General features: G+C 41.0%; 2 protein-coding genes and 1 long non-coding RNA gene across 9 annotated transcripts in view; 2 read left to right on the top strand and 1 right to left on the bottom strand.

The window, feature by feature from the left end:
* Positions 1–4,375: 4,375 nt before the first annotated feature.
* On the bottom strand, positions 4,376–31,546 carry LOC124033653 (kinesin-like protein KIF18A). Of its 6 annotated transcripts, none has more exons than XM_046345797.1 (18): positions 31,517–31,546; positions 29,509–29,841; positions 29,037–29,194; positions 28,762–28,866; positions 28,510–28,620; positions 28,199–28,396; positions 25,591–25,770; positions 25,314–25,388; positions 25,095–25,204; positions 24,085–24,247; positions 23,765–23,929; positions 20,564–20,685; positions 19,484–19,752; positions 15,559–15,618; positions 6,052–6,457; positions 5,537–5,626; positions 5,324–5,418; positions 4,376–4,746 (listed from the first exon to the last, which is right to left on the bottom strand). In XM_046345797.1, exons 2-18 carry the CDS (start codon positions 29,816–29,818, stop codon positions 4,610–4,612), a joined length of 2,754 nt encoding a protein of 917 aa, XP_046201753.1. In that variant the 5' UTR covers positions 29,819–29,841; positions 31,517–31,546; the 3' UTR covers positions 4,376–4,609. The 6 variants fall into 6 exon arrangements, with proteins under 6 accessions (XP_046201753.1, XP_046201754.1, XP_046201751.1 ...); XM_046345798.1 differs by lacking the exon at positions 31,517–31,546 and adding an exon at positions 30,681–30,834 and having other exon boundaries at positions 5,324–5,415; XM_046345795.1 differs by lacking the exon at positions 31,517–31,546 and adding an exon at positions 30,681–30,834.
* LOC124033654 lies at positions 30,864–45,644 on the top strand. 2 transcript variants are annotated; one of them, XR_006838428.1, is made up of 4 exons: positions 30,864–30,978; positions 31,579–31,825; positions 44,094–44,136; positions 45,567–45,644. It is a non-coding gene; the product is annotated as an uncharacterized LOC124033654 (long non-coding RNA). The 2 variants fall into 2 exon arrangements; XR_006838427.1 differs by lacking the exons at positions 44,094–44,136; positions 45,567–45,644 and adding an exon at positions 32,086–33,310.
* A 7,928-nt stretch (positions 45,645–53,572) lies between these two features.
* LOC124033469 (12S rRNA N4-methylcytidine methyltransferase-like) overlaps positions 53,573–72,089 on the top strand; it is a 37,994-nt gene continuing 19,477 nt past the window's right edge. Inside the window, 1 exon segment of the mRNA XM_046345493.1 lies at positions 53,573–53,629. Coding sequence (XP_046201449.1) covers positions 53,573–53,629 — 57 coding nt within the window.

Here is a 72,089-nt window from a genome sequence, read left to right on the forward strand (position 1 = left end):
ACTCCTGAGGATGAAGTGGTGAATCTCAAATGGTTTTCTCCACCCTTCTTTTTTGGTAATATTTTTGGGTGATGTCTTTCATACACATAGAATTATGTCACCCTGTCTGATCTCTACATTTAATATATCCTTTTTGGATTTGGGTTGAGAAACAGACTTACAGAAACACAGCCACCTACAAAGATGAACCAAGACACTCCACAGAGAAAAGTGTAGTTAAGTCAAAGTAAAAGCTGAAAAACTACTGGAAGAAAGAAGGGGGGTGACTGAAACAATAAAAAGCAACTCTTCACTCAAGAAGAAGTCTTAAGTCTTCAGTTTCTCTAATTAGTCAGGAGACTAAAGGATCACAGCTGTGACGCACTGCCTTGTGGGAGACGGCAGCATTGTAGGAGGGGAGTGCGTATGTTTGTGTGGGAGTCTGTGCTTATTTTCCTACTTACCAGTCATGGAAATAGCAAGCTGCAATCTGTCTTAAACTTCAACATCTACCGCCCAAACCATGTTCTCTCTCGCGCTCAGCTATATCAGTATTAGCCTCCCTTAAAAGCCCAGCCAAACTCCCCTCAGCTGGAAAATCATACAAATATACAAGATGCAACATAGGATCTAGGAAAGTATGGGAATAAATGTTTCATTTTGTAATATTGATGTTTTTTAATAGCACAACTATAACTATAGCAGTTAGCAGTATTCATTTGATAATAGTAGGCCTGCCCCATTATTCTGCAGTAGAAAATCTGGCAATTGGTAAAGTACTATAACACATTTACCTCTCAATTAAGGAAGGCATTTTCCAATGGGTTGGCAGTATACACTCAGTATACCAAATATTAGGAACACCTTCTGCTCTCAGAACAGCCTCAATTTGTTGGGGCATGGACTCTACAAGGTTCCACAGGGATGCCGGCCCATGTTGACTCCAAAGCTTTCCACAGGTATGTCAAGTTGGCTGGATGTCCTTTGGGTGGTGGACCATTCTTGATACACACGGGAAACTGTTTATCTTAAAAAACCCATCAGCGACGCAGTTCTTGACACAAACCGGTGCGCCTGGCACCTACTACCATGCCACAGGAGGTTGGTGTCACGTTAATTGGGGAGAACAGGCTCGTGGTAATGACTGGAGCAGAATCAGTGGAATATAATCAAATACATCGACAGGGTAGCCTAGTGGTTAGAGCTTTGGACTAGTAACTGAAAGGTTGCAAGTTCAAATCCCTGAGCTGACAAGGTACAAATCTGTTGTTCTGCCCATGAACAGGCAGTTAACCCACTGTTCCTAGGCCGTCATTGAAAGTAAGAATTTGTTCTTAACTGACTTACCTAGTAAAATAAAGGAAAAATAAAAAACACATGGTTTCTAGGTGTTGGGTGCCATTCCATTTGCTCCATTCCAGCCATTATTATGAGCCGTTCTCCCCTCAGCAGCATCCACTGTACCATACCCTGTTCAAAGGCACTTAAATCTTTTGTCTTGCCCATTCACCCTTTGAATGGCACACATACACAACTAATGTCTCAATTGTCTCAAAGCTTAAAAATCTTTCTTTAATCTGACTCCTCCCCTTCATCTACAGTGATTGAAGTGGATTTAACAGGTGACATCAATAAGGGATCATAGCTTGAACCTGGATTCACCTGGTCAGTTTATTTCATGAAAAGAGCAGGTGTTCATAATGTTTTGTAAGCTCAGTATAGGCTTTGGGTATTTATCTTATTCAATTAAAAGTGGTCTGACTTATTGGGACACTGCGCAGTGGCATTATGAAAGGAAAACATGTTTAAATTTAAGAATGAGAAAACAGACTTAACTTAACATAACTTCAAATACTTTGATGCATTCAAACAGATGTCACCTTCAAAAGTCACAACACATAACATGTATTGTCTCTCTGGGAGGTAAGATAAGACAATGATACCAACATGATCCAAGATTCTACCTGCAGTTGCTAAGCAACATCCACCTACAATCTCTCAATCTGTCCCATTGGTCAGTGGGTAAAACGCAGTAGTCACCTCATTGGAAGTTAATAAACTTTAGTGAAGACCTGCCTCCCTTGGAGAAAAAAACACAATGAAGAGTTTCTTGTGAATGAGAGGTGTCAGTACTTGCGCAGTAGAGTGCTGATATTTGCATTGAGCAGCACGGTGCACAGACCTTTCAGAGGTGCTCAAAATTAAACGTTTTAAAATAACGTTATAATATAATATTCATAATCTTCCAATTTATGATATATGGCTGGTTGGCTAGTGGTTTGTGTTGATATGGCTGGCTAGTGGTTTGTGTTGACATTTGAGTGGTGGTTAACTAGAGTCTAGAATACCTGTGTTGCTGCTGCCCTGACACACATGTGCAACTTCCGACGGAAGAAGGGATGGAGTTGAGTCGGAGGGTCGTTGATTCAGGCTCTCTTCTTTGTCTTTCTGCCTCTGTGCTGCGCGTATCAGCCAACCAGACCGAAATTGATGACGTAAATCCAGTGTTATCGTGTGTTAATTACATATTATGCTGCTGTGGTAGCTTGCTACACACACTTGACCGGTGACCGCATCTCAAGCAATGCACGTTTGGATACCGGGCGTGCGCAATCTCCATACAAGGCAGACTGGAAAACAGGCGCAACCCGGGCGCGCCGAACCCTGTACAGGGCAAACCAACAGGCTAACTTGACATAATGACTTGTGGGCAGTGGGTTCAGAACAGCTATACAAAAATATGTATACAGTGCCTTCAGAAAGGACTCCATTGACCTTTTCCAAAACACATGTTATAATCACAGCTGCTTTGTACAATATTTGCCCATTGTTCTTTAAAAATGTATTCAAGCTGTCAAGTTGGTTGTTGGCAATTGCTAGACAGACATTTTCAAGCTAATTTAAGTCAAAACTAACTAGGCCACTCAGGAATATTCAATGTTGTCTTGGTAAGCAACTCCTGTATATTTGGCCTTCTGTTTAGGGTAATTGTCCTACTGAAAGCTTAATTTGTCTCCCAGTGTGTTGGAAAGCAAACTGAACCACGTTTTACTCAAGGATGTTGCCTGTGCTTAGCTCTATTCTATTTCTTATATTCAAAAAAACTCCCATCCTTGCCGAAGACAAGCATACCCATAACATGACGCAGCCACCATCATGACTGAACATATGAAGTGGTACTCAATGAGGTGTTGGATTTGCCCCAAACATAACACTTTGTATTCAGGACAAGATAATTACTTTGCAGTATTGTTTTTTGGGCTTATTGCAAACAGGCTGCATGTTTTGGAATATTTGTATTCTGTTCATTCTAATTTATGTTAGTATTGTGGGGTAAATACAATGTTGTTGATCCATCCTCAGTCAGCTCCGATCACATCCATTGAACTCTTAACTGTTTTAAAATCACCATTGGACTCATGGTGAAAGCCCTCAGCTGTTTCCTTCCATTCCGGCATCTTGATTAATTCTAAAAACAATTATTGCAGAGTGAGTCCATGCAACTATTAAGCACATTTTTACTTGTGAACTTATTTAGGTTTGCCATAACAAGACATAAGCTTTTCATTCATTCAATTTATAAACATTTCTAAAAACAATAATTCCTTTTTGACATTAGGGGATATTGTGTGTAGACCAGTGACAGAAAATCTAAATGTATGTATAAAATTCAGGCTGTAACAAAACCAAATATTGGAAAAGGTCAAGGTGTGTGAATACTTCCTGAAGACACTGTATACCACCACCCAACAGGGCACTCAGCGTTTGGGAGGGCATGTCCTCAGCACAGGTAGACTCCCCATCTGTGCACCTGGCATTAACTTCCTGGCTAAAAATAAAGATCACATTGGATGCTGTGCAACTGAAAGACTGAATTTAAAGTGATGAATTGGCTTCTTTCCAGACATAATGTAGGTCAGATTTCTTCTTTGAAGCTGGTATCAAAGTGCATGTACAACACCTATTGTTAGAGCTGGTCGAAAACAAATGTATTTACTTAAGAGCGTAAACTAGATGGGGCTCAATACAGCTCTCAGTAAGTTGGAATTCTTAACACTGTTCAACATTCTGACCTAATATTTAATGAGCCCTCCATTTCTGTTTATGATGTGTAGCCTGATATTGAACAGTGAAAAAAGTTCCACAGGTGAATGAGTTTCCCTATACAGATGGGTTACAAGCAGAATGAACAAACATCACAAATCTCCATTTCAACAGCATTCACATGACTTGACAGTAAAACTGCATGTCTGATAACTCAATCTACCCCTTCTGTTCAATTTTACATTGAAAGGAAATATATGTATACTAAACAGGGAAAAGCCCAGAAAAGAACCATTTGAGAAAAAATTATTGGATGAGTTGAATTATTCATGTCAAAAACCAACCACATACATTACTAGTTAACTAAACATTTTATTACTAAATAACAATAGCAAATTATCTGTACAACAAATATTAATGTAGGAAATACAAATGTAAAAACATAAAATAAGAACAAGTACAGAATCATACACAATTCAAGCAAAAACTATCCAAGAAATCCATAGGATTTCATTTCTCTCTCCACATCTAAACACGATTCCCTAATTTCTACATGACATCAGCAACATCTGGTCAAAAGCAGGCCTCACATCCTCTTTGTCACACTCTTGAATTTCTGGGAGGTTTTATAGAATATGGACTTTTTCCTCTGAACATCCAAGAGGTGAAGATTCCCCTCAGAAACACTCCTCGTAACTCTTCTGGGCTTGTTCTCCTCTGACCCTAAGGAGAAACACAATGCTTCGATAGAACCCCCGTCTGTATGGAGAGCTTCAAATTGAATGTTTTTCCTTTGCAGTGTGAAAAATCCCATTATTAAAAAATAAAAAATAAGTTATTTTTAGATTACTGAACATACATAAATCGAACAATAAAACAAATTGCTGTCTAATACACATCACACTAAAAGTATGCAATCGGATGAGAAACCAAATTCTGCAGTTTTGTCCAAAAGCCAAACAAAATCCTTAAAATGAAAATAATAAGTGCCATAATTAACAGGCAGACAACCTCCATTGTAGATTTAAAAACAGCTTGGTTTTCTAAAAGCAAGTGTCCTTCATAACAGGCATATAAAAAAAGCATGTTCTGGCCTGGCCCTGCCCTGAACTTTGTGTTGCAGCTGAGAGATGTAGGCATGAGCTCTGAGTGTAAGCACCACTAACTGGAATGAACATGGGGATTTTAGAGGGGGAAATAGCCACACATTTAAGGTATTTTTATAAATAGCGAATGAAAGCAAGCTACACTCTTTCCCTGGGTCATTTCAGGGGAGAAATACTGGTATTGTTGTACTCACCAGCAAAAAGACGCACTCTTAGTGGTCTTGCTACTACTGTGGGGTCCTGCTTTATGTGCTTGGGTGCTGAAAGGATTTCCTGCTCTCTGCTGCTGCTAGAGGGAGATGGAAACACAAGAGATGAAATGTGTTAATATCTGAGCAGCACAACACTTCCTTCCCTGATCCTTCACTAAGAAACATGTATTTTGAGTATGTCACAACCACACTTACCAATTCATTTTGCGTTTTCCCTGCACAGCCGAAGTCATGGCCATGTAGGTCTTGCCATGTCGGATGTCCAACAGAGACGGTATCCCCAGTCTGCGGGATACAACAAGTCAGGCAATTTCCTTCTCAATATTTGAACAGTCTCTTACATGTGACCAAATCAAATAAACAGACTGGAATGAGTACCGCACTCTGATATGTTAGACAATTCTGAGCTCTCTCACTGCCACTTGCTCGTACCTAAAACTTAAGAGACAAGGCAGCTCAATGTTTAGAAATAAGTACTTGGAGGGGCTCAAACCCTAATACAATTTCTGTCACCTGGGACAAAATGTGTAAATTAAAAATAAGAATGGTTGTAATAGTAATAGAGGCAAAAGTATATATATATATATATATACTGAGAATGTCTTAATCTATGAATGTATGCACTGTTTTACATTGTTCAGCAGCTAATATTAAAATGGACTGTTGAAATGATGGAGTATGATGACCATCTTTGACAATACCACACCCACCTTTTGGGGGGCTTGCTCATGTCATTGGCTCGGAGAGCCTGCTGTTGGCTTGGACTTAAGGGGCACGAAGACACCGCTTGATGATTGGGGCTACATTGGTAAAGGACGACGGTAGCGTTGGCAAGAGCTGATTCATTGTCTTCATCTTCAATGTCAAATGTCATGTTGGGGTCATTGACTGCATAGTGCTGGAGAGGCAGGAGTGAAGGCCTGTTGAGTGTACCACTGGCATCTGGAGTGTAGAGCAGTGGAAACATCCCCTCCTGTCTTAAAACCTCCTGGAGGACCATGGGAACCTGCGCTGAGGCGGAGACAACACTCCCAGGGTTTGGTGGAGACACTGCCAGCTTCCTCCTGGTATGTTTCTTGGGAATGGGTTCCATCACTGTCACCTGGGCTGCTGGGCCTAGAAAACAACATCAATATGATTTATTTTTTTATGAAGAAGCCACAAAGAACCTAACAAATTTTGGCCTATGCATGATCAAATAAATTGCTATCAAGTTACACACCACACTTCATCAAGGTCAATTCCATTTCAATACAGTCCAATCCATGCACTGTGAATTGACAATTAGAGGATTTTTCTATTTAGGCATAGCTCTACATATCACTTATTGAATTGAGCGAGGTCAAATGGAATTGACCTCAACCCTGACTTTTATTAAAACATAAAAATAAAAAAATTCTGTAAAGTAATTTAGAAACATCCTCCACCAAGCACTTACATGGAAGTGCATACACCTTGAATGTATTCACTGTGTTAAGACCTTTGGAAGGTTGCGGATATAAAACGTAAAGAGTTCCATATTTTACTTGACAAACAGTCATATCTGTTCTACACACATTTATATAGGAGCGTTCTATAAACTTGCTTCTCCCTGAACAGGGTCCAGGGTTCATCCTGTTTAGCCAGAACACTTTTTCTGTTAGTGGTTGGTGAGGCCTTGCTACTTGGTTTACAAGTTTGATCTCAAGTGTAAGATAAGAATGCATTATCCAGTCTAAATCACAGTAGGCTGTCGGCTTCAGCATGTGGGTATTCACTAACAACATGCCAGTTGTTTGCCATAGAAATGTCATACATGGCCCAGGGATTAATTTTTAAAAATTTTTAATCCCATGATAAACGTTTTGGCTCGAGGTCCACATCGGGATTTCAAAATTCAACAGAGGGCAGCACCGATTGTTTAATGACCGATTTGTTTATCTAAATCGATTTACGGGCATGAAAAAGAGCAGTTATTTGAAAATAGATACAGTTGAAGTTGGAAGATTACATACACTTAGGTTGGAGTCATTAAAACTATTTTTTCAACCACTCTACAACTCACCCCCTCTGAACGTGCCTCAGACAAGAGAGCTAGTTTTATTTCCAGCTCTGTATTACAAAGCACTACAATTGTTCCATTTGCCTACCCAAACCTCTGTGACCAGTGTATGCACGATACACAGGCCCCATTACTTATGAATGCAGTTATTGGGTAGATGCATTGTTAGCTGCCCCCCACGACTGTCAAAATAAACACAAAACCGCTAGGGGGATTCATGGTGGCATGAGCATACCTGCAACAAGAAATACATAAATAAATAGGGGTACATACAGTTGAAGTTGGAAGTTTACATACATTTAGGTTGGAGTAATTAAAACAAATGTTTCAATCACTCCACAAATTTCTCATTCACAAACTATAGTTTCGGCAAGTCAGTTAAGACATCTACTTTGTGCTTGACACAAGTAATTTTTCCAACAATTGTTTACAGACAGATTATTTCACTATCACAATTCCAGTGGGTCAGAAGTTACACTAAGTTGACTGTGCCTTTAAACAGCTTGGAAAATTCCAGAAAATTATGTCATGGCTTTAGAAGCTCCTGGTAGGCTAATTGACATCATTTGAGTCAATTGGAGGTGTACCTATGGATGTATTTCAAGGCCTACCTTCAAACTCAGTGCCTCTTTGCTTGACATCATGGGAAAATCAAAAGAAATCAGCCAAGAAAACAAATTGTAGACCTCCACAAGTCTGGCTCATCCTTGGGAGCAATTTCCAAACGCCTGAAGGTACCATGTTCATCTGTACAAACAACAGTACGCAAGTATAAACACCATAGGACCACGCAGCCATCATACCACTCAGGAAGGAGTCGTCTTCTGTCTCCTAGAGATGAACGTACTTTGGTGTGAAAAGTGCAAATCAATCCCAGAACAACAGCAAAGGACCTTGTGAAGCTGCTGGAGGAAACAGGTACAAAAATATTTATATCCACAGTGAAACGAGCCCTATATCGACATAATCTGAAAGGCTGCTCAGCAAGGAAGAAGCCACTGCTCCAAAACCGCCATAAAAAAAGCCAGACCACGGTTTGCCACTGCACATGGGGACAAAGATCATACTTTTTGGAGAAATGTCCTCTGGTCTGATGAAACACAAATAGAACTGTTTGGCCATAATGACCATCGTTATGTTTGGAGGAAAAAAGGGGAGGCTTGCAAGCCGACGAACACCATCCCAACCGTGAAGCACGGGGGTGGCAGCATCATATTGTTGGGGTGCTTTGGTGCACGAGGGGCTGGTGCACTTCACAAAATAGATGGCATCATGATGGAGGAGAATTAGGTGGATATATTGAAGCAACATCTCAAGAAATCCGTCAGAAAGTTAAAGCTTGGTCACAAATGGGTCTCCCAAATGGACAATGACCAGGGCATACTTCCAAAGTTGTGGCAAAATGGCTTAAGGACAACAAAGTCAAGGTATTGAAGTGGCCATCACAAAGCCCTGACCCCAATCCTATAGAAAATGTGTGGGCAGAACTGAAAAAGCGTGTGCGAGCAAGGAGGCCTACAAACCTGACTCAGTTACACCAGCTCTTGTCAGGAGGAATGGGCCAAAATTCACCCAACTTATTGTGGGAAGCTTGTGGAAGGCTACCCGAAACGTTTAACCCAAGTTAAACAATTTAAAGGAAATGCCTTTATTTATCACCTTTATTTAACCAGGTAGGCAAGTTGAGAACAAGTTCTCATTTACAATTGCGACCTGGCCAAGATAAAGCAAAGCAGTTCGACAGATACAACGACACAGAGTTACACATGGAGTAAAACAAACATACAGTCAATAATACAGTATAAACAAGTCTATATACAATGTGAGCAAATGAGGTGAGAAGGGAGGAAAAGGCAAAATAGGCCATGGTGGCAAAGTAAATACAATATAGCAAGTAAAATACTGGAATGGTAGTTTTGCAATGGAAGAATGTGCAAAGTAGAAATAAAAATAATGGGGTTCAAAAGAGCAAAATAAATAAATAAATTAAATACAGTTGGGAAAGAGGTAGTTGTTTGGGCTAAATTATAGGTGGGCTATGTACAGGTGCAGTAATCTGTGAGCTGCTCTGACAGTTGGTGCTTAAAGCTAGTGAGGGAGATAAGTGTTTCCTGTTTCAGAGATTTTTGTAGTTCGTTCCAGTCATTGGCAGCAGAGAACTGGAAGGAGAGGCGGGAGGTGGGAGATGCTATGGTGACCAGCGAGCTGAGATAAGGGGGGACTTTACCTAGCAGGTTCTTGTAGATGACATGGAGCCAGTGGGTTTGGCGACGAGTATGAAGCGAGGGCCAGCCAACAAGAGCGTACAGGTCGCAATGGTGGGTAGTATATGGGGCTTTGGTGACAAAACGGATTGCACTGTGATAGACTGCATCCACTTTGTTGAGTAGGGTATTGGAGGCTATTTTGTAAATGACATCGCCAAAGTCGAGGATTGGTAGGATAGTCAGTTTTACAAGGGTATGTTTGGCAGCATGAGTGAAGGATGCTTTGTTGCGAAATAGGAAGCCAATTCTAGATTTAACTTTGGATTGGAGATGTTTGATATGGGTCTGGAAGGAGTTTACAGTCTAACCAGACACCTAAGTATTTGTAGTTGTCCACGTATTCTAAGTCAGAGCCATCCAGAGTAGTGATGTTGGACAGGCGGGTAGGTGCAGGTAGCGATCGGTTGAAGAGCATGCATTTAGTTTTACTTGTATTTAAGAGCAATTGGAGGCCACGGAAGGAGAGTTGTATGGCATTGAAGCTTGCCTGGAGGGTTGTTAACACAGTGTCCAAAGAGGGCCGGAGGTATACAGAATGGTGTCGTCAGCGTAGAGGTGGATCAGAGACTCACCAGCAGCAAGAGCGACCTCATTGATGTATACAGAGAAGAGAGTCGGTCCAAGAATTAAACCCTGTGGCACCCCCATAGAGACTGCCAGAGGTCCGGACAGCAGACCCTCCGATTTGACACACTGAACTCTATCAGAGAAGTAGTTGGTGAACCAGGCGAGGCAATCATTTGAGAAACCAAGGCTGTCGAGTCTGCCGATGAGGATGTGGTGATTGACAGAGTCGAAAGCCTTGGCCAGATCAATGAATACGGCTGCACAGTAATGTTTCTTATCGATGGCGGTTAAGATATTGTTTAGGATCTTGAGCGTGGCTGAGGTGCACCCATGACCAGCTCTGAAACCAGATTGCATAGCAGAGAAGGTATGGTGAGATTCGAAATGGTCGGTAATCTGTTTGTTGACTTGGCTTTCAAAGACCTTAGAAAGGCATGGTAGGATAGATATAGGTCTGTAGCAGTTTGGGTCAAGAGTGTCCCCCCCTTTGGGAATCTCAGACGACACAAAAGAGAGGTTGAACAGGCTAGTAATAGGGGTGGCAACAATTTCGGCAGATAACTTTTAGAAAGAAAGGGTCCAGATTGTCTGGCTGATTTGTAGGGGTCCAGATTTTGCAGCTCTTTCAGAACATCAGCTGAATGGATTTGGGAGAAGGAGAAATGGGGAAGGCTTGGGCGAGTTGCTGTTGAGGGTACTAATTGAGTGTATGTAAACTAATACTAATTGAGTGTATGTAAACTTCTGACCCACTGGAAATGTGATGAAAGAAATAAAAGCTGAAATATATAATTCTCTCTACTATTATTCTGACATTTCACATTCTTAAAATAAAGTGGTGATCCTAAATGACCTAAAACAATGATTTTTTTTACTAGGATTAAATGTCAGGAATGATGAAAAATTGAGATTAAATGTATTTGGCAAAGCTGTATGTAAACTTCCAACTTCAACTGTATGTCCATTACAATTTCTACATACATTCTATCTAGTCTTAGACATTCATGTGGTCTGGAGTGTTATTTTATATCCAAAATAATCACCCTCCTGAGAACTTTGACCCCCGCATGGCCTTACCATCTGTGTTAGAGCACCATAATCATATTTTAAGAAAATCAATCACATCTGAATAGATCTTAGTTGGCGCCGGTATAAAAATGAGACACAGCGTATCACTACCATTGAAAGATGAGGGAATAACCTCTCTGTTAAATACTGAAAGGAGAAGTCCATGTCTGCAGTAGGCCTAATAAGGGTTCTCATCTTTTGGCAGTTGGAGAAGTGTAGAGGAAGCCAAAGAAAGTGAACCTGGTGACCTTTACACAGTGCAGACATTAATCAGAGGTGTAAGGGAGAAAGGGCCGGGACACATTCATGCCCACAAATTGAGTTTCACCAGTCCCAACAAGCCCAGCTACTGTGACATTGAATATGGCTAAGTAGGGGAAAGAAGAAAATGAATCAAATCGAGTAAGGCAAAAGAAAAATATAATTTGATGTTTCAAAGAAACCAAGACCTAAAGGCCCCAGTGCAGTCAAAAACACGATTTTCAGGGCGTACTGAGTCTGGCCCGCCCCAGGAGTCGCTAGTGCGCGATGGGACAAGGACATCACTGCCGACCAAACCCTCCCCTAACCCGGACGATGCTGGGCCAATTGTGCGCCGCCCCATGAGTCTCCTGGTCGAGGCCGGCTGCGACAGAGCCTGGACCCAAACCCAGAATCTCTAGTGTCACAGCTAGCACTGGATGTAGTGTCTTAGACCACTGCCACTTTAAAACTTTTATCTTGCCTATTGACCCCCAATGGCACACATACATACACAAGCCATGTCTCAATTGTCTCATAAATCCTTCTTTAACCGGTCTCCTCCCATTCATCTACAGTGATTGAAGTGGATTCAATAAGGAAGTTGATTCAATATCTTACACCTGGATTCACCTGGTCAGTGTTCATACAGTTTTGTAAACTCAGTGTATATTTCCACACTATGTGGTTGGAATAACTGTTTAATAAGAGCTGTTTGAAAATACTGAAATTTAAGCCTGTTTTGGTGGGATGGAGTTTTGGCCTGCCCGGTGACATCGCCAGGCGGCAAACTACTTAATAGACCAATAAGAGAGTTCCAAACCATTCTGCCAATAACAGATCATTTTCAGTTTTCCCCTCCCCAGACAGTCTTAGAACAATTCTCGCTTGAAAAATTGCTCTTCGCTAAGAAGCTATTTTTGCTTATTTTTGACAATGTTTATGGAATACAATCACGGTAAGATTACTTAATTGTTAACCAGAAATGAATTGATATGGAGATAAAATCTGCTGCAATGGACCTTTAATTAATCATGTAAACATAACAAGGCCACATAAAATCCTTATGGAACACAAAGTAAGGAACGAGGGAAAACAACTTATGGCCAACAAAGCAGGAGTGGACATATCCTATGATTAGTCCTAAGTTATTTCATGGTATAAGTGGTTCACAATCACTAGCCATAATGGATGACTCACATGCTTAGCAACCTGTCGTATAAAGGATACAGCTACACTGAATGGATCACCATATTAGTCATCAGTGAGGATGAGTCATACACACGACATACTGTTAATTATTGGTCATTTGATCAAGACTAACTTAGATACAACTAACTTTACATACAACTGATTAAATGGGAATAATTGATATAGGCTACACAATTAATTTTTAATATACACCAAAGTCGTTTTAATATATATGGGTCTTCCATTAACCGGCCTAAATGTTATGAATAGAATTTTGGGATTTAATTATGTAATAAGAGCTTAAATGTATTAACATGAATAAATACAATGTTTTACGAGAATAGGAAGACTATGATAAAAACCTGGCTGAGATTGAGGATTATGTCACCAAAAGAACGTTAGCAGGGTTGTTAGAGTATAAAAGCTGGTGTGTAAGAGTAAAGTGGAGAGCACGTTGCATCAGAGCAAGAGGAGGCAGACTCACTTGTTGCAGTGAGACACTGCGGCTGCATCATTTACATGCTGCTGACCACAGCCCTGTGACGCCGCTTCCTACCTACTACATTTTACTGAGGAGGAGGCAATTCCCAGAAATGTGAGCTGTGTGGTAGTGGATTTGACATATCAATTTGCCTACTCTAACCCCACCCCCCCACAGACAAAATAGAACAATCAACTAAATTGTTTAATGTAGAAGCTTTTAAAAATGATCACATTTTTAACAACATATTTGCGTATCATAAAAGGGAGGGGGAGATATGGAAGATTAATGGACCTATTTATTCATGTGAAGAGCAGAATGCAATATTTAGGAAATTTGAGTCACAGCTCAGATAGCAAGACAGGATGAGGGGACAGTGATAAATGGTACTGCTTCTCTGATGGAGATCTGGCCCGGCAATAAATGGCAGCCAAGTTCTTTCAATCAAATATTTTTGGCTTGTAGGATTAATACATGCATGAGGTGCTATTTCTGGTGGAGACAGCGCCGTATTAGGGTCGCTTGGCTGCTGCCTCCCTCTTTATAGCGCTGCTGCTGTTCTTGCTGACGGGGCAGGGGCGTTTTACGCTTGCCTTGCCTACCTTCTTTTCACTGCAGTGAATTTGCATTTTCATGAATGAGGTTTGAGCAGCCTGGGTTGGGAGGGCTGGGTGCTGGATTGACTGAGTACAAGATATGGAGGAAAGGGGGAGGGGGGCAAGGAGGGAGAGAGTGATCGAGCAGGAACAAGTAAGACTGGCACAGAACGAGGTTGCAGGAGAGAGATTGAAATTGTGTGGGCCATCCTGTGCTGAAGGGAGATAAAGGGATGGGTACAAGGCATTGGACTGGCAGGGTGCAGAAACCTATTGAAAGGGTCATGTGTGGTGACCTGCCCTCGTATCCACTTAGAGATGGTGCAGTAATAAAAAGGTTGGATAGGGAGGATTTCCATACTCAAGCTCTGATGCTAGTTACACAAACACAGAAAAAAACTAAGATTTCACACGAACAGGTAACATGATTTGGACAAGATCTTATTTCATATCAAAAGCGCAAATCATACACAGAAGTGATAGTCCAGTGTCCCATTGTGACATAGCTACCTGGCTCTGAGACCACCATCTGCAGGGGACACAAAGCCCGAACACACACCTTCCTACAATTCCCAACCAACGCGTCTCCGGTACGCATCCTCTATTAATTTGAATGTGCTGACAATTGGAGAAACTGCTTGAGCTGCACTGAGAATGAGAAAAGTATGAAAGCTAACGGTCCAATATTCTAGAAAACTGAAATGTATATGTGTGCCGGTTTTGGACTATGATAAACCCTTGAGTTAAGTCTATGTTACCGCAGAAACAGACTCAACCGCACAAATGCCTGGCCGTCCCCAGAAACACTCAGCCGCACAAATGCCCAGCTGTCTAGTCTTCAGTCAGCTGTTCCGCAAAAACCACGTTTTTGTTATGAGGATTATTTTATTTTCATGACGGTTAAACGGTAATTGTGGCAGCCCTAGTAAAAAGTGTTTTTTAAACCATTTCCTGTTGCGCCGTGGTCATCTGGTGTTGTTTTCTTTTAAAATGTAGCTGACGTTTCCCACAATGTGTTTCAATCAAATGTAGACCATCTGTTCAGCAGAAAATATCATTACAGACAATTTGGACGGCCATATTTCACATACTTCCTTTTTGTACTTCCCTAAAGGTTTTCCCAGTCCTTTTCTTTCTCTAAAGGGGTCTCAAGTGTTATTTCATTTTTCACAAAATATCTTTAGTTCCAGACCAGAAAGTCCGCATTGCTGAACAACTGGAAATTACATTCTATTTCATGTCGGAATAGTTTTTGTAGTTTATTTACAGAATGCCTATTTTTTGTATTTTTCCTCGCTTAAGAATCAGTTGAAGTGCCAATTGATGTCCCATCATCTCTTGAGGTTGCCAGAAGGGAAACTAAGTTGTTACACTAAACACTAGTGATCAGTGGGAATAAAACAATAAAAAGCACTTAATCCACAGATCAATATTACTCATGGTCGCACTTCAGTTTGACCACTAACGTGGGGATGTTTAATATTGCCAGTTCATTATTTTAACCATTACAGTTTTTGTGGTCTTCTGAAACAAGCCTTCTCTGTTAACACCCCAAGTTTATACTAGTGAATCCTGGAACCAGTTTTAGCACAACTGAAATTGCTGATGAACAATTAACAGCTGAAACAGAGCTTTTACCACAGGAGTGATGACTTTGATGGACATATTTGATCCCCTCGGACTGTCACTATGAAGGATTCCATGTGGCAAGCTGTTAGATTAATGACCAGGTTAGCAGGCCTGAGGGAGAGTAAAGACAGGTTTACCTTTCGATGATGGATTGGGTTGAAGGCGCAGCGAGACTCTCCTCTTATGTTTCTCGGCACCTGAGTGACAGACAACAGTATGTTCAACAACACCGCCTCCTTCATGAATACCATGCCACCCCCGCAGTTATCAGCACAACACACAGCATGACTAGCATCACAGCTCAGCCTGCACAGTTATCAATAGAACAGACACAATCGTGCCTCAGCATTTGGCTGTGGCAAATGTGAATAGTCATCATGAACTGCGCAGCCAAATCTACTGTTGTACACTTGCCTGGTTAAAGAATGGGTAGCCCTTTACACTTGTATCTGCATTTGGGTTGAAAATGGCAGAGTTGGACATTGATAAGCACCTAAATTGGAACGTAATGGCTGTACAGTAACATGCTATACATGATGTCAGATCTCAGGCCCTGCACTTCACAGCTCTGTATGGGTTTTGACTGACAGCCGTTCCGAACTTCAGCACCGCACACGACAAGAAGTTGCCCCCATCCCTTCCACTAAATTTGTCAACTTTAGAAAATGGTCTGTCTGAGTGAGGGAAATGCTGTAAATTGCAAGGACTCTATGTATTTTGAAAGATGAGATGCTATGGATTATAATAAATACTGCTTTGATGTCATACAAGCAAGCCTAACACCCATGAGTCCCAATGCGCACTTCACATTTCCATATCATAAAACTCATGTAATATACATTGTCAACATGTATGATTACTATGTTTGATGTACAGTTACAAAATACCATGGTGTTATACCCTGGGTTGTCCTGAACAGAATGACCACGCATTTGAATTTACTCATGAATCCATTCCGTTCACACAAAATTACAATCTGTTTCTCTGAACTGCTTTGTGAAAGCCTAACACTAAGATCCTATTTTTATCATTTTGCTAGTCATGTTGGCAATAGAACAAGCGCTCAAATTTCACCCACCTGACCCAAATTGTGATTTATAAAAATGGACTGTTTTGGATTGTGTAAGCAACAATAATTGTGTAAAGGCGAGGATGCAGGGCTGTATTCCAGATAAAACAACTACAAGTATGCTTGCTCTAATTCCTAAACGGCACAGTTATGAGAGCTCAAAAAAGCAATGTATAGTTGAGGACTTCTGAGTCGTAAAACTGCATTGAAATTCATTTGGAACTGTGCACACTTGAGGTGTGTGGCCACTTGGAAACATCAGTTAGACCTCACACTCAAACCTTTTAATGTTTTTGTCCTTTGTTGCACCCATCTCAAATTTCCCAAGAATATTCTTATCATGTTACTGCGGGGAGAATTTTCGGATTTTGTTAAAAAACAAATGCGGCAAAAAAACTACAGTAAATTTAAAAATGCACATAAAATCAACAGTGAAATGTTTGGACTCAGTCTCGTGTCAGCTGAACGGTTGGCCTAACCTTTAGTCTAATAATTCTCCCATAGTGTAGAAATATAAACTGCTCAAAAAAATAAAGGGAACACTAAAATAATATCCTAGATCTGAATTAATGAAATATTCTTAATAAATACTTTTTTTCTTTACATAGTTGAATGTGCTGACAACAAAATCACACAAAAATGATCAATGGAAATCAAATTTATCAACCCATGGAGGTCTGGATTTGGAGTCACACTCAAAATTAAAGTGGAAAACCATACTACAGGCTGATCCAACTTTGATGTAATGTCCTTAAAACAAGTCAAAATGAGGCTCAGTAGTGTGTGTGGCCTCCACGTGCCTGTATGTCCTTCATACAACGCCTGGGCATGCTCCTGATGAGGTGGCGGATGGTCTCCTGAGGGATCTCCTCCCAGATCTGGACTAAAGCATCTGCCAACTCCTGGACACTCTGTGGTGCAACGTGGCATTAGTGGATGGAGCGAGACATGATGTCCCAGATATGCTCCATTGGATTCAGGTCTGGGGAACGGGTGGGCCAGTCCATAGCATCAATGCATTCCTCTTGCAGGAACTGCTGACACACTCCAGCCACATGAGGTCTAGCATTGTCTTGCATTAGGAGGAACCCAGGGCCAGCCGCACCAGCATATGGTCTCACAAAGGGTCTGAGGATCTCATCTCGGTACCTATTGGCAGTCAGGCTACCTCTGGCGAGCACATGGAGGGCTGTACGGCCCCCTAAAGAAATGCCACCCCACACCATGACTGACCTACCGCCAAACCGGTCACGCTGGAGGATGTTGCAGGCAGCAGGACGTTCTCCACGGCGTCTCCAGACTCTGTCACGTGCTAAATGTGAACCTGCTTTCATCTGTGAAGAGCACAGGGCGCCAGTGGCGAATTTGCCAATCTTGGTGTTCTCTGGCAAATGCCAAACGTCCTGCACGGTGTTGGGCTGTAAGCACATCCCCCACCTGTGGACGTTGGGCCCTCATACCACCCTCATGGAGTCTGTTTGACCGTTTGAGCAGACACATGCACATTTGTGGCCTGCTGGAGGTCATTTTGCAGGGCTCTGGCAGTGTTCCTCCTGCTCCTCCTTGCACAAAGGCGGAGGTAGCGGTCCTGCTGTTGGTTTGTTGCCCTCCTACGGCCTCCTCCACGTCTCCTGATGTACTGGCCTGTCTCCTGGTAGCGCCTCCATGCTCTGGACACTACGCTGACAGACACAGCAAACCTTCTTGCCACAGCTCGCATTGATGTTCCATCCTGGATGAGCTGCACTACCTGAGCCACTTGTGTGGGTTGTAGACTCCGTCTCATGCTACCACTAGAGTGAAAGCACCGCCAGCATTCAAAAGTGACCAAAACATCAGCCAGGAAGCATAGGAACTGAGAATTGGTCTATGGTCACCACCTGAAGAACCACTCCTTTATTGGGGGTGTCTTGCTAATTGCCTATAGTTTCCACCTGTTGTCTATTCCATTTGCACAACAGCATGTGACATTTATTGTCAATCAGTGTTGCTTCCTAAGTGGACAGTTTGATTTCACAGAAGTGTGATGGACTTGGAGTTACATTGTGTTGTTTAAGTGTTCCCCTTATTTGAACAGTGAATATATATATATATATATATATATATATATATATATATATATATATATATATATATATATACATACACTGCTCAAAAAATAAAGGGAACACTTAAACACTATATATATATATATATATATATATATATATACTGTATATAAAATGCAGGAAATCACATTTTTGACTGCACTGGGCCTTTCAATAAATGTATCTTTAAATAAATAATAACAGTTGTCTTCAGGACAGTCATTGCAAGGTGAAAACGGAGGGAATAGAACAAACGGACGGGACCTATTGAGATCTGGTACCATACATTTGTGCTCATGGCTTGTGAAAGGAGGGTCAAATTACAGGATATCACTCAACTATAAGCACAAGTGGACAGGGCCAAAAACACAAAATAAAAGACACAGGGAAACAAGCATGTGACTGGTACAGGGGGACAGGTGCGGGGTGCACCTGCTGACATTTGATGGACAGCAACATAGTAATTAAGTATTGCTGGCCAGCTTTGGTTCACGCTCCATTGTCTCCTAGGGGCTGAATGTCATGAAAGGAGGCCTGATGGCGCACTGGTGCTGGGTTATACAGGGTGTGATAGGACCTGGAGAATGGTGGCTCCCGTGTGTGTAGGCTCCCATGATCAACAGTAAATAGAGCCCAATAGCCCAGGGCCACCAGATATTGCTGTATGGCCACTGGTGGCCTGAAAATAAAACACTACAACAGATGATTAAACAGTCGACCAGGGTGGTATACTACAAAGCAAGATAAATGGCCAGCTAACTTGCCAAAATATATTTAGATTTTCTAGAAAGAATGGGCATGATAATATACCCCTCAGGGGGAATTTACATGTCATCGTTGTGACTGGGAGTTGAAGCCAATTCTGCGTTTTTTTAAGACAACATAAGGTGTGAAGTCATGACTTACTACTGCAGGGACTGTTTTGATGGGGACAGATGAGGTGTGAAAATGACAGGATGGGTACGAGCTCTGGCCTAAGCCTGGAACCCTCAGCCTGGGTCTCCTCGTCCTTCTGCTCCCCTGCCTTCTCCTGATCGGCCCACACCACACCCCTCTCCCTGAGGACCAGGTGCTCCAGGTCCTGGTTCTCAGCCTCGTCGGCAGCTGTGACCAGGCCCGACCCCCTCAGCGTCCAGTACTGTCTGCTGTAGGCAGGCAGCAGCATTTGCACCATTCTGAAGAGAAGAAAGCATGAAACTCAGGCTTAAAAGATGTTCTGTTGAGTCAGTATCACAATTTATAGTGTAAAAGGTGCCAAAGTGAATTTTGTTGCATATGTATGCAACACCTAGTATAGTAGAATTCAAAAGACTAATACTCTCTATTCACTAATTCATTTAAGTAACCAACAACAACACTGTACATTCTCTGGAGGTAATGTATGACAGGTATGGATGGCACACAGCCATTCATACTCACATAGTACAGTGTGAGTCACTACTCATACTCAATTATTCATAAATATTATTCCCATCTTAATATGCCTGTGTCTACCTGACCATATTTTCCCATTCATGTAGGATTAGACCTGAAGATACCTCCTAAAACATGTAGCAATATCTGTACAACAGATGTTGTGGAGTACTGGCTCGGATTGACTTAAGTCGACTTTACAGGTCTGAAAAGTCTAACAAACCCCTTTAAGACTTAAGGCCATCTTATGGTAATATCACTGCATTTCCACTCTCTGTCTTCAGTGGATACAGGTGGATGATTCAACTCTGATATGTAATTCCAGGCTTTTGTTCCAGCCCTGCTGTAGCATATCAGACTCCAGCAATCAGCTGCTCAACAGGAACAAATGTAGCTCTCCAGCTGGAGCGTTGGCTTGGCCACATGTTTTACACAGGAAGTGAGGTATTTTTCCACTGTCGTATTGCTGGGGTAAAGAGTATCAAATGCTACAATGAATATCGGTATCGAAGTCCAAATGTTGGTATGGTGATAACATTACGTGTTGAACCCTGTAAAAGAAAAATGACCTACTTTTTAGTCTGTTTGTTCTCCTGGTCCTGGATGCCGATGAGGTGGGTCATTTGCTCAATGTGCTGCTTGAGGTCCTCTACCTGTAGCTGGAGCCTGTGGCAGCGAAGGTCCTTCTGGAGTACCTGAGGGGGAAAGGGGAAAGTGGAAGAACTAGGGAAATGACCACGAGGGAACATATTGAGTAACCCTAACCACAGCTAGAGAACAGGCTGGCAGGGAGTCATCAGTGACGCACAAGACAATGAGTCTTGAGGGGTTTATTTTGTGCCATGCTTCATCTCTGAGAACCTGTCTTCTGGGTAAAAAAAAAAAAAAGCTGTCATCCACCTCTGACGTAAAAGAGTATACGAAACGACAGCAGAGAGAACATTTGACAAGCGGATGAATCATTGTTGTGCCACTTCCTAGAAGAGGGATGAGAAAGAGGAAAAAAACATCTACATGGTTTAGGTAACTGGCTGTGTGAGGGATGCGTGAAGATCATTGATCCACTCACCTCAATCATCCACCAGTGAACAATAGCAATAAAATAAGCACAGTCCTAATTACCAGAACAGATGGAAGAAAACAAACTGTCACAACAACATTTGAGACGTATTTGCAAAAACAAACAAACCAGAAGTAAAAAATAAAAAAGTTGCAGAGTAAAATTCCTGTTCCCATCACTTCTAAAATGTACTCTGGGATATGGAAAATAACATTAAAAAGGGATAGTTCACCTGAACTACACTGCTCAAAAAAAATAAAGGGAACACTAAAATAACACATCCTAGATCTGAATGAATGAAATGTTATTTTTAAATACTTTTTTTCTTTACATAGTTGAATGTGCTGACAACAAAATCACACAAAAATTATTAATGGAAATCAAATGTATCAACCCATGGAGGTCTGGATTTGGAGTCACACTCAAAGTTAAAGTAGAAAACCACACTACTGGCTGATCCAACTTTGATGCAATGTCCTTAAAACAAGTCAAAATGAGGCTCAGTAGTGTGTGTGGCCTCCACGTGCCTGTATGACCTCCCTACAACGCCTGGGTATGCTCCTGATGAGGTGGTGGATGGTCTCCTGAGGGATCTCCTCCCAGACATGGACTAAAGCATCCGTCAACTCCTGGACAGTCTGTGGTGCAATGTGGCGTTGGTGGATGGAGCGAGACATGATGTCCCAGATGTGCTCAATTGGATTCAGATCTGGGGAACGGGCGGGCCAGTCCATAGCATCAATGCTGACACACTCCAGCCACATGAGGTCTAGCATTGTCTTGCATTAGGAGGAACCCAGGGCCAATCGCACCAGCATAGTCTCACAAGGGGTCTGAGGATCTCATCCAATCTCATATGCATATGTATATACTGTACTCTACATCATCGACTGCATCCTTATGTAATACATGTATCACTAGCCACTTTAACTATGTCACTTTGTTTACTTTGTCTACACACTCATCTCATATGTATATACTGTACTTGATACCATCTACTGTATGCTGCTCTGTACCATCACTCATTCATATATCCTTATGTACATATTCCTTATCCCCTTACACTGTGTAGAAGACAGTAGTTTTGGAATTGTTAGTTAGATTACTTGTTGGTTATCACTGCATTGTCGGAACTAGAAGCACAAGCATTTCGCTACACTCGCATTAACATCTGCTAACCATGTGTATGTGACAAATAAAATTTGATTTGATTTAATGGCAGTCAGGCTACCTCTGGCGAGCACATGGAGGGCTGTGCGGTCCCCCAAAGAAATGCCACCCCACACCATGACTGACCCACCGCCAAACCGGTCACGCTGGAGGATGTTGCAGGCAGCAGGACGTTCTCCACGGCGTCTCCAGACTGTCACGTCTGTCACATGTGCTCAGTGTGAACCTGCTTTCATCTATGAAGAGCACAGGGCGCCAGTGGCGAATTTGCCAATCTTGGTGTTCTCTGGCAAATGCCAAACGTCCTGCGCGGTGTTGGGCTGTAAGCACTAAGTTTCCCGACGACACAACAGTGGTAGGTAGGCCTGATTACGACAACGATGGCCAGCCTATAGGTAGAAGGTCAGAGACATGGCAGTGTGGTGTCAGGACAACAACCTCTCCTTCAACGTGAACAAGACAAAGGAACTGATCGTGGACATACCCAACAAACTATCATGGTACAAACACACCAAGAAACTTGTGAAGAGGGCACAACAATGCCTTTTCCCCCTCAGGGGACTGAAAAGATTTGGCATGGGTCCCCAGATCTTCAAGAAGTTCTATAGCTGCACCATCGAGAGCATCCTGACCGGTTGCATCACCGCCTGGTATGGCAACTGCTCGGCATCCGACCGAAGGCGCTACAGAGGGTAGTGCGTATGGCCAAATACATAACTGAGGCCAAGCTTTCTGCCGTCCAGGACCCATATACTAGGCAGTGTCAGAGGAAGGCCCCCCAAAAATTGTCAGACTCCAGTCACCAAAGTCATAGACTGTTCTCTCTGCTACCGCACAGCAAGCAGTACCGGAGTGCCAAGTCTAAGTCCAAAAGGCCCCTTAACAACATCTACCCCCAAGCCATAAGACTGCTTAACATTTAATCAAATGACCACCCAGACAATTGACATGGACCCCCTCCTTTTTGTTTTTACATTGCTGCTACTCGCTGTTTATTATCTATGCATCTTCACTTTACCCCTACCTACATGGTCAAATTACCTCGACTAACCTGTACCGGTACCACCTGTACATAGCCTAGTTATTGTTATTTATTGTGTAAATTTTTTGTTGTTGAAAACTTTAGTTTATTTAGTTAATATTTTCTTAAATATTTCTTGAACAGCATTGATTGTTAAGGGCTTGTAAAGTAAGAACTTCGGCGCATGTGACAAATACAATTTGATTTGAATTGCGAGCCCTCTTTTGTACTGCGGTGATGGGTCAGCTTTAAGCGATTTAATATAGCAATATTTTTACTGTTTTATGCAGAAATAGTGCAGTGATTGGTCAAATTTGCAAACCCTCACATAATATGCAGGGAATTGTTGATTTAGCAAAAAAAAAGAAAAGAAAAACACTATCACAGAATCCTGGAGGGACCATCTTCCTCTACATCTCCCCTACCAGTACATGAACAAAATAACCCATATACCACACCACTCTAACGCCACCGCTGGGTCAAGTGATTCCATATCTCCTGACCCCTCCAGCAGTTGCCTCACCACTGGTGGTTGGGAGTCCTGTCCCAGTAGCTTCACGTCATTCTCCACGCGGTGCAGCCAGCCCTCATTCTCAAGGAAGCACAGCTCAACCTCCTTCAGCCTCTTGCGGATGTGCTGCTGCTGTGTGAGCAAGGAAGCCAGCTTGCGCTCGTGCTTGCAGGTGGCCTATTCAACAACAGAGCCTATCAGATTTGGATATGACAAAGGAGTGTATGCACTTTAAACATCCATCTATCACTGGTACATCATAAAAGACATGCTCCTTCTGGGACCATTTTCTGGCTAAAATGACATGGTGATAATCAGGGCCTTTTTCAGACCTTCTCAGTCTTGTCTTTGGCACTGAAGAGCTGGGCCTGCTGGTTGCACTCCTCGCTGTGGCGCTGACGTAACTCGTTCTCCTTGAGCTGCCGCTCCAGAACAAGGTGCTCTCTCCTGATCTGAGTACGGCTGGAGAAAATGCCCTGTAGGGACTCTGACACCCTGTCCAGAAAAAGGGGCAACCAGCCAGTTATTGTTAAATGGAGCCTTTGCTTAATAATGGAGGGCAAAGGTTTATCAAAAATAAATTTTTCAGTGTTTGCCCTTCCTCAAGTAAAAATCCTATGTCATGTTATTGTACAACTCAACAGGTTGAACATTGTTCAAATCAGGCAGCTGCCCTGGACCACCCTCAGCAGCTTTCACCCAATAAGGCAGAGGCATTGCAACAATGTCTCATTCTGGTAAAGGAAGAGGGGTATGCAGGTAAATAAATAAACAGACAGTGGAGAGCAGCCGCTGAAATGTGACTGCAATCTCCAATGTAACCCCTGTGACGTAGGAGCCGCCGTGGCCTTGCCAGACTGATGAATTTTTAATTGTGTGAGAAGCATGCTGCCTCTCTTCAGAGCCTCACATTGTGCGAGTTGTGAATTCTGATGCCGGTGAATGAAATGCGTGGGAATGAGACTCATTCAGCTCCACCCCCTCTTCCCTTTCCCTCTCTCCCTTTTTAAACAGACGCCACTGCAGCCCTTGGAGGGTAGCGAAGGAAGGACGTTTTTAACTAATACCGATATATTATATGTGTAGTTTTATTTTTTATGTGGCTCACAGCTTCCCCTATCAAAAATGCAGAGCAAACTCTCCACCCAAAGCCCAGGTCCTTGGGCTTTGTACTTTCCCTCAACATGATAAATTATCTATGGATTTCAATTAAAGTGTACAAGTTTAAAGGACACTCAAGTGTGGTTGCATATTATGCATAACAGAACTTGTATTACTGTATAAATACAAGTTTTGCCTTTTGGTTGTTGCATGCACATTGGTACAAGAAATAAGTACCTACTTGTAAATCTCTGTTTGGTTCTGACTGGAAATGGTATTAGAGACTCCAGGAACAAGAGGGTCCATCTTCCTCTCCTCATACTCTTTCAACTTCTTCTTCAACTGAATGATCTGAAATAGCATAAACTGTTGATAAAATGTGAAATGTATGTCCACACATTTCCGGAACCTAAGGGCCTCCAGTCTGCATAGTAGAGATTGGTGTTTCATCTTATATTACCTCTTCTCGCTGCCTCTCGCATATCACTGCATACTGGCCGATGTGACTGTCCAAGCTGACAACATTCCTCTTGAGCTAAAGAACAGGTAGATGCATGTAAAAACGTATGGAATGAGAAAGAGAGGCATTAGAAACAGAAATATTGTAAGAAATGCCATGTAGTACAAGTTTTCCTATCAAAACCACTTCTGAACTCATGTTTGGCTTTTAAAAACACAGCCAAAGAGGCCTAAATAAATCCTATAACATTGTTGGGATGGGTGAGTAGTTTACTGACCGATGATTTGATCTCTTTGGCCCGGTTGGCGTATTTCAGTGTGTTGTGGGTGTCGTCATAAGATTTGGAGGAGGGGCTAATGTTGGCAATCATGACCGTCCTGCAGTTCCCACCAAGAGAATCTTTAAGGAGTCGTGTTAGCTTGCTGTCCCTGTATGGAATGTGGGCTTTCTTACTCTGCTGTAATAAATCAAGCAAAATCAACATTAGCCTGAGAAAAGAGTAAATGTGCAAAACAGGAAAAGGTTAGGCATACACATTCAGGTTTGGGATTGGTAAAGGTCTGACAAACCTCATAGAACATAAAATGCTTTTTTATTTATACCAATTCATTCCCTCTTGCTTGCATTAAAATGCAATTGACCACAGTCCTATGACCCCTTGGGACTCATACAGTAAATGTCCAGTGACAATGGACATTAATAAGGCTGTATAGGGGGCCATTTTAGAACAGCCATACACTGAATGTCCAAAATATCAAGAACACCTGCTCCCTCCATGACAGACTGACCAGGTGAAAGCTATGATCCCTTATTGAAGTCACTTATTAAATCCACTTCAAAATCAGAGTAGATGAAGGTGAGGAGACAGCTTTTAAAATAATTATTTAACCTTTGAGACAATTGAGAGATGGATTGTGTATGTGTGCCATTCAAAGGGTGAATGGGCAAGGCAAAATACTTAGGTGCCTTGGAACGAGGTATGGTAGTAGGTGCCAGGAAACACTCGTTTGTGTCAAGATCTGCAACACTGCTGGGTTTTACATGCTCAACAGTTTCCAATGTGCATCAAGAATGGTCCGCCACCCAAAGAACATCCAGCCAACTGTGGGAAGCATTGGAGTCAACATGGGCCAGCATCCCTGTGGAACGCTTTCGACACCTTGTAGAGTCCATACCCTGACAAATTGAGGCTGTTCTGAGTGCGGGGGGGGGGGGTGTGCAACTCAATATTAGGAAGGTATTCTTAAATGTTTTGTATATACACATTCATATTTTTACTTTGGCAAACGGTAACTATTTGTTTCCATAAACAGGTTTCTGGCAGATAGATACCTTTCATTTCTATAGAAAATGTAAACGCCCAAGCACATTATCTTCTGCTAGTGTGAATGTGCTAGGTCTGAATTCAGCCTGGCTTCACTAATGGCACAGATGCGTCTTGAGTACATTACATCTGTTCAGGTGAGTCACAGTCGCATGGAGACTCAAATGGCAGGAATTACCAGGCACTTGCAGAGGAAAAGTGATCTGCAATGGGCTGGGGGCTGCCCAGCTGTTCTCCCTGGCCGAAACCTACATCTGGAACCAGGAAACCCTTATATTTCCAGCTGATCCTATGGGAGCTCAAAGTTTGCAGCTAAAAGGAGGTTGTCCCAATTAAGCAAAATGAGTCTTTCGTCAGAGCAGGATTTACAATGTACAGCCCGAGAGAGAGAGGAAATGGGCCAATGGAGAAAACCACAAAGGCTAAATGTGCAACTGCAATTCATGGCCATGGGACCAGTCCAAGCTGGGACATCAAGGTATCATTCCCTAAAGCAATGGTGCCATAATAAAAGTACATTTTGGTACTGCGTGGCATGTTTGTGCAGCATTTCCTAAATGCATGTGGCCTGCTTGTGGAATCCCCAGGGTCAGTGGTAAACCAAAAAGACTCAGTGACAGGTTAATGTATGCAACTAGAATGAAATATTATCCAAATACTTTGGCTTGCTAACAGACCAAGCAAGGCTCCTTGAGTTACAGGGAGCTGCTCACTTTTTTTCTGGCAATGACAGAGCAGGGGAGTATTGCTGCCAGTGTGATGTAAAATTGCAATCAATTAAACAACATACAAACAAAATGAAGGCAGAATAAATTAGACTAGGCCGACCTAAAAATCCACAAGAAAAAAATCATCTTAAAAAATGCAGTGTACCTAGAAATCAACTGGCACAGTGAAAATGAACGACAGCAAAGGATAACACTAAAACCATTCACCAGTGAGATAAACATATGTAATCAGTTGTAACACCACGGTAGTGGGTTCAATTAACGGGACCACCCATAAATAAAATATATGCACACATGACTAAGTCGCTTTGGATAAAAGTGTGTGGGGGGGAATGAACTCAATAGTTTAAAATTACTAAAACCAAATGGAAACTGTGTAGAAATGATAATGATCCTACATTCATACCGTTTCTTGACTGTGTCCAGGCGGCTAATAATCCCAGAAATGAAAGCCAGACAATTCGGGAGCATTGAAAATTCCAAAAATGATGGATAGAGGACTATCTTTAGCAAATGTTGATGGCAAGGAAATATACGTTTCAGTGCGTCCCTCTGGACTTCGAACACCGAATACGGCCCCCAGGGCAAAATTAGTTTGACACACCTGTCTTTGTATTAAATCTAAACATAAGTTTGTGTATTCTCAGTGGTGAGGAAGCAGCACCAAGGCCTGCTCAACATTGCTTACGAGTCTCACAGAAATGCCTGTGGGTGTTATTGTCAAAAGATCAACCACCTTTTTGAATTATATTGAATTCTGTGAGCAGAAACATTTCCTTTGAATAATTTGTCATATTCAATGAGAAACATGCATCAAGATGCTTTACACATACCTTAGGGTCAGCCAGAGCGTTGATGACATTTCCCAGGGCAAGGAGTGAACGGTTGATGTTAGCGCCTTCCCGTTGACGTGCTCCCTTTGCGTTAGTGGCATTTGCTCGCTCGGAGCCAGCGAGGTCAATCAGGCTCATTTTGGCCACACGGACATTTGGATTAAGGCTGGCCGTCCTGTCCTGTTGCTTCAAGTAAATCTAGTGGGACAAGAACACCAACAATTTCATCTTCACCTGTTCAGTGACTAAACCTGCTTGCTGTCTGGTAAAGGAGGAAAGGTAGATGACGCCACTCCATTGAAATAGCATACCTGAAATACAGCATGGGACCGTGACGAGGTGGCATTCATGTCAGTGGGGTGTTGCGTTCTATTCCGATTGCCATAATCCAAAGCTTCAAGGATGTGCTCAGCAGACTTAGGCTACAAAATAGGTCACATGAATACTTTCAAACAAATAAAATCAGTACACGTCCATTAAAAACAGATGTAAATTCATTCAACTAGGGAAAAAAGGACAACAAACACACCTGCCAGACAAGAAATAACCTGTCGATCACTAACCTGGTGCAGAGTAAGGCCTTGGACAACCACTCCATTCGAGGGGTCCTCCCTCACTGCAAGTGGGCCGACATTAGCCAAGAGGTCCCGGATCTGCTCATTATAGACCTGAAAACCAGTTATGACAAGAACTTGGCTGGTTTCTTTTGGCAATTTAAATTCTGATCGTTCATTAATAAAATGTGTTTCTTTAATTCCCAGGTATGATGGAGGAAGATTATTCCTTGATTTCTGTGTAAATGTATTACTTGTAAAATCAGACAGATGAAACCAGTCACCTCAAGATAAGAAAATGCTACATTGAATATTTTCTCTTCCTTGACTTGATCCATACGGTTGAAGAGCTCTGTCATGGTGCGATACATCACACCCGGGTCATTGCTTGAGCCCAACATGGTGTGTGTCTTGCCTGCTCCTGTTGCGCCATAAGCGAAGACTGCAACATTTCAGAGAGGGATTAGTAATCAAACATGATCAAAACTTCCACTTCAAATAAATCTGATTTTGGTAGGTTTAAATGTGACACCAAATCTATTGGAATTTAACTGCTAAATGGGGTACAAAGATATTGGCTACTGTAGTATACTAATGACTATTTATATAATGGTCCTCTGTACTATGACATTAATTTAAATTAAGTTATTTGCAACACTTTTCACAACATCTGTCTCAATGTGCACATAGTCATAGGCCTACTAATCAAACGGTGTAGTCCTGTAAAGATTAGTAGGCTCAAGCCTATTTTATTACCTGTACAGTTAAAGCCATTCAACACTCCATCAAGTATCCTTTGAGTGGTGTTCTCAAAGATATCCACCTGAGAAGAATCCTCCCCAAAAACATTATCAAAGACAAATTTCAGGTCCTTATTGGCTCTCTTGTTGACATCTCTGTTTTGAACTCTTGGTCCCCCAAAAGATGTCATATGCTGTTCCTTGGGGTCAAATATTAGCATGTGGTTGTCCACAACTTGGACCACATTTCTGAAGTTCTCGCACTTCTCATTGTCATTAGTTGGCCGCACACGAACAACCACTTTGACATGGCTGCACACGTCCATGACTCTTCTTATTGTGTATTGATCTAGTTAAGGGAGCACAAGGAAGATGCTTTAGCTGACTAAACTCCACAGTGAAGGATGTTTCTGATATACTCCATTGGAGTGGAGCAGAGACCAGGCTTTGGGGAATTGGGCATGGCCAGACATAATTTGTATTTATTTAACCAGGTAGGATAGTTGAGAACAAGTTCTCATTTGCAACTGCAACCTGACCAAGATAAAGTAAAGCAGTTTGACACATACAGCAACACAGAGTTACACATGGAATAAACAAACATACAAACAATAATACAGTAGGAAAATATATATGTGCAAATGAGGTAGGATAAGAGAGGTAAGGTAATAAATAGGCCATGGTGGCAAAGTAATTACAATATAACAATTAAACACTGGAATGGTAGGATGTGCAGAAGATGAATGTGCAAGTTGAGATACTGGGGTGCAAAGGAGTAAGATAAATAAATACAGTATGGTGATGAGGTAGATTGGATGGGCTATTTACAGATGAGCTATGTACAGGTGCAGTGATCTGTGAGCTGCTCTGACAGCTGGTGCTTAAAGCTAGTGAGAGAGGTAAGAGTCTCCAGCTTAATAAGTAATAACATAGCTAACTACTTGCATTCGACGTTACATTTTAAGCAGTGAATATATACAAATATGTTGTTACATAAACAACAGGGCGACTTGAATGTCTCGTGTAGTCGTCGCCCGTAGTGCCTTCTTGTGGCTAGCTAACATTAGCAGTCAACAAAGAGTCATAGAAGCTCACCTCCGAGCGAAAACAGCAAGTGCTGCGAGTTGTAAAATACATCATAAACATGACTTATGTTCTGGAGCGAAGTATAATACACCCACAGCCTACCTTTGACTATTATTGTTTCACATTTGCAATTGTAGCTCGCTAGCAAGTACTGCCACTGCTACTTTTTCTCCCAAGACCAGCGGGTCTTTTCAAAAACAAGCCCCCTCTTCCTTCGCAACAGCTGATTGGCTATGCACCTTGAGTGACGTCGGTGAGCTTGGTGTTGCAGTCACTTGATTGCAGTACTGGTGGAGGAAGTGGTTTAAAAACTCTGTTCGTATGCCAGCTATTATCTAGCAAAAAAATAATGTTTTATCATGTAATTTAAACCATTATGAGACATAGCTAACATAACAAAGTAAGTATACTATTGCGCTAAGACCAATGTCCTAAATACAATTTGCATCGTCCCAGTTGCAAGTTATTCAAGGTGTTGTAACACTAGCTACTAACTAGCTAAGTTACTACAGCTGAACGGAACGCACATATCCGAACACTTTTCCCCGATAGTTTTCTATGAATATGCACCTGAGAATAGCTAGCTATTAGCTGTCTAACGCTAGTAGCTACACAAATCATTTCGCACTTCTCCACTTTGAAATTAGATCGCTCTCTTCAACGTGGTCTTCTTCTACTGAGTACTGCACTCTAGTGTAAAAAAGTGTCCTGGAGCCCACTTTGATTTGGTTTACTGTGTAGTTTGCTAAGTAGCTAGGTATTTACTGTAACTGGATAACTAGAATGAAAAAACAGATCAATGCTTCATATTTTCTGATACCTAGCTAGCTTAGCCAGAAATGTTAGCTACATTTTTTTTAGCTCGCTAATACCATTCTTTCTGCCACCACAATTCGTGGCATTTATTGCATTAGCCACTAGCTAGAATAGTATCTTACAAAGTTACTGTGTATTTGTCATGTCACTGTCATCATGTCTGTGCCCTTCCAATTCTCTTCAGACCATGGCATGTCAACATGTGTCTGCTTGTCCTACCTTGAGATCATCATGGAGAGTGGCTCTTGATGTTGCTTGTAGAGTCAGCCAGCCATGGAAGGGGAGTAGTTTGTCTTACTCTGGCTTTGCTCCCATGGAGCCTGGTCACCAGGACAGACGTAAAGATGACTCCACCATCTTGGCTGAACAGACACTGCACACACCTGTCATGCTTAGAAGTGCTCCAATGTTTAGATATTCAACCTGGCCAGGTAAGTCTTTATTCTCTAAAACACTGTGTGTGTGTGTCAACCCACCTTTTCTTAGTGAGCCCTTGATGGTTAAATATTCTATGGAACAGCAGGTAAGGTTTGTTGTGCATTTTGCCTGTTTTTACCCATGATGAATCATAGGGAAATCTGTGTTCTTTGAAAGGTTGTTTGTTCAGTTCATAAGATGGGCTACTTCTCTTGAGAGGGCACATTAAGTCACCAGGATCCCACTACCTTTGCTTTCCCTTACATACTACCAGGACAGATGGACATGAGTCAAAGGCCTTCTGTTTCTGGTGGGCAGTGCGGAGGGAGATTTGATGGGCCCCCTGGGTGGCTGAGAGATGCTGCATGGACAGGGCAGGTGGGGGCCATGGGTCAACAACTTAGTCAGGCATTGTGCCACCGTAAGGCTGTTGGCAGGACATAGAGTGCTGCCTGCAACACTCCTGCCTGAACTTTAGCGCCTCTTACTGTAACTCCTTCACTCTCCGCCCATTGGCCAACTGTCCCAATACAGCTAGCCAAGAGCTTGCCATTAAAAACAAGTGTTAGATAGATTTTTTAAAAATGTAATTCTAGTCACTGCACATAGAGCCTGTCAATCTAAGGTGTAGCCTGGTTGCATATATATTACAGTATTGCTTTATACAGTTTGTGCTTCACCCCGAAATGCTGAAATATAATTTATTAAAAGCTGAAAGACCGGCAATGTAGCACAGTAATTAAAAGCTGTAATAATTTACGTTAAAGCAGCAATCTGCTGTTTAAACAATAATAAAGGTCACCCCGCCACTGTTTTGGTAAAATGCTGAGGGATGTGGCTTAAGAAATGTAACCACTCTCAAATTCATAGACAGAGCTATGTATGGACTGACTATCCATGATGCAACATTTGAGTTTTAGCCATGTTTTGAGGCCATACTGTGTTTATAATGACATTATTTACAAACAAGTTTAGGCAATAATTTGGGTTCTGATGGGGTACGACAGTTGAACTAAGCTTTTGAGTAATTTATAAGATATATTCTTCAAGAACCCGTGGGTATACATCATTCATTTAAATGGCCATGTGGGATGTAGTAGTCACAGATTGGCCCTTTAAGTTGTGCTTACTTGTGTGTGTATGCTGCTGTAATTACACTTGTAGCAACATTGTCAAACCAGCATTACCAAATATACATATTGGCATACTCAGTCCACTCCCCCATACTCAAATACATTAGCAGAATGTTTTGGGTACTGCACATCCATCTTACCTTCAACTTTCAGACTGAGACACTTGTGTGTGCAGAAAGTAGGCTAGCTGTGTAAATAGAAACTACATAAACACTAAGCCTACTTTGGCATGCTTGATTGAATCCAGCTCTTACTGTAATTTCTCTTTGATTGAGATTTGAAATGCGTCATGTTCAGACTGCTCGCTGGAACATTGCAACGACAATGGCAACTGTTTATAAACTGAAATGTAAGGTCTCACAAACATAAATACAATGTTTATTCATTCATGTGGTCTATTAGGCTATATGTAATAGCAGCCTTGGTCAAGGTACACATGTAAATAAATAGCTACAAACCATTTCGTTTTTGTGTTTACATTTCCATGTAGTAATGACGGCACATGCAAACACTTAAACGGTCTTACAATATAAATTTTTATGGTAGAGATTCTCCATGTGAAATCCCCCCCGCCATTTCTGTTAATGAACCAGACAGGCAATCAGGTGTCTGCACTCTGTTTTCATCAGCTGTCCTGTAGAGCAGCTAGATAGTGTAATCACAGACCCTGTTTGTTTAAGTGGGGGTTTCACTGACAAGTCAATGACTGGGAGGAAACCCACGCTCCATGTTAGCCAAATACTCACTTAAATGAGTCAGATTAATATTTTGATCTGCTATTGTAAAGCAATCAACCCTGCGTAGTTGCTCTTGTCAGGCTAAGCATAGTGTGTATGAATGGAGCACTTAGGGAGATGATGGGTATCTGAGAGCAAATGCTGCAATTACACCAAAGTGGGTAAATGGCAATGCAGCCTTTCATGTCCCGCTGCCTCCCACGCATGAAGTCCAGCGCAGATATCTACACAGGTGGACTGTGATATTTCCCCACATTTCTCTCACACTGTCAGGGCTAGTAGTGATGCACATGCAAAGCCTTTAAAATAACAAGTGATTGTACTACTTACAAAAATGACGATAAGGTTATGGGCTCAGGTCTTAATTGTGCTGATCAATCTAGAGATGGTTGATAAGTCTAGCGATGGACCTTGTAAAACCTTTTTTATACTCCAGAAATGAGCTTTATCTCAAGCAGCCACAGTCTTGCTCTCCTGCTGGCCTTCCTTCCCCACCCATCAACCATAAATTACCCAAACTAGATTGGCCTTATTAACCACCAAATTAGCTCTTAAAAGATTAGAGTTTGTACAATTGAATATTTTTCTATTCACCTTGAACGTGAATGTGCTTAGTCAGCCGGATAACCATTTTAACCTAATTATCGTCATCTTGATTCAATTCTAGCATTTGGCTAATTGAATAATGGGCAGTGTGAGGCCTAAAGGTGGTTATAAACCGTGATGTGGGAGACGGTGGTCGAGGTAGGGGGCTTGGAGAAGGATATCCTTTCTCAGGGCAGAATCTGGCTTTTCCTGACCTGGAGGTTATTACTTTACTCAAGACAGGTGGAGCTGGAGGATAGGGTATTTTATTTACATGGAGGAACAGGATTTATGGCTGCTTATTGCTGTGAAAATGACTCAAATAAATCAAATTGAATCAGGGTAAGAAGGTGTCAGAAGATGACTAACACTAACAAAGTGCCACTAAGATTTTGAAATGAATGAATAGGATGGCCATATTTTAAAAGTCCACCTGATGTACGTTATCCCCCTTCTCTGTCACTCCTTTTGATACTTGCAAGTCATAAGTTTAAAGACTGAGCATAATACACTTGAGAAGGTAGTGTCAGTCAGCATCAAAACATAATGTCAGGGCTGCCCCGTCAGCTAGGAACATACAGAGAGTATCTCTGTTCCTAGCCCATCAGTCTGTAATCATAAATCACTGTGGTACACCCTGGCTGATGGTACAATTAGGCTTTATTACTCAGGCTAAGTTAATAGCCTTGATGAAACCCCCTGCATCATCCCTGACACTCCCTTTGTTGTAACCTAATTATTTGAATGAAACAATGACAAACTGTCTTGTACAAGTGTTCTCTGCAAGTGTAGAACATAGCTTTTATGCAATGTTTAAAAAGAAAACTTATTCTTTCTCAGCAAGTTGAACCATTTATCCAGCCCCCATTCACGACCTCCCCAATCACTCTTAGGAAAACGCACATATTTTCAAAATGTATGGACTAAAAGCCTGTCGCCCAGCCCCGGAACTCAATATTGTTGAGTGTTTTGTCTTTTTGTCAGGTCCACCCACGACCACTGCAATAGATTTTTATCCTCCAGCATCCCTCATTACCAGCCCACAGATGATAGTGGGTGAGTGTTTCTCTGCCCCCCCCCCAGCTTTCACACGCCCACTCACAGAGGACATCCCGGTGGCTCCACGGGCAGGAAGTGATTTCTTTGTTTTTATGCTGCCAGGAATCCCCCGTCTTGTTGTTGTGGCCCTGGAATTGCAAGAGTGAGGGCAAGGTGTGGGGAATCCTTTTCTCTGGTGCCAGAATTGGGGACCTCCGCCAGGGCAGATTAATGAGCCGTCAACTGGATGTCCAGGGAAAGATCAACTACTGCTTTAGCAGGGAAAAACTAGGTGGCCACTGCCATCTCACCACACTCCCCCTTGTGGAATTAAAATGGCCTCCCGTGTTAAACCTTCTCCTTACCTGAATTTAAATACATAACAAGTACTATGTCCTTTTACAAGAGTGTTTTAGTTCCAATGAAATTTGTTAGCCAAATAATGAAATTCCTTTTAGAAAATCATAGCTTATACTTTCGTCTGTCTGAAAAACAGTGAGACAGGAAAGTGTATGTGCTGAACTGCAGAGATTCAATTTATTCAGCATAAATCGTTTTTTAAATCTATAGTTCAATATGTTAATAAAAAAATATGTAAAAAATAAGTGGCTCTTATCCAGAGACCTTTGCAACTGTTTGTGGTTGCCTATGCATTTACATAAATAGCTCCATTTACATAAAGGCTACCGCTGCTAAATCGTTGCCTACACTCCCAAAAGATATGATAAAACCTATATATTTTTTCTACATGTTTTCAGTGTTAACTTAAATGACTAAACCAGATATAAATAATGTAGAAAAGATAATGGAGCTATAAATACAGTATTAGTCAAAAGTTGGGACACACCTACTTATTCAAGGGTTTTTCTTGAGTTGTACTATTTTCTACATTGTAGAGCAATTGTGAAGACATCAAATCTATGAAATAACACGTATAGAATCATGTAGTAACCAAAAAAGTGTTAAACAAATTAAAATATATTTTATATTCTTCAAAGTAGCCACCCTTTGCCTTGATGACAGCTTTGTGCACTCTTGGCATTCTCTCAACCAGCTTCTCCTGGAATACTTTACCAACAGTCTTGATGGAGTTCCCATATATGCTGAGCTGCTGTTGGCTGCTTTTTCTTTACTCTGCGGTCCAACTCATCCCAAACCATCTCAATTGGTTTGAGGTCGGGTGATTGTGGAGGCCAGGTCATCTGATGCAGCACTCCATCAATCTCCTTATTGATCAAATAGCCCTTACACAGGCTGAAGGTGTGTTAGGTCATTGTGCTGATGATAAACAAATGATAGTCCCACTAAGCGCAAACCAGATGGGATGGCGTATCGCTGCAGAATGCTGTGGTAGCCATGCGGGTTAAGTGTGCATTGAATTCTAAATAAATCACTGACAGTGACACCAGCAAAGCACCATCACACCACCTCCTCCATGCTTGACGGTGGGAACCACACATGCGGAGGTCATCCGTTCGTGTACTCTGCGTCTCACAAAGACACGGTGGTTGGAACCAAAAATCGTACATTTGGACTCATAAGAACAATGGACAAATTTCCACCGTGCTCTTCTTCTTATTGGTGTCATTTAGTAGTATATTCTTTGCAGCAAATTGACCATGAAGCCTGATTCACACAGTCCCCTCTGAACAGTTGATTTTGAGATGTCTGTTACTTGAACTCTGAAGAATTTATTTGGGCTGGAATTTCTGAGGCTGGTAACTCTAATGAACTTATCCTCTGCAACAGAGGCAACTCTGGGTCTTCCTTTCCTGTGGCGGTCCTCATGAGAGCCAGTTTCATCATAACTTTTGGTGTTTTATGAGACTGCACTTGGAAGAAACTTTCAAAGTTCTTGAAATGTTCCGTATTGTCTTAATAAATTAATGATGGACTGTCGTTTCTCTTTGCTTATTTGAGCTGTTCTTGCCATAATATGGACTTGGTCTTTTACCAAATCTTCGGTATATCACACCTACCTTGTCACAACACAACTGATTCGCTCAAACACGTTAAGAAGGAAAGAAATTCCTCAAATTCACTTTAAACGAGGCACACCTGTTTAATTGACATGCATTCCAGTTGACTACCTCATGAAGCTGGTTGAGAGAACACCAAGACTGTGCAAAGCTGTCATCAAGGCAAAGAGTGGCTACTTTCAAGAATCTCAAATATGCGAAGATCGAGTCATGTGTCCTCCTGAAATATGACCCGCCAAACTGCACTCCTTAACACCCACCCATTTAATCCGCAAGCCAGCTGCACCAATGTGTCGGAAGAAACATCATTCAACTGACGACCGAAGTCAGCCTGCAGGAGCCCGGCTCGCCACAAGGAGTTGCTAAAGTGCGATGAGCCAAGTAAACCCGTCCCGGCTAAACCATCCCCTACCCCGGACAACGCTGAGCTAATTGTGCGCCGCCCTATGGGACTCGCAGTCACGGCCGGTTGTGACACAACCTGGGATTGAAATATATATATATACACATATATACACAGTTGAAGTCGGAAGTTTACATACACTTAGGTTGGAATCATTCAAGATTATTTTTAAACCACTCCACAAATTTCTTATCAAACTATAGTTTTGGCAAGTCGGTTAGAACTTCTACTTTGTGCATTATACAGGCAGATTATTTAATTTATAATTCACTGTTTCACAATTCCAGTGGGTCAGAAGTTTACATACACTAAGTTGACTGTGCCTTTAAACATCTTGGAAAATTCCAGAAAATGATGTCATAGCTTTAGAAACGTCTGATAGGCTAATTGACGTCATTTGAGTCAATTGGAGGTGTACCTGTGGATGTATTTCAAGGCCTACCTTCAAACTCAGTGCCTCCTTGGGAAAATCAAAAGAAATCAGCCCAAAAAATTGTAGACCTCCACAAGTTTGGTTCATCCTTGGGAGCAATTTCCAAACACCTGAATGTACCACGTTCATCGGTACCAACAATAGTACGCAAGTATAAAGACCATGGGATCACGCAGCCGTCATACCGCTCAGGAAGGAGATGCGTTCTGTCTCCTAGAGATGAACGCAATTTGGTGCAAAACGTGCAAATCAATCCCAAAACAACAGCAAATAACCTTGTGAAGATGCTGGAGGAAACGTGTACAAAAGTATCTATATCCACAGTAAAACGAGTCCTATATCAACATAATCTGAAAGGCTGCTCAGCAAGGAAAAAGCCACTGCTCCAAAACCCCATAAAAAAGCCAGACAACGGTTTGCAACTGCACATGGTAATCGATAAATGTCCTCTGGTCTGATGAAACATAAATAGAACTGTTTGACCATGATGACTATCGTTTTGTTTGGAGGAAAAGGGGGAGACCTGCAAGTCGAAGAACACCATCCCAAACATGAAGCGCGGGGTGGCAGCATCACGTTGTGGGGTGCTTTGCTTCATGAGGGACTGGTGCACTTCACAGAATAGATGGCATCATGAGGCAGGAAAATTATGTGGATATATTGAAGCAACATCTCAAGACATCAGTCAGGAAGTTAAAGCTTGGTTGCAAATGGGTCTTCCAAATGTACAATGACCCCAAGCATAATTCTAAAGTTGTGGCAAAATGGTTTAAGGACAACCAAGTCAAGGTATTGGAGTGGCCATCACAAAGCCCTGACCTCAATCCTATAGAACATTTGTGGGCAGAACTGAAAAAGTGTAGGCGAGCAAGCAGGCCTACAAACCTGACTCAGTTACACCAGCTTTGTCAGGAGGAATGGGCCAAAATTCACCCAACTTCTTGTGGGAAACTTGTGGAAGGCTACCCAAAATGTTTGACCCAAGTTAAACAATTTAAAGGCAATGCTACCAAATACTAATTGAGTGTATGTGAACTTCTGACCCACTGGGAATTTGATGAGAGAAATTAAAGCTGAAATCAATTATTCTCTCTACTATTATTCTGACATTTCACATTCTTAAAATAAAGTGGTGATCCTAACTAGAGGTCGACCGATTATGATTCTTCAACGCCGACACCGATACTGATTATTGGAGGACCCAAAAGATCGATACCGATTTAATTGGACGATTTAAAAAAATATATATTTATATTTTTAAATTTGTAATAATGACAATTACAACGATACTGAATGAACACTGATTTTAACTTAATATAAGTCAATTTAGCCTCAAATAAATAATGAAACATGTTCAATTTGGTTTAAATAATGCAAAAACAAAGTGTTGGAGAAGAAAGCTTGGGGTGGCAGGGTAGCCTAGTGGTTAGAGCATTGGACGAGTAACTGAAAGGTCCCCGAGCTGACAAGGTACAAATCTGTCGTTCTGCCCCTGAACAGGCAGTTAACCCACTGTTCTTAGGCTGTCAATGAAAATAAGAATTTGTTCTTAACTTACTTGCCTAGTTAAATAAAGGTTTAATAAAAGTAATATGTGCCAATATGCAATATGTGCCATGTAAAAAAGTGAACGTTTAAGTTCCTGGTGGTTCCTTTTAACATGAGACTTCAATATTCCAAAGTAAGAGGTTTTAGGTTGTAGATAATATAGTATTTATAGGACTATTTCTCTCTATACCATTGTATTTCTTATACCTTTGACTATTGGATGTTCTTATAGGCACTATAGTATTGCCAGTGTGACAGTATAGCTTCCGTCCCTCTCCTCGCCCCTACCTGGGCTCGAACCAGGAACACATCGACAACAGCCACACTCGAAGCAGCGTTACCCATCGCTCCACAAAAGCCGCGGCAAACTACTCCAAATCTAAAAGCAAGTGACGTTTGAAACGGTATTTGCGCACACTCAGCTAACTAGCGAGCCATTTCACATTGGTTACACCAGCCATCAGGCTGATAGGCTTGAATTCATAAACAGCGCTGTGCTTGCAAAGAGCTGCTGGCAAAACGCACAAAAGTGCTGTTTGAATGAATGATTACGGGCCTGCTTCTGCTCAGTCAGACTGCTCTATCAAATCAGACTTAATTATAACATAACACACAGAAATACGAACGAGCCTTTGGTCATTAATATGGTCAAATTCGGAAACTATAATTTAGAAAACAAAACGTTTATTATTTCAGTAAAATACGGAACCGTTCGGTATTTTATTTAACTGGTGGCATCCCTAAGTCTAAATATTCTTGTTAAATTGCACAACCTTCAATATTCTGTCAGAATTACATAAAATTCTGGCAAATTAGTTCACAATGAGCCAGGCAGACCAAACTGTTGCATATACCCTGACTCTGCGTGCAATGAACGCAAGAGAAATGACACAATTTCACCTGGTTAATATTGCCTGCTAAACTGGATTAGTAGTTATAACTAGTGATTATGATTGATTGTTTTTTATAAGATAAGTTTAATGCTAGCTAGCAACTTACCTTGGCTTCCACTGCACTCACGTAACAGGCAGGTTCCTCGTGGAGTGTAATGGTTAGAGCGTTGGACTAGTTAACTGTACGGTTGCAAGGTGAAAATCTGTTGTTCTGCCCCTGAACAAGGCAATTAACCCACCGTTCCTAGGCCATCATTGAAAATAAGAACGTGTTCTTAACTGATTTGCATAGTTAAATAGAGGTATAAAAAATAAAAATCGGAAATCGGCGCCCAAAAATACCAATTTCCGATTGTTATGAAAACTTGAAATCGGCCCTAATTAATCGGCCATTCCGATTAATCGGTCGACCTCTAACCCTAACTGACCTAAAACAGGGAATTGTTATTCGGATTAAATGTCAGGAATTGTGAAAAAATGAGTTTAAATGTATTTATGCTAAGGTGCATGTAAACGTCTGACTTCAACAGGATGTATATATATATATATATATATATATATATATATATATACAGTTGAAGTAAGAAGTTTACATACACCTTAGCCAACTACATTTAAACTCATTTCTCCACAATTCCTGACATTCAATCCTAGTAAAAATTCCCTGTCTTAGGTCCTTTAAGATTACCACTTAATTTAAAAAATGTGAAATGTGGAGGTCTACACATTTCTTTCTGAGGTCTTGGCTGATTTCTTTTGATTTTCCCATGATGTCAAGCAAAGAGGCACTGCGTTTGAAGGTAGGCCTTGATATACATCCACAGGTACACCTCCAATTGACCCAATTAGCCTATCAGAAGCTTCTAAATGAATCAGATCGTTTTCTGGAATTTTCAAAGCTGTTTAAAGGCGCAGTCGACTTAGTGTATGTAAACTTCTGACCCACTGGAATTGTGATACAGTGAAATATTCTGTCTGTAAACAATTTCTGGAAAACTTACTTGTGTCATGCAGAACGTAGATGTTCGAGCTGACTTTCCAAAACTATAGTTTGTTAACAAGAAATTTGTGGAGTGGTTGAAAACGAGTTTTAATGACTCCAACCTAAGTGTATGTAAACTTCCGACTTCAACTGTAGTATATATATATATATATATATATGTGTATGTATATATATATATGTATATATATATGTATATATATATATATGTATATATATATGTATATATTTTTTTTATAAGATCATGATAAATCACTATATAAATAATAGACAATCAGGGAGAATCAAAAAATGTCATGGCATGAGGCCCACATTGATTCACTCTGAAGGCTTATGCTGTGTTATGCTATGGCAAAATGTGTAAAATTGCAGGAAACTAGCTTTAAAACTAAAATGTTCTCTTCGCAGGATGTTCTCCCACACTAAGTTTGAAAAAGGTCCTAGGGAAAAAACAGAACCATGCCAATGACTGTATTTTGGAAGTGGGTCTTTTCATGACATGACACCCACCATCTCGGATGGTTCTGAAATAATTTCCATATTTAGAAACCGATAAGATTAGCATTCCAGCATCGTTATTTTGTTGAAATATAATTTGATCTGATAAATTAAGATATTTTATTGCACCCAACTTGGCCATTTTAAATTGATAGGATTCATATATTATTCAATAAATATCTAACTTCTGATTTGGACCAAACTCTTTTCTAACAGGGAAGACATGAGGAAGACCTGAGGAATCCAAATAAATAGTCAAAAGCCATCCACGGACCCCCTGCACCCCACGCCAATCCCACCCTAACAACCAGTATACAGAATATTATCAGTTTCTAACAACAGAAACAATTTCAGAACAATCTGAGATGGTGGGAGTCAATCTTCTTTCTTGTGCTTCTGCCCTCAGAACAGCCTCAGTTTGTCGAGGCATGGGCTCTTCAAAGTGTCAAAAGCGTTCCATAGGGATGCTGGCCCATGCTAACTCCAGTGCTTCCCACAGACATAGGATGTCCTTTGGGTGGTAGACCATTCTTGACACACATGGGAAACTGTTGAGCGTGAATGATCCAGCTACGTTGCAGTTCTTGACAAAACCGGTGCGCCTGGCATCTACTACCATAGCCTGTTCAAAAGCACTTCAATATTTTGTCTTGCCCATTCACCCTCTGAATGGCACACATACCAAATCCATGTCTCAAGGCTTACAAATCCTTCTTTAATCTGTCTCCTCCCCTTCATCTACACTGGTTGAAGTGGATTTAACAGGTGACATCAATAAGGGATCATAGCTTTCAGCTGGGTTCACCTGGTCAGTTAGTCAATGTCATGGAAAGAGCAGGTGTTCAATGTTTTGTACACTCTGTGTATGTACAAGAGCAGGGGGTTAACTGTCCCCCAAGGGTAAAATTGGGCCCCCCTGTGGGCCACGGCAACTGTTTTTTTTTTCACTCCTCCATTGTTTTTCGGAGCACAGTGTAGTGAAAGAGGAGGCGGGTGAATAATTGATCCTTGTAATTAAACACTCCGGCTAGGGACGCCGGGGCTGATTGACGGCCAGATATTAAGCCCTTGTCTCGTAAGGTTGCAAGTTTAGTCTGAGGTTATCAGTGGCCAGCAGAGTCTCTCTCCCTCCCTGGCTCATTACTTTCATGAGTAGACCATTTCATAGTGGTGATGGGGGCGTGGTGTGAAAGAGAGTCTGGGACTTCATTAGTGAAATGGGGTGCCTGAGTCTATAGAGCAGCAGGTGGTTCAGCATTGCTGAGCAGACAACCCCCTTGTGGGTGCTCCACCGGACTGTCATGTTGAGCTACTTTAACCCTTTCATCTTACACAGTCTGTGGCTCTAGTTTCTTTTAAATACATGTACATCAATGTACTTTATATGCAAACTATTAGTAGCATAAGTCCATAATGTGTGAATATAGCCGTGTTTATCGTATCACACCCAAACGTATCCTTGTGCCAGTTTTTTTAGTTGCTTACATTACACATGAGAACATTACTGTGTGCAGAATTTGCCTGTTTTGTCAACAGGTTCCATGAATTTGACTTCAGTTATTGATATCTTGAGATCAAAATGTACAGTTGAATATATGCCTTGGTGGTTACTTATGTTGTCAATAATGAGGATGATATTTATACTAATTATAAAAATGTCAGGAGAGAGAGCATAAGGAGCAGGATAGAGAGGAGGCTGCCTGTAGAAGGATCTCAGAAAGCTGCACCTGAAATCCAGTTTTAATAACTGTTATTTGCGTACTTGCTCACAGTCATACAATATTGCTGAAAGTGGGAAAAATAAACAAAGCAAAGCCTTTCCAAGACACGGGAGCAATGTTATTATGGAGGGTTTTATTACAATATTTACATTTGCGCCTGGTGTGTGAGCGTGGGTATGCTAATCAGATGTATGCCCCGTGGACAGCTGGATTGAGATGATGACTCATCCCTGCAACATGTCCTTGATTGGGGTTTGAATGAGGGCTCAAAAACTGCATTGTTTGAATGATTATTTCGCTTAAATTTATTCCAGATCTCCATAATGAAACCTTTTCCTGAAAAAGTACATCTCCCAGGTATGTTTGTGAATTTAATGTTATCATTATGTCCACTAATATTTCCTTTATTGTCAGATTAGGTTTTGTCTTTGGGGTGAGGGGGAATATGGGGTTCAGTGTTTCCCCTATATTTATTTAGCAGCGGCGCACCACCGCTGTTAAATCATTGCCGCCACTGCACATTAAAAAACATATATAAATGTATTTATTATAATAAAACAATGATACCGAGACATGCTTTTAAGACAAGTTACAACAAGTTACAGATATTCCTCATATTCTCATCAGATTGTCTGAGAGACCTCCAAGTTTTCTAGCTAGCTTGTAATCCTGGAAGTGTAGGCAACCCATAGAGATGGATAGAGGACTCTAGTACCCAAAAGCATGTTTTAGATTAGGCAGTGCCATTGAGGACTTTCACCATATTGAAGTAGTCAATTGGTTGGGACTTCCTATGGGTTAAGGAAGGATCACATAATTCCATCCAGGTCACCAGAAGGGATCAGCCAATGAATTATACACGTGAGCAAACATTCCATAACTGCAGGTGGCAATAAATCACAGATTTTGGCTTCATACCTTTTCAAACAACACACTGCAGGTGGCGTATGCACCCTTTCAATTTGTTTATCAACTGATAAAGTAGTAGATGAAGAAAATGTACTACTTCAGAATGGTGATGGCCTCAATTCATCTGCCCATGCTCTCACAGATGGCATAATGGGACAGGTACAATATTGAGTCCTCTATCCATCTCTGAGCCAACCCTATGAATAAATGTATGTAATAATTGTTAGCTAGGATGCATTAAAGTTATGCCAGATAAACATTTTGGGGGGTTAATATTAGGGATGTGGCGACTTACTGATTCGCATCAGTCCCCAATTCAAATGTTTAAGATAGAAGTGTATCGGTCTGCGGACCCCAAACCTATCCAAATGTAGCATCAGTCAGAACATCTATATAAACTTTACCAATTGCCGGTTCACAAAAATGGTTTCTTTCTACTTACCGAAAATACCTAAAATCTTTTGTGATAACTGATGTGTCTACTTCAGTGGTGAACTGCATGTAACTGTGTTGACAGTCATTGATCTAAAAGTATTTTTGCATGCCCAGGTCATATCAGTAGCCGAGTCAAACTGTGCGGCTTTATTAGTTGACAATCTATGTCATTTGCTGGTTTATTGTTATCTATGCGCTGTTGAAAATTGTTTTACCTGAATAAAAGTAATCTACCGGAGACAGAACTTTCATCTGGCTATACCTGCTGAACGGGGTTTACAATAGATTTTATTAGGATTATTTCGTGTTTTTTTAACAGTCAGTGTATATATTAATTTGAACTAATGGGAAACAGCCTCAGAAGTGCAGTTGTTAGCCCCTCACCTGTTTTGACAAGTCCTCAAGGTACGTACCCCTATTTATTTATGTATTTCTTGTTGCAGGTATGCTCATGCCACCATGAATCCCCCTAGCGGTTTTGTGTTTATTTTGACAGTCATGGGGGGCAGCTAACAATGCATCTACCCAATAACTGCATTCATAAGTAATGGGGCCTGTGTATCGTGGATATACTGGTCACAGAGGTTTGGGTAGGCAAATGGAACAATTTTAGTGCTTTGTAATACAGCGCTGGAAATAAAACTAGCTCTCTTGTCTGAGGCAAGTTCAGAGGGGGTGAGTTGAGAAGCCTGTCATTTTGTCTTGTTTTGTGACCCTCCCTAACACTGTGCTGTCATTTTAAGATCATACAGGACATGTCAAACATAGTGGCACTGTAATAATCATTGTTTTTTTGATGTACAATTCCACATTTAAACTCAACACTGATGTAAAACATTTCTTGAATTTGCCAGCAAACCCAGATGAACTGATTGTTGACATAATGTAGTCATTTTGGCATGACCTTCAGTCTACAGTGTTATGACTAGCCTACTTTATACCAGTCTGACTTTGTCTCAATTACACAGGTAGCCCAATTCAAATATTTTATTTAGTTCCTTTGACCTTTCACATCAGATCTTTTCAAATCAGATCCTTTTCAGAGAGCTGATTTGATTGGTTCAAAGACCAAGTTAGTGAAACAAAATATCACAATTGAGCTACCTGTCTAAACGCAGCCCATGTCATCTAAATCTGTGTTTGCGAACTCCGGTCCTCAAGTACCCCAACAATACATACTTTTGTTTTAGCCACGGACAAACACCTCATTCAACTCATCTGGGGCTTCATGATTAGTTGACAAGTTGTATCGGGTGTGCTTGTGCTGCTGTTAGGGGTACTGGAGTTGGGAAACACTTCTCTACGTGACTGTCTATTGAGTTAATGGATAGTACTAGAATGATGGTTGAGTGTTTGATAAACGTACATCACTTTTGCCTATTTATCAGAATTTTCCTGTACTTGTGTCTTGTTAGTTCTCTAAGCATCAGCCATCAGCAGCCATACAGCTCACTATCTCATGGGAATGAACTTACTGATGAATTAAATACATGACTCATTTATTTTTGTAAAATATAGCTAAAAATAGGGTCAGGGAAAAATAAGGAATCGCTTCACTGTTAGTGATATAAGAAAAAAATAGTAACCTTCATAATGATCAGGGAGACAATTTCCTGAGAGAAAAGACTTAGCCATGTTAAAAAGTACTCCTGTAGGTGAATTTTTATAAACATGAATGTTTCACATTCATTAAAACCCCTGAAAAGATTATAGCAGGGATTTGGTCAATCTGCATTGGGCGTTAATATACCAATATGTTAACAATATTTCATCTACAATACAAACACAATGCTTCTGATACAAATTCAATATCAAGTAGGAGCTCAATCCAAGGCTTTTAAACCTCATGGCCACACAACGATACGATACAGCATCGATACTAACGGCAACTATACCATATGTTGGATTTATCTACTAACTCTTACGATCATATGCATTCACTATGCACATGATTGTGTAACGTTAAATAATGGTTTTCCAGTGCTTTAAATGTTCTACACTGAGCCCATTGAAAGTAGGATTATACTGCGGTGTTGGTTCCTGCTCAGGCTGCTTAGTGGCCCAGGGTTCAGGTGGGGTAGGATGCATTACTCCTTGTGGTGCTGAATTACACCTGCAACTAGTCAGCTGTGGAAAAAATCTAATATATATATATATATATATTCTCACCCTGGCAAAACCAGAATGAAAGGATATGTGGTTAAGCAGTCTTCACCAGCAGATGTTAGTCCTCATAAATTATGTCCCACAAACCCAAATGGTTACATCATGAAAGATGTGAGATTCGATATGCAGATAAAGCTGCAAGGCCACCAAAACAAAAGCTAGGACTGCCAAGCCAAAGTAGAACATTTTGGGTTTCCAACATTGTAAATGTTCAAGGCTCAAAGTGACAAATGAGTAATCTCTCGGTTAGCATATATTGTTGGTTAGAGTGTTGGACTAGTAACCGAAAGGTTGCAAGTTCGAATCCCCGAGCTGACAAGGTACAAATGTGTCGTTCTGCCCCTGAACAGGCAGTTAACCCACTGTTCCTAGGCCGTCATTGAAAATAAGAGTTTGTTCTTAACTGACTTGCCTAGTAAAATAAAGGTAAAAAAATAATAATAATAATAATAATTGGTGCAACCAGACTAGTACCAGTTATGAATGGTGTACTCTACACACATATTGTCTTAGCTTGTACGAAACAGGCTCATAGAGCTCCCTGTATGCACTGTGATGGTTGCTTATTGTTAGTTGGGTAGGTCATCTGTTTGCATTGTATCTGTGTCGTAGTACAAGCACACTCAATGCGGCACAAACAGCTCCAGAATAAACACTCTGCTAGGGAAGTGAAGTGCCACGTATTTGGCTTGTAGATAGGGTTGAGTTTGCTCTGTCATTCCCAGGAGGATGTTATTATTATTGGGGAAACATCATTATGGGTAGTAAAGGGCAGGTGCAGCAGGGCTTTTAACACAATGTCAACAAGCAGTCTCCAGTCTGATTTCATGCATAGTCAGTTTACCCCTACCTACATGAACAAATTACCTCAACTAACCCGTACCCCCGCACATTGACTCGGTACCAGTACCCCTTGTATATAGCGTCATTATTGCAATTTTATTGATACTTTTATTACATTGTTTTACTTAAGTTTATTTAGTAAATAGTTTAACTGTTTCTTGAACTGCATTATTGGTTAGGGGCTTGTAAGAAAGCATTTCACGGTAAGGTCTACACCTGTTGTATTCGGAAGCATGTGACAAATAACATTTGATTTGATGTGCCTGCCAGCTAAGTATTAGAAATCTACATTTGTACTATAATTGTACATTTACATTTACATTTAAGTCGTTTAGCAGACGCTCTTATCCAGAGCGACTTACAAATTGGTGCATTCACCTTATGACATCCAGTGGAGCAGTCACTTTACAATAGTGCATCTAAAACTTAAGGGGGGGGGGTGAGAGGGATTACTTATCCTATCCTATCCTTGGTTTGATATGTTTTGACAACTTCAAGTCTGTTTCAAAGGAAGTTCATATTCAAACATGCCTGTAAGCTGGAATACCCAGAATCTGTCACAATAATATTTTCTGAGACGTTTTAGTATTTTATTTTAGTCCAATACCCCCTTGGAGCACTAGCCTTGAAGGGCGGCAGGTAGCCTTGCGGTTAAGGCCAGTAACCAATTGCTCCCCGGGCGCCAATGATGTGGATGTCGATTAAGGCAGCTCCCCGCACCTCTCTGATTCAAAGGGGTTGGGTTAAATGTGAAAGACACATACCGGTTGAATGCATTCAGTTGTGCAACTGACTAGGTATCCCCCTTTCCGTTTCCCTAATTGGAGCTAGAGCAATCCATTGCTCCCACACAAACAAATAAGAGCTTTGGAGGGGAAGACTAGAAATCTGAACACACTTGATTGGGTCTTTAACAGTTTCTCCCTTAATAATACTGATACTTAGTAGCATACTGTTGATAAGTAGCCTACTCTATTTTTTTCAAACTTTCATTTATACCGTGACACCGTGTCTTCTGTTTTTATGGCAGCAGAGGCATATATTTTGTTTGTCATTTATCAAATTCAGATATGAACAGCCTCATTAATATTTATTTACTCATTAGATTACTTAGCTTTTCCGATGGTTTTCTTTGGTACTACTTTAGAAAACATATGTAGTACAACACCTAGACTACAGCTTGTTTGCCTTGCAAACTAATTATACTACAGTTGTTATATTGGGTTATATTGGTGTTATAAGGTTATATTGGGGATAGTGCTTGCTCCAGAAACTATACTGACACAAATATAAATGCAACATGTAAACTGTTGGTCATGAGCTGAAATAAAAGATCCCAGACATTTTTCAGATGCACAAAAAGCTTATTTCAAATCAAAGTGTAATTGTCATGTGCGCCGAATACAACAGACCTTCCAGTGAAATGCTTACTTTCAAGCCCTAACCAACAGTGACATTTTTAAGTAAAAAATAGGTATTAGGTAAGCAACAGATAAGTAAAGAAATGCAAAATAAAACAGTAAAATGACAGTGAAAATAACAGTAGCGAGCCTCTATACAGCTGGTACCGGTACAGAGTCAATGTGTGGGGGTGCACCGGTTAGTTGGGCTAATTGAGGTAATATGTAAGTGAATGTATAGTTAAAGTGACTATGCATAGATGATAAACAGAGAGTAGCAGCAGCGTATAATTTTGTGCACAAATTGGTTTACATCCCTGTTAGTGAGCATTTTTCCTTTGCCAAAATAATCCACCTGACAGGTGTAGCATATCAATAAGCTGATTAAACATCATGCTCATTACACAGGTGCACCTTGTGCTGGGGACAATAAAAGGCCACTCTGAAATGTGCAGTTTTGTCACACAACACAGATGTCTCAGGTTTTGAGGGAGCATGCAATTGGCATGCTGACTGCAGGAATTTCCACTAGAGCTGTTGCCAGAGAATTGAATGTTAATTTCTCTACCATAAGCTGCCTCCAATGTCGGTTTAGAGAATTTGGAAGTACGTCCTACCGGGCCTCACAACCACAGACCGCTGGTATGGCATTGTGTGGGCAAGCGATTTTCTGATGTTAATGTTATGAACAGAGTGCGCCGTGGTGGCGGGGTTATGGTATGGGCAGGCATAAACTACAGACAACGAACGCAATTGCATTTCATCGATGGCAATTTGAACGCACAGATATACCGTGATGAGATCCTGAGGCCCATAGCCGTGCTATTAATCCTCCGCCATCACCATGTTTAAGCATGATAATGCATTGCCCCATGTCACAAGGATCTGTACACAATTCCTGGAAGCTGAAAATGTCCCAGTTCCTCCATGGCCTGCATACTCACCAGAAATGTCACACATTGAGCATGTTTGGGGTGCTCTGAATCGACATGTACGACAGTGCGTTCCAGTTCCTGCCAATAACCAGCAACTTCAAACAGTTGCTGGATAGAGGAGTGGGACAACACAGGTATCTGTGAGCAACAGATGCGTATCTGTATTCCCAGTCATGTGAAATCCATAGATGATGGCCTAATTAATTAATTAAAATTTAATGATTTCCTTATATAAACCGTAACTCAGTAAAATCTTTGAAGATATTGCATTTCTATTTTTGTTTAGTATAGGTGTGCTGATAAAAATTGTCAAGCTCAACGGCCCATCTAGTGTTCAAAGGAGCTTCACTACGAAGGCTGTTTACTGTGGATCAATGCTTGCTTTGTGGCTTTAACAGATCAGGCCCATAATACTCTTTTCCGTCCTACTCCTCGTCCTTGCTTATTGTGCCCAATCCCATAGCACATCCAGAAATGCCAAGCTTGGCATATTATTGCCAACATTAAATTATGTGTAATTTAGCATATTGCTAGATGATACAACATGATACAACTGTACCATACAAAACATATAAGACACAAAACAAAGATAATAGATACAAATCTGAGGAAGTTTTGGTGCCTTAATGACTTTCAGGGGTTTCTAAGGCTTAAAAAGTGAAAATTCTCTTGTTTCGATACTGTCTGAGTCTAGTCTGAGAGGTTGAACTAGAAATGATGTGCACTTAGTAGGCTACACCCCCACCCCCTTTCTAAAAGCTAAATGTATACAAAATAGCTAGCTATGAACTGATGATAATTCCAGTCTTCAAACTGCCTGGGGCATCCACTTTATCAGGAAATCTTTAAATTGTTGCAGTACATGAAGGATGGCACAGTCTCTCAACCCTCCCTCCCTCCCCCCAATTTCTTTCATCGGTTATTGTGAAAACAGCCTTCAACTACCAGAAGCATGTCTTCATATGCCTCTAGATCTTTTTTTCTATGAGTACTCTTTCACTGGGAGGTCTTCATTTAGCTTGACGCCACACTTGACACATACTAATGGACATGACCCTGTTCTTCTTTTGTCTTCCTTTAGTAACATGAAATTCACCTTCAGGAGGGAAGCCATTTCTCCCGCTGCTTCTTTACATTTTGTGAATATACAGTAGTTAGAATTCCACCCCTGAACCCCCTCATTTCAATTTGGTTTCATTTGGGCTATAAATAGTTTGCGTTGTTTCCTTTGCACGCCGTGTTGACAATACTGTTACACTCTCTCATCCATTTGACAAAGTGGAGTCTTTTAAAATGGGCACCAACCGACCGCATAGTCATTTTGAAAGGATCCGCTGTATCATGTTTGACCCCGTTTTTGTTTTGTTCTTGTTAAAATGAATTAAGAAGAGCTTTTTGGCATTGCCATTTCTTTTAAATCCTTCCCCTCATCACCCAACCTCTGGAGCTTTTCTCATCTCTGTAGTGGGAAGAAATATTTCAAATGAATGGCAATCAAAATATCTTGTCCCAGAGACAGCAGGCATGACTAACATCCTTTCCATACCTCAAAGTTATGGCTTGGATTCAGCCTACTCATCAGATTTCAGTCTCGTTAGAGTTGATTTTTTTTCTTCAAATCAACACTTCCTTCAGTCGAGTGACGTCTGTGTACATTTGTCAACACACTTTTTCACAACCCTTTGTATTTGTAATGTTTTATCTGCATGTTATTTGATGATGATGGTGATATAAATGAGTAAGTCAAATTTATTTGGAAATAAGCAGAAGTGGTGCTGGTGAATAACTAACCTACAGGGCAAAATCTGTCTAGAATTCTTGGTATGGGGTGATGACTCATGCACACACTTAGAGTTTGCTCCTTCTCCTTAACCTGGGACATTGCAATAACTCATTACCTGCTGTCATTCATTGCCTCCAGACTAGATTGCAACCTTACTGGACTTTTACCTGTGAAACATTTTGGCTTGTATTTGACAGAGGAAAAAAAATACTCTTCACATCAGATATAGCTCAGACATTTGTCTAGCAATGTATTTTGCTGACAAGTTCAGTTTGTGATTCATTGTTGTCTTTTTTAACGATAGAATTAAGTGCTTCATATACAGGCTCCTCCTTACTTTTCCATCCACCACTGTATCTGTTAAGGCAGTCTCAGGGCACCTACCGTGGGAGGCAGGGTTGACAGGGGCTTTATGAAGAGGAGGCTTGGACGAGAGTTGTCGATGGCATTTGTAACATCTAGAAACATCTTTGGGGGCGTTGATGGAGAGAGAAGATTTATCTCCCAATTCCCTCTGTCCTCCTCCACTCAGTGTGGCTTGGGAACATGACGTGGTTGCCTCATGATCTGTAAAACAGCAAGTGATTGTAGGATCATTAAAGAGTTTATCACCCGCATGAGACAATTAACAAGCCATGAATTAAAGACAGAATTGGTTGCCATAAAAAAAACGATATCCTTTCTTGGTTTCTTCTCACCCCATGTCCTGTGATTCTGAGAATTATGACATGGGCCTATGTGGTTTGATGTTAGGCTAGATTTAAGGGCAATGCAAATTAGTTTAAAAGGCACTAGATCCCTAAGCCCTAAATTAATGAATATTGATTTAATTATATTGAGTCCATCTAATAATGAGCAAATTAGTAAGTGAAAATAAATATTATTTTTTAATGCAGCTTGTATAGCCTATGTGCTGTGGTAAAATGTAGCTATTTTCCTTGCTAGCAAAGGGCGAAAGAAGGTAGAGCTTGTCCACTGACTGTGTGTGCTAGGTAGAACTGACTGGAACACTATTGTATATCTAACTTCACCTCTGGGTCCTGGGGACAGTTCCTCTTGCACACTAAATCCATTTATTTAATCTGACAAATCACCAAAAAATCTAACTTGTTTTTATTTAAAAAATGTTACGTTGCAGTATGTCAGTTTTGCAAGCAGTTGGTTTTTTACATGCTGACTTTTCAGACTGACTGCAAAAGGTAGTTATGATTTTTTGAACATTGTCATGGGTCTAATCTTGCTTAACAGACATTCATATAAATATGAAGATAGAGTTAGCTAGCTACCTGGCGAGAGATGTGCTAATGGGTTCCGAGGTTAGGATGGGTCAGATCTCTAGTATGGCAGCCATTGGCCGGACTCTCCACAGAGGGGTTATGGTAGGGTCCTAAAGACTGTGTGCTCTGGGCCTCTGGCTCTTTTTCCTGATGGAATTCAGCTGGTAATGTATTCATTTCTTTGGGAAATATTCCCTAAACCTACTCAGGCAGGGTGATTTATAGTAACAAATGTTTTGGCTCGTGCTGTTCTGTCTTGTCCTCGCTAGCTTAAAATCTTTCTCCTAAAAAATATATTTACTTAAAATCTCTGTAGAGTTTTGAATAGACAAATAATATTTGAATTTGTTGTAACTTTACTGCATTCCATGAACAAAAGGGACATTACCGCGACATGCAGCAAGGTAGTAGAAGACAGCACTCTTGCCAATTAATTTTTTGTCAGGCGACACACACACACACACACACACACACACACACACACACACACACACACACACACACACACACACACACACACACACACACACACACACACACACACACACACACACACACACACACACACACACACACACACACACACACACACAAGGGGAAGTTTTTCAGGTAGGTCTATTCAAAGCCTGTTGAGGCAAGAGACCACGTGTCTTGGCCACGAACAGCAATGAAGCCGATCAACATAATAACCTCAGTCTTGGCAGAGTAATTGCTAGAAGTTTTCTTGTCTGTGAGATATTCACCTCTCATTTGCCTTCTGCGTTGCTGCTATTCAAGCCTTGGTGTATGGAGTTGATGCCCAGACAATTATTTGTTTTCTGATGTGGCTTGCTATTTCCTTTCTGTAACATTTTACATTTCCACTTGGTTTGTATTGGATTTTGTTATGAGTTTCTGTGACATGTATGAAGATAGTAATTTATCCTAGTGGGAATGAGTCTGACCTTGATTAATAATGTGAAATGCATATACAACATCTTGTGCTACAAAGGTCCATACTGTATATTAGTGCAAGTTCTTCAGCGTGCCTCTGGCTTGCCTGTTCGGAAGCAGACCTATTTTAAATGAAGTGTGAACTCTGTTTCAGTGTGCAAAGTTGTAAATTATATGTGCACTTGGTTTAAAGTAAAGTAAGTTGTTCAACTGAATGCATTCAACCATGCCCTTCTGTATCAGGAGATACGGGGTGCTGCCTTAATCGACATCCACATCATTGCTGCCCAGGGAGCAGTTGTTGTTGGGGGTTAACTGCCTGGCAGAACAACCAATTTTACCTTGATGGCTCTGGGATGCGATCCAGCAACCTTTTGGTTAACACTCCTACCTGCCAGGTTACCTGCCAATTGGCTTGTCCAGATACTGTACATCTTTGTTTCAGTATTACGTTTTATTCCCTCCCTATGTTCGGCCTAGACTTATTTTAATTCCTGAACAGGTGTGCAGCGAGAAATACCGATTTAGCACTAAGATGTTTTTTTCTTTGTGAGATCTGCACATGTCTGTGATGGGAAATATTGACCCTAATAAACAAAACATCTCCTTCTGCAAAGCACATTGAACTTATTCCAAGATTTTATCTCCAGTCTTCAAAATTCAGTGTAAATGTAGATGTTTAACAGTACTTTACAGCTTCTTAATACCCTTAACCAGTAAGTGCCAGTTGGCTGCCTTCCTTCCGTGCAATTGAGTGAATCCATGGGCAACGGCTATACAGGAGACACTTCTGCTTCTCAACCATAAACCCATCCAGTCGATGACAACTGCCCTCACCCCCATCACATTCTGCACCTTTATTAGCTATTGAAGACACTGAGTGCCCTACATAAAATACACACACTCCATCACAAGATTGACAAATTTATGTATACTTAATCTTGCTCTGAACTTTGAGTGACGGGGGAAATGCAAACCCACTCCCCCATCCCTGTCATGGCAACAGATGCGACAAGGAAAGCGATCCTGTACCAGTGGATCGGTCTCCCTAATGGTCTGTCTGTTAGTGTAACACGATATTTAAAAACTCCCTCAATGACATTTTAGATCCCTCACTGTAACTGACCCGGGCTGGGGAGTCACAAGTAGGATTTTCGTCTTCTGCCATCTCTCAGGTTCCTGTCCCCTTTTCCTAATGAACTGAAGAGGAAGATTATCGAGATGTGGCCTTTTTTTCCCCAATAAGTCAGAGACTGTCATATGTCTGCATGAACTAAGTCACTAATGAACTCAATATGTAATTTTAAAAATAAAATACAAGGGCATCCCTGAAGGATTTTCATATAGGCTATTGTGTAACTTTACCCTTTAGCAGTATCTAACTTCTCCTTTGTTTCTGTTAGGATGTTGAGCATCGAAGGTGATTAGAGGAATGCAGTGAGGTGACTGTGCCCAACTGCCCTGCAAGCTACAGTACAACTGCCTTGTAGTTTCAATGCCCAACTGCCTTGCAAGCTACAGTACCACTGCCTTGTAGTTTCAATGCCCAACTGCCCTGCAAGCTACAGTACCACTGCCTTGTAGTTCCAATGCCCAACTGCCCTGCTAATTACAGTACCACTGCCTTGTAGTTTCAATGCCCAACTGCCCTGCAAGCTACAGTACCACTGCCTTGTAGTTTCAATGCCCAACTGCCCTGCAAACTACAGTACCGCTGCCTTGTAGTTTCAATGCCCAACTGCAACACTTGGGGCACTTCTGACTCTTCTGTTCCCTCTGCTGGAAAAGGCAGATATTACATCCCTTAATTAGTGGACATGCATGCAACTGTATATTGACAATCATTAATTCACAAGGCTAAGGTTCAAGATGCATGTCTCACCTGTTCTGATTGCTTTACCTTTCCTCCTGCCTTGTCAAATCAGATTACAACCTCATCATTAACATATGTTCATCTAAGACAGGGGTGTCAAACTATTTTTGTCCCGGGGGCCGCCTTCGATCTTCAACGAGGTCTGGGGTCCGCACTGAATATTGGTTATATTTCCTCGCCGTCAAAACTTGCATCGTTTTTGAACATTTCTATACTATTCGACTGTGCAGTTTTTATTCCGGTGATTATTAGTGAGCTGGACAGTCAAGAAACTGTATAAATGTAGGTCCATTATCATTTCTACAGTTTGATTTGGTTTTAGTCTTTTTAAAGTATACTGAACAAAAATACAAGCTCAACATGTAACAATTTCAAAAATGTTACTGAGTTACAGTTCATATAAGGAAATCAGTCAAATGAAATTAATTCATTTGGCCTTTATTTCACATGACTGGGAATATTAATAGGCATCTGTTAGTCACAAAAGGTAGGGGCATGGATCAGAAAACCAGTCGATATCTGGTGTGACCACCGTTTACTGCATGCTGCACGACACATCTCCTTCGCATAGAGTTGATCAGGCTGTTGATTGTGGCCTGTGGAATGTTGTCCCACTCCTCTTCAATGGCTGTGTGAAGTTGCTGGATATTGGCGGGAACTGGAACATGTTGTCGTACACGTCGATCCAGAGCATCCCAAACATGCTCAAAGGGGGACATGTCTGGTGAGTATGCAGGCTATGGAATAATTGGGACATTTTCAGCTTCACGGAATTGTGTACAGATCCTTGCAACATGGGGCTGTGCGTTATCATGCTGAATGAATGCCACAACAATGGGCCTCAGGATCTTGTCACGGTATCTCTGTGCATTCAAATTGCCATCAATAAAATGCAATTGTGTTCGTTGTCCATAGCTTATGCCTGCCTATACTATAACCCCACCACCATGGGGCACTCTGTTCACAACGTTGACATCAGCAAACCGCTCAGCCACACTATGCCATGCACGTGGTCTGCGCTCGTGAGGCCAGTTGGACAGATTTCACTAAAACAACATTGAAAGCAGCTTATGGTAGAGAAATTAACATAACACTCTCTGGCAACAGCTTTGGTAGACATTCCTGGAGTCAGCATGCCAATTGCACACTCTCTCAAAACTTGAGACAACTGTGGCATTGTCTTGTGTGACAAACCTGCACATTTCAGAGTGGCTATTTAATTGGCACCGGCACAAGGTGCAGTTGTGTAATGATCATGCAGTTTAATCAGCTTCTTTATATGCCACACCTGTCAGGTGGATGGATTATCTTGGCAAAGGAGAAATGCTCACTAATGGATGTGAACAACATTTGAGAGAAATATGTTTTTTGTACATATGGAACATTTCTGGGACCTTTTATTTCAGCTCTTGGAACATGAGACCAACACTTTACATGTTACGTTTATATTTTTTTGTTTGTTTCCCCAACCACTCGCAGGCCAGGTTTGACACCTTCGCGGGCCGGATTCGGCCCTGGGGCCGTATGTTTGACACCCCTGACCTAAGAAGAACACCAGCAACAGCATCATTACTTGGACATAGTTACTCCCCTGGCTTCACCTGGAAAGATAGTATGACCGGGCTTTGTGATGTTTTATTTTGGTCCTATTCCCCTCCTGCCTGATCCAGGATGTCTTGGTCCAGGCAGACTTGGCTAGAGCACTACAGACACCCCTCTGTATGTATGCAAATGACTCGTTCCAACTTCTGTGTCAATCATCATGGCAAATGCCAAGCCCATTATAGCCAAATCCTTCAGGGAGTTGTTTGGTCCGTCTGGTTGCCGAGATGGCAGGTTGCTTAAAGGGGAAGGATCACATAAAATGATGGCCTCTGTAGATGTTACACAAGGCATTCATATTTGAGGCTTTTTCTCGTTTTCTTTTTCAAAACAGACGTCATGCTCTAAAAGTACATCACAGGAGGAGAGTTGTGGGTAAACAAATTAAAATACCCTCCAATGACACTGCTGGATCTGGAAGACTTGTTGCATTGCGTGCTCCTTCCCGTAGTAGGATATATTTCCATGGGTCACATGTTGTTTAACACATAGGCAGGGTTTTTTCCTGGATCAAAATGAGGCTTAGGTTGTGGGTGGGTTGGGGGCAGTGGGCGTGGCCAATGGTGAGGCCACCGTCCATAATTTTTTGCGGCCCTTCTCTTCGCCACAGAGTCAAATTGTTGTTGTTTTTAAGCCAATTTCTTGGGGCATGGAGAAAAGAATTGCTCCTTTATGACCTCAATATGTGGTCCAGGTATCCTCATGATATGGCACAAGTTGCGGGGCTTTCCATTTTGGCATGGCTTATGCTATCGGAGTAACTCAAACATTATAACAAAATCCTGCCATGACAAAAATAGTCCTGAATGCATACATTTTTGATTCTCCTTGACTGTGCCTTTGTTGTTGTTGGTGATTGATAGTTCTCAAAGATGATCTTATTAACAAATATATAGGTCAATCTTATTTTCTATGTAATGTATATCTGGTTTTAGTCGATGTAGTTTTCACTGAAAACGTTTCACCATTCCCCCCAAAATTGGACTGTGGGGTGTATTTGGTGCCCGAAGCTTGAAAGGTCCCATGTGTTCACACGCCTAATCCTCAATGAGCAGTCATAGTGGTGGTGATCTTCCCATCATACATCTAAAACATGGATTAAAAATGTAATAGATTATCTGTTCATGCCCAGAGGCAGTCCTTGTTATCCTAGACTGGGCTAGGAGACATCATGAGGATTGTCTAGACTGGAGTGGGTTGTGCTGTGATTACATTAACAGGTTTACTAGCTTCAGGTTAGTACTGTATTAGAAGGCATTTTAAAATAATATTAGTTGATGCTCATAGGTGGATTCCTCCTTATCTAACTCTGATTCCAGTGCTGCCACATAGCCTAGTAAGCCTACACTGTTTATTATCACATTCGACTTCTTCAGCAATCCACATCACCTAGGCAGGATCAGCATTGTTGCTTCTATGGCCACAGTTCTAAAGATTTAGGAGGCTTTAGCAGAGGTAGAGTTGTTAAGATTGGATCCCCTGCTTGCCCCAATTGAAGACTAGTTTTCCTTTAAAAAAACTTTGTAAGATTTTATTTTTAACAATAAAAAACATCAACTTACAAACGACAACATACAGACTCACACAAACATCCACAACATCACCCTGCCTAGCCCCACCTGCTCACACACCCATGTCCAGCGCCCGTATCACTCTCCACCACATGGCCTCAAACGGCACCATTTTGTTTCTCTCCATCGCACACACACTTAGAAAATGTAGATAATAGAGCATTTTACCTTATCATTGTGTTAATGATGCAGGATTGGCTGATTAAGTTAAGTATATGTTATTTTCAAGATGATTGATGAGAAAAGTATCACCCAACCCATTGGGTATCTTACTGCACCCTCAAATGCCATGTCTTGACATATACAGACAAACAGATTAAAAGTACATTTACATTGTAATACTTCTGACAGTCAACTTTCTAACCCCGCCCATAACTTTGGGATTTTATAGCATTCCCTGTGTCATTTAAGCAATAAGGCCTGAGTGGGTGTGGTATATGGCCAATATACCACGGCTAAGGGCTGTTCTTATGCATGACGCAATGCGGAGTGTCTGGATACAGCACTTACCTGTGGTATATTGGCCATATACCACAAACCCCTGAGGAGCCTTATTGCTATTATAAACTGGTTACCAACGTAATTCGAGCAGTAAAAGTACGTGTTTTGTCATACCCATGGTATACGGTTTGATATATCACGGCTGTCAGTCAATCAGCATTCAGGGCTCGAACCACACAGTTTATAATGTTAGTTTTGCACTTAAGACATGACTCTGCCGTTGTGCTGTAGAATATGTGAATTTTGTCTCGTCTAATAACTAGTTTGCCTTTCAGTAGCATATACTTACCATTTTGGAACATTTTGTTTTTCAGGACCCCATTAGCTTTTTCCGAAAGCAGCTACTATTCTTCCTGGGGTCCACACAAAAACAAACCAAAACACGACAAGAACAGACACACAAATATTAAATACAACAATATACAAAAATACAAATAAAGAATGTGTGTGTAAATTGTGTGTGATAGTGTTTGTGTGTGTGTCATTTCACAGTTCCTACTGTGCTATGAGATGTCTTATAAAAAAATATTGGTTAAAGGCCAGCAGACCTTGCAGTTTGTATTTTTGTTGTTTTTATTTTTTTGTATTGAATGGCACACCAGGCGAGTTCATTATGCGTGTGACTCATCCCACTAGCCCACACCTCCTCCCCATCTGCTGCTGTGCTTTAGATGGGAGAGGGAAACGCCATTGATCACCTCTTCTCTCTCACATGCACGCACACACCCCACCTCCGACGTCACTATCGATCGGCATGTTTAATGTTTTTGTGGGTAACGGAAGACATTTCCCATTGTCATTTTCCATCTGTTGGCCACCAAAAAGCCCTTTTTGTTGATGCAATGAGACAAAAGGCAGAAGTCATAAGCCACAGACATTTACATTTACATTTAAGTCATTTAGCAGACGCTCTTATCCAGAGCGACTTACAAACAATTTGACTGCAATGTTTTCACTTTCTTAAAAAATGCAATGGTTATGGTGCATCCACTGTTGACAGTTGAGACACACTGAGAACAATTTCCCTTCCAACCCAAAATAGATAGGCATATGGTTGTAAAGGCACAGAAATAAAAAAATATATATTTAAAGTACAGTGTGAGTCAACTTTGTGTTTACTGAATACTTGGTTATGTACATGTGACCTACTGAGTAAGAACCCAGGTTTCCTGCACACTACAAGACTGTGTTAGCTCACTAAGCAGAATTGTAGGCATTAGCTCGGGATGTATCCCATGTCTTCAGCTCTCAGGCAATGCACAAGCATGTCTTACCAAACCATCTTCATTCAACTTTACCCCCTTTTGAGGTTCTTCTTGCAAAGACCAATCTGAGGCATGGCACCAATGTCAGCAAATAGGTTCAAACCCGGCAGTCTCGCATGCCACAAGACTGTAAGCCCACTGAGCTGAAGCCTAGGCATTCACCCTGGGAGCTAACAAGTCTTCAGGCAGAGTTACTCTTCACACAACCACCATGAACCACCTCATCCAGATGAACTGAATACGTTGGTAGGGATCTACACATTCCTGTTATCAAAACAAATTCTATTTAAAAGGATTTGTGGTCTAATAAAAAAATTAATGTTTTCTTTCTTCCTTCATACATTGTTTTCAAAGCCATGCCCCATTACACTGGGAGCATAACAATATGACCACAGCTGCTGTAATTGGATGCAAGTGCAATGTAGATAATTGTACTGTAGGCCGCTCTGTAATTGTGCATTTGAGCAACAAATCAATTTTTACATAACATTTTTCATAGTAGAAGAAGGAAATGATTGGAATGGCAGTAAAGTAACCTTTTGTCACAGAGTTTGTGTGGATAAGTTGGCCCCCACCTTCTGTTTGACGTTCACACTAAAGGCAAGCATGTCCTGCCAGGACCCCTGCCCTCCTGTTCTTCTTTATGGCAATGGAGTGGATCATGTTTGAAACAGTTAGAGGAGACAAGACTAGAATTTTATGGTCGCTCACCCAGACTTTGCCAACAACCTTCGTCTTCTGTCCCAAATACGACACAAAAGTTGGTAATTTGTTTCCTTTCCAAAATGTAGAGATGGGGGGGTGTAAAGACATGTACATATACAGTACCAGTCAAAGGTTTGGACGCCTACTCATTCAAGGGTTATTCTTTATTTTTTGAATATTTTCTACATTGTGGAATAATAGTGAAGACATAAAAACTATGAAATAAAACATATGGAATCATGTAGTAACCAACAAAACTGTTAAACAAATTAAAATATATTTTAGGTTCTTCAAAATAGCCACACATTGCCTTGATGACAGCTTTGCACACTCTTGGCATTCTCTCCTTCACTCTGCTGTCCAACTCATCCCAAACCATCTCAATTGGGTTGAGGTCGGTGATTGTGGAGGCCAGGTCATCTGATGCAGCACTCCATCACTCTCCTTACAAATAGCCCTTACACAGCCTGGAGGTGAGTTTTGGCTCATTGTCCTGTTGAAAAACAAATGATAGTCCCACTTAGCACAAACCAGGTGGGATGGTGTATCGCTGCAGAATGCTGTGGTAAACATGCTGGTTATCACAGCCTATTTATTGGACTATTTATTGCCTTACCTCCCCAATCTTACTTAATTTGGACACACTGTATATAGAATGTTCTATTGTGTTCTTGACTGTACGTTTGTTTATTCCATGTGTAACTCTGTTGTTGTTTGTGTTGCACTGCTTTGCTTTATCTTGGCCAGGTCGCAGTTGTAAATGAGAACTTTCTCAGCTGGCCTACCTGTTTAAATAAAGGTGAAAAATAAAAAATAGTTTTGATGTCTTCACTATTCTACAATGTGGAAAATAGTAAAAATAAAAACTGGAATGAGTAGGTGTGTCCAAACTTTTGACTGGTACTGTATATATACTTCTTTACTTGTTGGCATGGCGTCCTGTTGATCCTTTCCCCATTTTCTAAACCTGCTAACGTTCTGTGCATCTGCTACACAAAAACCTTACTTAGAAAAAAAACTGCTGCTTTTGGCAACATCATTCAATACCCTACTCAACTGAACTTGGAGATCATAGCTAGAGCTTTCAATACAAATTTGTTTACTTTCTTTCCTGTTACTGTCCAAATCGCTGCCTCTGCAAAGAACTAGAAAAGGTAGCCAACATTTCCAGGAGTTTTATTACGCAATTAGACCTACACTAGTTACACAACCATCACTGCAGCCACATCGTTCCAGACTGCATAGTTACGGTACGTCGCTAAATAGCCAAATTAAAATCCTCTACATCTACACCTGTTCTCTGTAAAATTACATCAAATTAGTATTTTTATGACTGTGTAGAGTGCCATGAAAAAGTATTTGGCCCCTTTAAAGATTTTCAAAATTTTTGCATTTTTTTGTTATACTGATTTATCATATCTTCAACCAAAGCCTAATATTAGATAAAGGGAACCTGAGTTTACAAATATATATTTTAAAAAAGCATGCTTATTTTAATTATTTAATTAACAATGTTATGCAACACCCAATTCCCCTGTGAAAAATGTATTGTCCCCTTACACTCTAACTGTTTGTGCCACCTTTAGCTGCAATGACTACAACCAATACTACCTGTATTTGTTGATCAGTCTCTCACATCGCTGTGGAGAAATGTTGGCCCAGTCTGGCATGCAGAACTGCTTTAATTGAGCAACATTAGTGGACTTTTCAGCATGAACTGCTCGTTTCAAGTCCTGCCACAACATTTCATTTGGGATTAGATCGGGACTTTGACTAGGCCATTCCAACACTTCAAATTGGATGCTTTTTAACCATTTTCATGTAGACTTGACTGTGTGTTTTGGATCATTGTCTTGCTGCATGACTCAGCTGTGCTTCAACTCACAGACAGATGGCCAGACATTCTCCTGGAGAATTCTCTGATACCGAGGGGAATTCATTGTTCCTTCTATTAAAGCAAGTCATCCAGGCCATGAGACACCAAAGCATCCCCAAACCATGACACTACCACCACCAAGCTTGACCCTTGGTTTGTGGTTCTTACGGTGGAATGCAGTGTGGTTTTCGCCAGACATAATGGGACCCATGTCCTTTATCTAATATTAGGTTTGGTTGGTTGAGATCTGATAACATTCAGTTCCAAAAATACGCAAGAATAGATAAAATAAGCAAATACTTTTTCACAACACTGTATGTGGTAGTTGTTTACAAGAGAGCTTTATCAATTGTTCTGTGTTCTAAATTAGCTTGAAAATGAAACCAATAAGCATTTGGCTAATGATGTAGGTTACCGGTAGACTGGTTCCAACCTGGAAGTAAGTGTATATTGATCTGCAGCCATTCATTTTCTGCCGGTCGACGTTTCAATGCTACGGCACATTTTGCGCAAGGTTTTTTTGGAGCACATTTGCAGAACTTTAAATCAGTCGTTTAGAAAATGTAAAAGGATGCCGAGTTTCGGCCTTCAAACATGATCAGGACTAATTCTCGTATCTTTATTAGTATGCCCATATCTTTTTTTTCTTCATGCGAGAGCCATGAACAGTACCTAGTAATACTGTGTACTGTTAGAAAGCTCTGATCCTCTGGTCTTTATTTAAGCAATAGGGCACAGACGCAGGTAAATGGCGTTGTTTCGCCCTACACGAAAGCAATAAGGCACTGCCTCGCGTATCTTATTGCTTTTATAAAACTTTTACCAACATATTAAAACAACAATAAATGACACATTTTCATAAAAAAATGTATAAGTAAAGTAAATTCATACAATTTAATTCTTTCACCAGAGGAAATAGTCCAGACAGAAATCTGGTCCTTTAGTTATTTTTGTCATGTTTCTACAGACGCGCTCCAGTCGTTAATTCTTTTTGTATAGTTGCCATGGAAAAGTACTGGTCGTACATTCGAACAAAAATGGTTGCTATGCAGGCTGACTAATGTTCCTGACCATTTCTAGCTAGCTAGCCAACTTCAGCTAAGTCAGTCACGTCAAACATTGCGACTGGAATGACTAGCTGCATTTGTTTGTTTTAGCTTATTTTCTATTGGAATTTACTTGGGCTATATCCATAATAATGACGTTGATGCATGATATCGCCTGTCTCAAATAAAGTTGAGTCCCGTCTGGACACCTGTCCACTCTCTATGTAGGCTCCAGGGGAGTATTATAAAAATATGAAATCCATAATTAGCTTTTTTTGTCTTAATTTAAGGTTACGGTTTCGCTAAACCTAAGATACAGTTGAAGTCAGAAGTTTACATACACTTATCTTGGAGTCATTATAACTATTTTTTCGACCACTCCACAAATTTCTTGTTAACCAACTATAGTTTTGCAAGTCGGTTAGGACATCTACTTTGTGCATGACATGTAATTTTTCCAACAATTGTTTACAGACAGATTATTTCACTTATAACTCACAGTATCACAATTCCAGTGGGTCAGAAGTTTACAAACACTAAGTTGACTCTGCCTTTTAAACAGCTTGGAAAATTCCAGAAAATGATGTCATGGCTTTAGAAGCTTCTGATAGGCTAATTGACATAATTTGAGTCAATTGGAGGTGTACCTGTGGATGTATTTCAAGGCCTATCTTCAAACTCAGTGCCTCTTTGCTTGACATCATGGGAAAATCAAACGAAATTAGCCAAGACCACAGAAAAACAATTATTCATCCTTGGAAGAAATTTCCAAATGCCTGAAGGTACCACGTTCATTTGTACCAACAATAGTACACAAGTATAAACACCATGGGACCACGCAGCCGTCATACCCCTCAGGAAGGAGACGCGTTCTGTCTCCGAGAGATGAACGTTCTTTGGTGCAAAAAGTGCAAATCAATCCCAGAACAACCACAAAGGACCTTGTGAAGATGCTGGAGGAAACAGGTAGAAAAGTATCTATATCCACAGTTAAACGAGTCCTATATCGACATAACCTGAAAGGCCGCTTAGCAAGGAAGAAGCCATTGCTCCAAAACCGCCATAAATAAGCCAGACTACGGTTTGCAACTGCACATGGGGACAAAGATTGTACTTTTTGGGGACATGTCGTCTGGTCTGATGAAACAAAAATAGAACTGTTTGGCCATAATGACCATCGTTATGCTTGGAGGAAAAAGAGGGAGGCTTGCAAGCCGAAGAACACTGTCCCAACCCTGAAGCACAGGGGTGGCAGCATCATGTTGTGGGGGTGCTTTGCTGCAGGAGGGACTGGTGCATTTCACAAAATAGATGGCATCATGAGGTAGGAAAATTATGTGGATATATTGACATCAGTTAAACGCTTGGTCGCAAATGGGTCTTCCAAATGGACAATGACCCCAAGCATACTTCCAAAGTTGTGGCAAAATGCCTTAAGGACAACAAAGTCAAGATATTTGAGTGGCCATCACAAAGCCCTGACCTCAATCCTACAGAAAATGTGTGGCAGAACTGAAAAAGTGTGTGTGAGCAAGGAGGCCTGCAAACCTGACTCAGTTACACCAGCTCTGTCAGGGGGAATGAGACAAAATTCACCCAACTTCTTATTGGAGGTTTGTGGAATGCTACCCAAAACATTTGACTCAAGTTAAACAATTTAAAGGCAATGCTACCAATTTTTTTAACCTTTATTTAACTAGGCAAGTCAGGTAAGAACAAATTCTTATTTTTAATGACGGCCTAGGAACAGTGGGTTAACTGCCTGATCAGGGGCAGAACGACAGATTTGTACCTTATCAGCAAGGGGGTTTGAACTTGCAACCTTCCGGTTACTAGTCCAACACTCTAACCACTAGGCTACCCTGCCACCCCAAATACTAATTGAGTGTGTGTAAACTTCTGATGATGAAAGAAAAATGTGATGAAAGAAAAAATAAATAAATAATTATTAGTTCTATTATTCTGACATTCGTAAAATAAAGTGGTGATCCTAACTGACCTAAAACAGGGACTTTTTACTAGGATTAAATGTCAGGAATTGTGAAAACTGAGTTTCAATGTATTTGGCTAAGGTGTATGTAAACTTCCAACTTCAACTGTAGCAGGCATAAAATAAACTCTTCAAATTATATCCACTACATACGGGTCTTGGCTAGGTTCTTTTTTACACTGTTCAACCAATCCAGGTAATCTGGAGGAGGAGTTAAGATGGAGTGTCACCTTGTTAACGTCCCAAAACGGAAGTCTTGTCACAGGCTCTCTCTTTCCATTCTTTCCACTCGGCAATGGCAAGTGTTAGGCATAAGTTTAGCAGTGTGGTTAATGTAAGGGTTACGTTTCAAATAACATTTTAAGAGGACAAATTGTAGAAATAGGTGGGGTTACGCCATAATTATAATTCTTTGGCTGTAGGTCTTTATCAATAAAAGTCACAGTAAGGTGCAGAGTGTTCGATTTGCCTGCTGGGGTCAAGGAAACCTGCAGCTCCACTTAACCAATTGACATCTGTGTGCTATTTTCAAGGGATTGTTGAATAAATGTTAACTATTTGGTTGTAATATCATACATCAATTCTTGAAGAGCATAGTCAGAACTACAAATTTCAGATTATTCCATGCAAAAGAATTGCGCACATTTAGCTCTATCATCAGTTATAGATCTACAGCAAGTACTGAATTATTTTCATGATCAGTAAACATCAACTCAAAATCAAATGTATTTATCAAGCCCTTCTTACATCAGCTGATATCTCAAAGTGCTGTACAGGAACCCAGCCTAAAACCCCAAACAGCAAGCAATGCAGGTGTAGATGCACGGTGGCTTGGAAAAACTCCCTAGAAAGGCCAGAACCTCTGAAGAAACCTAGAGAGGAACCAGGCTATGAGGGGTGGCCAGTCCTCTTCTGGCTGTGCCGGGTGGAGATTCTAACAGAACATGGCCAAGATGTTCAAATGTTCATAGATGACCAGCAGGGTGAAATAATAATAATCACAGTGGTTGTCGAGGGTCCTTCAGGTCAGCACCTCAGGAGTAAATGTCAGTTGGCTTTTCAAAGCCGATCATTCAGAGGTATCTATTCCACTCCTGCTGTCTCTAGAGTGTTGAAAACAGCAGATATGGGACAGGTAGCACGTCCGGTGAACAGGTCAGGGTTCCATAGCCGCAGGCAGAACAGTTGAAACTGGAGCAGCAGCACGGCCAGCTGGAATGGGTTACAGCAAGGACTCATCATGCCAGGTAGTCCTGAGGCATGGTCCTAGGGCTCAGGTCCTCCGAGAGAGAGAAAGAAAGCAAGAAAGAGAGCGTGAATTAGAGAGAGCATACTTAAATTCACACAGGACACCGGATAAGACTGGAGAAATACTCCAGATATAACAGACAGACTTCTCTCTATAGGAAAAAGCCCTGCCTCCAGCTGTTTGCTTAGAAATTCTAGGGACTGTTAGGAGGCATACGTCTTGTGACCATAGCGTACATGTAGGTATGTACGGCGGGACCAAATCGAAAGATGGGTAGGAACAAGCCCATGTAAAGCTTTGTAGGTTAGCTTTGTAGGTTAAAACCTTGACATCAGCCCTTGCCTTAACAGTAAGCCAGTGTAGAGAGGCTAGCACTGGAGTCAAGATTCTAGCAACCGTGTTTAGCACTAACTGAAGTTTATTTAGTGTTTTATCCGGGTAGGAGGAAAGTAGAGCATTGCAGTAGTCTAACCTAGAAGTGACAAAAGCATGGATACATTTTTCTGCATCATTTTTGGACAGAAAGTTTCAGATTTTTGCAATGTTACGTAGAAGGAAAAAGCTGTCCTTGAAACAGTCTTGATATGTTCGTCAAAAGAGAGTAACGCCGAGGTCCTTCACAGTTTTATTTGAGATGACTGTACAACCATTAAGATTAATTGTAAGATTCAACAGAAGAACTCTTTGTTTCTTGGGACCTAGAACAAGCGTCTCTGTTTTGTCTGAGTTTTTAAAAGTAGAAAATTTCCAGCCATCCATTTCCTTATGTCTTAGGCTTTCAGTGAGGGCAATTTTGGGCTTCACCATGTTTCATCGAAATGTACAGCTGTCTGTCATCCGCATAGCAGTGAAAGTTATTATGTTTCCGAAACATAAACATCAATTGATCATGTCATTTCAGATAAGTGAGGGTAGCCACACGCTGTCTCTCAATATTGGCCACCATTAATTGGATATTTGAGTGATATAAAATGAAAGTGATCAATACCTGACAAGTATGAGTGGTTTAAGTTAATTTCCCATCCTTTGTAGGGTCTGCCTTTCAAACCGCAGATGGGTGCATTTGCCAATGTAACGTTACTGTTAGCTGATGTTTACTTTGCAAGCTACAGGTAGAAACTTTGTGCAGTGTACTTTTTTCTCCAACGTAGGCCTTCCTGGTGGAGTTGGCTAGCAGTATCCCCTTTCAAAATTGTTTTTAAGGTGTTTGATCACGATTGCTGCTAACAGACATGATAGCTAGCTAACATCAGATCAGGACAAAATGGCTTGTTAACGAGATAAACTGGATGGCTATATCCAATATCGTTTGATTTGCTTTCCATCTATAGTGTTGATGACAGTAGTCTGATTTACAACTTTACCAGGACAATGTCAAACTCTTTCCAAAATCCTAATCTCTGATGAAGCAAGCTAAATGGCATGTTGTTTCCTTTAGCTAGCTAGCTACTTGACAAATGCATCTGGCTACCCTTCGAGTATCTGAAAATACATGATAAATTGATGTTTACTGATTGCTGTATTTTTTTAATGAACTTTTATTTAATCAGGGGAGCCCAATTTGTGACCAGGGTCTCATTTTCAATGGCGGCCACAAAGCAAAAGATTAAAAATATAACAATATACAATAAGAAGTACCCTACACAAGAACATCACCAACATCACAGGTGTCATAGACACGTTACTAAATCAATCAATCAATCAATCAATCAAACAAACAATTTTACACCTCTGTGAACTCATTTATCGTCAGGGTTTTAAAATACCCCAGTGGCACCAGGGAATCCAAATGTAATGCATTTTTGTAAGTGATTCAAAAAATGTGAAGTGTGAAAACAGATTGACCTAATTCCGGTGTAGACCCTAGGAACCTGCAGCGCTAACCAACCTTGTGAACGGGTTTGGTATCACATTATTTTATACGTTGGCACCAAAGTTAGGTAAGTTGGAAACTAGTGTAGTAAGGCTTTGTAAACAAAAAAGATGTTTGATAATTAATTGATCTAAGTGACTTTGATGAGGACCAGCCAACCTTTTGATACAGGATGCAGTGGTGAGTATTAAAACTGCCACCAGTGATGAAACGAATGGCGTGTCTGCTGTATTTTGACAAATGGTGTCACGATAGAAACTGGCAGGAAAGTTGATTGTACAATCTGCTTCCTGATGTTTAGAGCGAGGAAGTATGTATTTCTAAAAAATAAGCCCACTTTAAATCTTAGCTTTATAACTAGCTCTTCTGTGTGTTTTTCAAGAGTTAGATCTTTATCAATCCAAACTCCCAGATATTTATAGGATGGAACTTGCTCGATGAGAGAACCATCCAATGAGTAAAAATGTAGTCCATTGGTAACATTTTGGCCTGAATTATAGAACTACATATATTTAGTTCTGCCCGCATTAAGTACACGTTTTAAATCAACAAGGGCCTTCTGTAATGAAACAAAATCACATTGCAGCTCTAACGGCTTGGTCAACAGTTGGTGCAATGGCATACATAACCGTATCCTCTGCATACAGATGAATATTACAGGATTTAATAGACCAATATTATTTATATAAATAGTAGAGAACTTGTCCCTAAATCGGACCCTGCATTACACCTTTCATAATAGAGGACATTTTACAGTTGAATATGCTTATTCAACAACCTATTCATGAATAATGGGTGAATAGGGCCTGAATAAAAAATAAAAAGTTTGGACACACCTACTCATTCCAGGGTTTTTCTTTATTTTTACTATTTTCTACATTGTAGAATAATAGTGAAGACATCGCAACTATGAAATAAAACATATAGAATCATGTAGTAACTAAATAAGTGTAAAAACAAATCAAAAATATATTTTTGTTTTTAGATTCTTCAAAGTTGCCACCCTTTGCCTTGATGACAGCTTTGCACACTCTTGGCATTCTCTTAACCAGCTTCATTAGGAAGGCTTTTCAAACAGTCTTGAAGGGGTTTCACATATGCTGAGCACTTGTTGGCTGCTTTTCCTTCACTTTGCAGTCCAACTCATCCCAAACCATCTCAATTGGCACAGACACATGCATACACACAAACCCCAATAACATGCACACTATACATACACATGGATTTAGTACTGTAGATATGTGGTAGTGGTGGAGTAGGGGCCTGAGGGCACACAGTGTGTTGGGAAATCTGTGAATGTATTGTAATGTTTTTAAAATTGTATCAACTGCCTTAATTTTGCTGGACCCCAGGAAGAGTAGCTGCTGCGTTGGCAGCTAATGGGGATCCATAATAAATACAAATTGGGTTGAGGTCGGTTGATTGTGGAGGCCAGGTCATCTGATGCAGCACTCAATCACTCTCCTTGGTCAAATAGCCCTTACACAGCCCAGAGGTTTGTTGAAAAACAAATCATAGGCCCACTAAGCGCAAACCAGATGGGATGAAATGGCATATCGCTGCAGAATGCTGTGGTAGCCCGGCTGGTTAAGTGTGTCTTAATTTCTAAATAAATCACAGACCGTGTCACCAGCAAAGCACCATCACACCACCTCTTCCATGCTTCACGGTGGGACCCACACATGCGGAGATCATACATTCACCTACTCTGCGTCTCACAAAGACACAGCAGTTGGAACCAAAAATCTCAAATTTAGACGTCACCACCAACCTCACTCCCGATGCTTCGTTTTTGAAGGCTTCTGCATTCTGTAAGGACCGACTCCAGGAATGAGAAGCAGGTACGGGGAGTCAAACATTTAATCAGGAACAGACATAAAACGAAACAGGAACAGCATCAGTACACAGGTACAGTGCCTTGCGAAAGTATTCGGCCCCCTTGAACTTTGCGACCTTTTGCCACATTTCAGGCTTCAAACATAAAGATATAAAACTGTATTTTTTTGTGAAGAATCAACAACAAGTGGGACACAATTATGAAGTGGAACGACATTTATTGGATATTTCAAACTTTTTTT

Source organism: Oncorhynchus gorbuscha, linkage group LG04 (assembly GCF_021184085.1).
Source record: "Oncorhynchus gorbuscha isolate QuinsamMale2020 ecotype Even-year linkage group LG04, OgorEven_v1.0, whole genome shotgun sequence".
NCBI classification, from domain to species: Eukaryota; Metazoa; Chordata; class Actinopteri; order Salmoniformes; family Salmonidae; genus Oncorhynchus; species Oncorhynchus gorbuscha.

Coding starts and splice junctions, on each gene's coding strand:
- LOC124033653 (XM_046345797.1), bottom strand. CDS start 29,818: ATGGACGTGTGCAGCCATGTCAAAGTGGTTGTTCGTGTGCGGCCAACT. Junction 15,619..19,483: donor TCAAAACAGTCCCTGCAGTA/GTAAGTCATGAC, acceptor TCTGTCACTCAG/GTGCCGAGAAACATAAGAGG. Junction 4,747..5,323: donor AAGAGTGCGTCTTTTTGCTG/GTGAGTACAACA, acceptor GTTTCTCCTTAG/GGTCAGAGGAGAACAAGCCC.